Source organism: Miniopterus schreibersii, assembly GCF_964146895.1.
Source record: "Miniopterus schreibersii genome assembly, chromosome: 2".
In the NCBI taxonomy this organism is placed as follows: Eukaryota; Metazoa; Chordata; class Mammalia; order Chiroptera; family Miniopteridae; genus Miniopterus; species Miniopterus schreibersii.
The window spans coordinates 152,837,262-152,901,055 of record NC_138102.1 but is presented as its reverse complement, the minus strand read 5'-3'; the positions used below and the strand labels follow the sequence as shown (position 1 = coordinate 152,901,055).

At 43.1% G+C, this 63,794-nt stretch overlaps 1 protein-coding gene across 1 annotated transcript; it reads right to left on the bottom strand.

The window, feature by feature from the left end:
• Positions 1–3,086: 3,086 nt before the first annotated feature.
• Positions 3,087–39,344, bottom strand: CAPRIN2 (caprin family member 2). The gene is made up of 19 exons (XM_081128542.1): positions 39,172–39,344; positions 37,857–38,119; positions 35,936–35,998; positions 31,497–31,583; positions 28,691–28,929; positions 26,910–26,992; positions 24,713–24,880; positions 23,652–23,695; positions 22,045–22,719; positions 19,593–19,715; positions 18,400–18,481; positions 17,284–17,339; positions 14,957–15,061; positions 13,515–13,661; positions 10,755–10,923; positions 9,068–9,244; positions 8,221–8,321; positions 5,245–5,308; positions 3,087–3,991 (listed from the first exon to the last, which is right to left on the bottom strand). The coding sequence occupies exons 2-19, from the start codon at positions 38,103–38,105 to the stop codon at positions 3,423–3,425; spliced, it is 3,201 nt and encodes a 1,066-aa protein (XP_080984668.1). The 5' UTR covers positions 38,106–38,119; positions 39,172–39,344; the 3' UTR covers positions 3,087–3,422.
• Between the last annotated feature and the right edge of the window lie 24,450 nt (positions 39,345–63,794).

Genomic DNA, 63,794 nt, shown 5'->3' with positions numbered 1-63,794 from the left:
AACTGGTCCAAGGGGGTCTAGCTTCTGAATAGTAAACAATCCAGATCTCGAACAGAAAAAACAGGGGTGTGATAGAAACCAAAGAAATAATTCCAGAATAGATTTGCTCTCAGCAGGTAAAACTGATATGCCTGAGGCTTGATGCATCTGAACATCTGAACGTCACTCATCTTTGCAGCCCCTGTGCCAGGTACGAATCAGGTAACCCATATATTGGAAAGACTAACTTAGTCATTTAACTTATTTCAAGGTATGCGGAATAAAGGAGTAATGCTTGAGAAACAGAATGAGTGAGCCTCAGACCTCTTAGTATTGATAATGCGTAACAATATCTTATAACCTGTTATTCAACATCTCATACTGGTATCCAGTGAGCTGTACTTACCAGTTGTCAACACTGGCCCGAAAGCTGAAAATGGGGGTAAAGCTACTGGCCTAATCATTAAAGTGGGGATTAGGAATACCTTGAGACAGATTAGCAAGTAGAGGACCTAGAGAGAGAAATCTAAATTTTTTTTCCATCAAAATAAAATGTTTAGCAGGGGAGCAGAGTGGAATTCATATGGAAAAACCTTAGCATCTATATGCCCACAATTATTTCACCTGATAAATACATAAAATATCATCCTAGTTATTACAAGGATCGCAACAGAATATCAGTCATTAAAGCTAAGGAATTAAAACTGCAAAAAGGGGTTAAGGTATTAAAATCACAACATGTGATGTCAAAGCACTAAAAATATAGCTCTTACGAGTTGAGAAAGTTAAAAAATAGGATGGTTGACAGATAATTGGTACAGGAAGCTAGTGAGCAAACCTCTCAAAACACATTTCCTGCTTTAAATACCTCAATTTTGCGCTAAATCATTTTAGAGGACGTCAGTCATTAGCTCATAACTCTTGGGGGAGAATTCATTTAACAAGATCAAACGATCTAAAGCAGGGTGGGGAACATCTGGCCCGCGGGCCGTATAGGTCTACCTAAGAAATCATTTGGTCTGGCCCTGCCAAGGCAACTGCGGGCGGGACTCAACATTCAATAAATCTAGCTTTTTACATAGCTTATTTTTAAGTTGGTAATTTTGTATGGTCTTTGAATGATGTTATAAATATCCAAATGGCCTTGGCAGAAAAAAGCTTCCCCACCCCCAAAATTTAAAGTGAAAGAAGGAAAGAAAAAACCTCGAGGGAAAATTTAGTAAATAACTTCCTTTACCTTCCCATCTCCACCTCCAGTAAGACAACAAAGTAGCTACAGACTGAAGGACTACGTGGTAATTACAGGGAATGCCTTTCCAGTCAGTCTTATCTCCCAGATTTTCCCATTAAAATGTAAGTTCTGTACACAAGGCCCGTAAATGGGCTGAACCTACCTGCGGATCCCCCCTCCACTTGTAAGTGTATCTAAAATCTGTGCGTGTGCGCACCTTTCTGTAGGAGATATCTGGACTTTTTTTTTTTACTGAAGGTGTCCAGAATAACTGTCTACTCAGAAGTTACATTGCTTCAGAATCAAAGGTCTTTTCCTTTCATTCTCATAAGCCTAAGAATAATTTCCAGTTGTCTTTACACAAGACAGTATTTCATTTAAAATCCTCTCCTAAACATGGCTATTACTTTGAGGGGATACCCTAGTTAATAAATCTTCTGGTTGTGACACTTACCTTAAAAAATATATAGGCACAATTTTAAATAAACATCGTGTGCAGGAGAAAACACTAAGCTGAAGACCCTAGTGTAGTATATAACATACTGGGTAAAAATGACTGAAAGGCACTGCTGAACTGAAAAACCAATGATGGTTTTTAAACATCAAGTTTTCCCTTCATTCATCTGATCATATTTCTGCTTTTCTATATACTTTTTAGTTTTTGTTCTGAACATAAAAGCCACGAACTTATTTAACTGGAATATCAGTATCCCTAGCCCACAAAGTACCTGCCATGAATTGAAAAAGTTCTGTTAAACAGTGAATCAGGTTATATCCTGTCTTGAGAACACTATACTAAAATTTAACACCATGGAAAGTTAAATATGTCTTCAGGGTTTAATTGCTGAACCCACTCCCAACTCAAAAATATTAACTATAATAATATAACACTCTTATGCCATGGTCCTGAAATTATTTAACACCTCCGAGCGAGAGGTGGATCCAAACAGGAGCTCTCTGCCTCAGCAAGTGACGCGCCTGGGTTGCCCAGTAAGAATGGACTTCTCCAACCCTAACATTCCAGGTTACTGCCATCAAAATGCTTACTTTAAAAAACTACTCTTTAAAGTAATTGAGAAACACACTATTCATCAAGTTCCTATTAATGAGAAACATAAAGCAGCTTAAATTGTGACGTAGGAGAAGGTACATCTAGACTGGACACAGTCCTGGCAGTGCCTGTTGCACTGCGTGAGGGAGCACACACGCAGAACACTCAGGTTTTCAGAAAGAAAAACAATTACAGCGCCTGTCATTGACTAAGCCCTTGTGGCCGGTAGGGTGTTGTCTGGATATATTCTTAGTTGAACTTCACAGCTGCTCTACGAGGTTGATCCATCATCTCCATTGTACACTTGGGGAAATGGTCTTTTAGAAGAAAGAGATCGATCGATCTTAGAGGTAAAATAACTTGCCCAAGGTCAGTTACTAAGGGGCAAAATCAGAATTCAAACACAGCACTGCCTGACCACAGACCTACGCCTTTTGATGACTAAACATGTTGCCACTCAACTTGAGAATCCACTGGAAAGCGTAAGCCTTCCTGATGGTGGACCAGTCGTAGTATCTTGTGTTGTTATACATGAATTAGGCACTTGAAGGTACCTAACTAAAGGACAGCGCATGTCCTATTGCAAGGTAGCCTCAAGGAAAATATGTGATTTAGCCAATGCAAAACATAAAAATCTTTTGATGGGTGACATGTATAATATCAGAGAAAAGTGACTCTAAAAGGAACTGTTATATATAAATGGCTTCTTATTTTCACATATTAGTATGAACCCATAAATAATCTTATTCCAGAGTTATCAGTGATGAATGCAAAAAATATTTTACCTCTCAGCTAAATGTTTAATCAAGTAAGAACACCAGGGGTGCAGGTAACTTCTTTATTGAGGCACAACAAGGCATTATAATTTGCCTGAATTTGAGGCAGTCAGTTTAGTAAGCTGAACGTTAATACAGTTAAGGGTTAAGTGCAAACAATATACATTCACGGCTTGACTAGCGAGGCTACATCACAATTCATAAAGTGCCAGATTAGTGCTAATTGTCATTCAGCTTGACGTTTTTTCACCTTGGGGAGGAAAACAAAAATAAGGAGCCTCCTCCTTCCTCTAGGAATGAAAACATTTCCCTAAACCAATTCGTCTTTTCCTCTACTCCCACTGAGCAGAACATCACCGGTTTGTCCTCAATCCCGTGCTGACTTTCAATCTTGATAAAGAAGGTAGCCCGAGAACGTAGAGTATTTCCAGCTGCTCCCATAAATGGCCCCCCTGTGCAGCCGCAGCCAGATCTGGTCCCCCCGGAGGAGCTGCAGCACGGCGTGGTTGCTGGCCGTCTCGTGGTCCGGGGCGCCGTCGTTGGCGTAGGCAGACACCAGCACCTCCTCGTTCCTCATGAGGTTGACATACAGCGGCACGTTCACCGCCAGCTTCAGCATGTGAAAGATGAAAACGTAAGTGCCGTTCACCGGGCAACTGAACCTACCGAGCTGAAGGTCGAACGTCTCCCCCAGGTTGTTCAGGAGCAGGTCAAACACAATGGGCTGGTCTAAGGTCCCAGGCGCCAGGTTGGAGGTTCTGGCCGCGGAGAAGGCCACCCGCATCTGCTGGGGCAGGGGGTACACGTGGACCGGCAGCAGGGCAGCGGCTGGGTTTGCCACCGGCACGTCCACAGGCGTCATGCTGCGGGAGTCTCCTTGGCCAGAGTCGCCGCTGTTAAAGGTTTCGCTGTCTCTTTCTGGGCTGCTCACCTGAGAAGAATCACTCCACCCTGCTGTTTTATTAGCAACAGTGAGTTTCTCATAATGAAGCAGTTAGCTTTGAACACAGTATTTAACATTAGTCGGCTACTGAAACACAGATAAAGATACATTTTATAGTCAATTCCAAAACAAAAGCAATGAAGTACAGCTACAGGATGCTTTCCAAGTCTTTCCCACAATAGGCTTTTATGCCACTAATCTAAAGCCAGAAGGGACTTGGATGATCCTGCCTAGTTTTATTTTTTTTTTAAGATTAAAAAAATTAGGCCCTCAAAAGGTTGGATAACTTAACCCACTAGTTACGGTTAGGAAAGACTTTTTAAAACCCAGGCTTAAACATTCTTTTCACTTCATCTTTCTCCTAATTCTCACTGTTCTTAATTCCTCAGTGATAAACCCACTCCAAGTTTCTGATGTAGAAAAACTCAATAAAACTGAGATACCTAAAAGAACCAACTTTCAGAACTATAGCCATTCGAGGATATTTTGGTATGGAGCTAAGCCCATGACAGATGCTTGTTCTTTATGTCCAAGTTAATGTGATGTCACAAAATGTTTCAAGCACTGTACAAAAATACTGCTTCAAAGGCAATGCGAATATCGGCTCCTTTCTTTAAAAAAAAAAAAAAAAAAAGGACTGTTTTCCTGTGACAAAGTTAATCTTTAGTAATTGTTGACTTTCTCGGTTACACTGAATCTTTAAATAGTACCTTCACATTTTAAACAGTATTACAAGTTTCCTGTGCTTGTTTCAAATCTTAATCGTGTATCTTAATTGTTGCTTATACCTATGTATCAGTGTAGCGACACTAGAGGACTCGCTAGTGCCTGTTATCACGAAGACCACCATCCTGAAACATCCCATGAAATGACTTGATGTTGGCATTGCGAGTATACGGGAGGGAGGGCAAAGGTAAGTGTACGATTGTCTGCATAGACAATAATACATTAATGATACAAAACTAAATTCTGTGTGTCCCATACTCACAACTGTAAACCTACTTTTGCCCCACCCTGTATATCTAAGGTTAAATAAACTGTGCTCTGGTGTCAAGAAAATTAAAACACACACACTTTTTACACTTTTAATTAAATTGAAAACAGATTTCCACAGCCTTTCTAAGTAGTCTAATCTCTCCTTCAGGTCTTCAGCACTACAGTTTAAGCAAACTGAAAACCTCAACAAGATAAGTGCTGAAAACAGTGTAGAACTTGACACAGGATGAGGCAGTTTGGGGTAAATAAACTACTCAGTTATCCTTACCTCTTGAATTTGCCCGAGGACCACCAGATGTCCCTCCTCTTTTGTAACACTGCTGGAAATTATCCTAAAACAAACACATAATATTTACCTTGGCCCCCAAAGTGCAAGACAATAATTAGTTATTACCCAGGATTGCTGGCTGGTAATTCTGTAAGATTAAAGTCCTCTGAGCCCTTAATCTGGTCTCCTCCAAAGAGGCTCAGACGTTTCCAAACGCCAAGAAAAACAAATAACAAGGGCAACAGTAGCAATACTTGCTTCACCTGTTAATGAACCTGACCGATTAGATACGTTAATACATTTTTTAATTTATTTCTTATTGATTTGAGAGAGAGGAAGGTAGAGAGATACAGCGACTTGTTGTTCCCCTTACGTATGCATTCATCGGTTGCTTCTCATATGTGCCCTGACCAGAGATCGGACCCACGACCTTGGCGTATAGGTACAACGCTCTAACCAACGGAGCTACCCAGCCAGGGCCTAGATACAATGCTAGGCAATTAAAGAAATTTAAAAATATGGCATGGCCTTCTGTCCCTCATCTCAATATAAAAGGAGAGCCCCTCTGGCCGTGGCTCAGCAGTTGAGCATCAACCTAGGACCCAGGAGACTGAGGTTCGATTCCCGGTCAGGGCACAGGCCCGGGTTGCCGGCTCGATCCCCAGTCAGGGGCGCGCAGGAGGCAGCCGATCAATGACTCTCTCATCATTGATGTTTCTCTCTCTCTCCCCCTCTCCCTTCCTCTCTCTGAAATCAATAAAGATGTATTTTTTAAAAAAGGGAGATAATAAAGCAGGAACACAGACTATTTCAATCTTGCTCTATTAACTATAAAGACAAGTACAAAGTACGTTAGGGCTTTGTTTTGTCTTGACAGGGGAATTGACAAGAATTATACTGTATGAATGTATTAGTCCCTGGAAATGTAATCTATGATCTTCAAGAAAAAACGTTCAAGAGGCAGCATTTTAAACTGCCTCCAGGTATGATAAAAGTCCACCTCCACACAACCCGTGAGAAGAATACTTAGTGGTGTAGATTAATACAGGTAATAAAAAATTTAAATAATACAAGAAGGTATGCAACGAATATAATAATTAAGCCTCCTCCCCTAGAGCCCTCTTTCCAATAGCAGCCACTATTATTAATATATTATGTTTCCTCAGGAAGACATTTAAAGCAGTGCACAAAAATATTAGAATGTTGGTGTGAAGAACAGACAGGACCAGCCCTGGCCAGTTTGGCTCAGTGGCTAGAGCACTGGCCTGTGGACTGAAGGGTCCTGGGTTCGATTCCAGCCAAGGGCATGGACCTCGGCTGCAGGCTCCGTCCCCAGCCCGGGTCGGGGCACAGGCGGGAGGCAGCCAATCGATGTGTCTCTTGCACATCAGTGTTTCTCTCTCTCTCTGCCTCCACTCTCTCTGAAAAGCAATGGAAAAGGGAGCCTCAGCTGAGGATTAAGAACAGAAAGAACAGAAGACAGGACCAGCCCTGGAGCTGCGGCAGGAGCGCTGTCCCGTAGGCGGAAGTTTCAGGTTCTAGTCCCAGTCAGGGCACGTGTCTGGTGAGTACAGAAGACAACCAGCCGATGTTCTCTCTCACCAATGTTCTGTTTCTCTCTCTTTCTCTCCCCCTCTCCCCTGCCCCTCTCTCTAAAATCAATAAGCATATCCTCACATGAGAACTTATAAAGAACAGCCAGGTCCACTACTGAAGTCTACATTAACCAAAGAGCCCCCTTCGCACAGTACCTGAGGATCACGTAACAGCAGCTAACACCCGCCTGCCTGATGTACACCCAGCGTGTGGTGCTAAGCCTACGTATTAGCTCATTTAATCTTCAGAGTATCTCACAGAGTAATCCTCACAGCACTTCAGAGTCGGATGAGCAATTGAAACAGATGAGTTTTCATCTAACAGATGAGGACCTAGAGCTCAGGAAGTTTAAATAACATGCCTGTGGTCACACAAGAGAAGTGGTTGGTATCGGGTCAAACACGTCACTAGGCGACTCGGTACGTTCTCCAGGGTGTGCTCTCTGCCTCTTTCCAAGGCTGCCTTTGTACAGGCACCCAGCTTTCCTCCCTTAACGGCAGGCTCTTCTAGTGCAGGTACTTCATACATTTCCAACAGAACTCCGTAGGATACCGTGCTTCAAGGCTTATAAAACTTCAGAAGTGAAAATGCTGATGTAGCATATATGTTCATATGTGATGATGACAGGGAGCTCCCAAGGTGGAGTGTCTAACATCGTCCTATCAAAGTTTTGTCATTTATAGTAAAGAATATCTGCTGAGCTATTCAAATCAGAATATACCAAAAAATTAAACTTGTTTTTAAAAAGGGCTTTGCTATACTTGATATCTAGAAAAGTAAAATTTGAGGCAATATAGCAAACTTAAAATCAGGGGCGCTCGCCCAGCTGGCGTGGCTCAGTGGTTAGCATCGACCTAGGATCCAGGAGATCGCGGTTCGATTCCTGGTCAGGGCACATGCCCGGGTTGTGGGCTCGATCCCCAGCAGGGGGCGTGCAGGAGGCAGCCGATCAATGACTCTCTCATCACTGATGTTTCTATCCCTCTCCCTCTCCCTTCCTCTCTCTGAAATCAATAAAGACATTAAAAAAAAAAAATTCATGGAGTTAAGGAGCTTGCATTCTAATCTTAGTTCTACTATTTACTTGCCGAGTGACCTTAGACAAGTTATTTAACATGTTTCTGAACCCCCGTTTCTCTTACAGGTTGAAGATGACATGAATTAATACAAACAACATGATTAATACAGTCCTCAAGACCTTCTAAGTTGTCTCTGATCCTCGGTGGGTTACTAGAAAAGCTTCCAACTCAACTCTTCACAGTACTGACGAGTAAAAACTAAGAGTGCCTTATACAAAACAAATGATGACTGCACTACAGAAAAATCACCAGCTCAGCATCAACAATGGGACTACTATTCAACTCCGACAACTCTTCTTACCCTTTGGGAATAAGGCGTCCCGGGATACTCTCTCGCCTGGAATTGCAGCTGGCTGTAATTTCCATTGGAAACTGAAGGAGGTCCTCTATAAGTATCAAAACCTAATAAATAAACAACTTACATAAAATTATGAGCAAACTTATACTAAACTTTTAAATAGTCTAATTGTATACCATTTTAAAAGTAAACCTGATCCTACAATGCCAACATTAGATTTATGCCTTCTTTAAGCAAACTCTATCAATATGCTTCCACAATAAGACAGACATTTATAAAATATTGCGAACTTCAAATAAGCCAACTGCAGAAATTTGCTATTGCTGGAATGCAGGTGGGGTTGGGAAATGGTGGTAGTTAGGTAAATAGGTAGTTAAGATTTCTGTGTACTTTGCTAACACCGAGCCGTGACTGGAATACTTGGAAACACATTTAAAACTAAAGAGAATATCACTATTACAGTCTCTAAGTTTGTGCTTTTATCTGTGGCATACTCTGATAGACAAATAACTAGAAAATGGGCATCGTCTAGTTATGACACATTTCGAGCAATCAAGTCAGTTAACAAAAACGTATTCAACTATGAAAACCAAGATTCATTCCTGGGGAAAAAAAAAAGATGCTCAACGTTTCACTTCAGTCAATAACAGATGAATCTGCTTTTCATACAAAAAGTTCCTCTGTTCTAGAGAACAGGGATATTAAATACTGTATTTTGCAGAAATGGGGGCTTCTTTACTACATTATAAATGACAACTACAAAAAGAAACAGGAAAAGTAAAAATAGTTTGAGTCAAGTAAATACATAAACAAAATAATTCAGTGTAATTAAATTTTATGCAGAGCATACCTTTATAGCCACCAGGGGACCGGTACGCGTTGGTCAGTAATCTCCCCCGAGTGCATCCTCGCACAGACCCCCGGCTACTGACGAAAGCCTGAGAGGGCCTGGGGAACACATTCGCCTGTGCCGGGTAAAAGGCAAGGCTCCCGTTGCTTACTTGAATAGCTCCATCAGGATAACCTGCTGCGTAAAGAAACAGTTTTAAAATCCACGAATTAAATTGTAATCAAGATTTAATATTCTTTATACCTAAAAGTCACTATGTATCAAAACCTTTAATACAATGGTTTCCCGTTAACAAAAAACAAAAACAGGTGCTATATACGTATAAATATATAGAGAGAGAAATAGCTCTCTATATACACAGGGTGGGGCAACAGTAGGTTTACAGTTGTTCGTATGGAAAACACAATAATCAATAAATAATAATACAAGAATAAACCCTGTGTTCCGTGTACTCACAACTGTAAACCTACTGTTGCCCCACCCTGTATACTTACATGGAACATTACTCAGCCTTAAAAAGGAAGGAAATTCTGACATCACCAGGGAAGACACTGGGCTGAGTGACACGCTGAGTGAAACAGGCCAGTCACAGAAGGACAAGTATTGTGACAGCCCTTACGTAAGGTAAGTACCCAGGGCAGTCACATTCGGAGAGCGCAGAATGGTGGTTGCCGGGGTTTGGAGGGAAAGGGGGACAGGGACTGAGTGTTAAATGAGAACAGAGTTTCAGCTGCAGAAGAGAAAGAGTCCTGGAGATGGGGGACGGTGGTGGCTGCCCAACAGCCTGAATGTACTCAGTGCCACAGGACCGTATACTTAAAAATGGTCAACATGATAAATTCTATGTTTTATATATTTTACCACAATGAAAGAAAAAAAAGGCTAAATACTCCAGATCAAGGAGTAAAAGAAAATGGATTTTCATTACTACTATAACTGAGAAGGCATATGACAAAAATCTCCTTTCAGTGAATCCCCTGCCCTGCGTTTTCCCAGTACAGGTGAGACGAGAGTGAGATCATCTGTGGCCAGGTCCAGGGGCTTACAGTCACAGCCTCCGTGATTCACCAAGCACCCAGAACACGCAATTCATTTGCTCAGCTTCGAGGTTTAGAAGACTCAATGGGGGTCTGAAATACCAACACTAAAAATCTACAAGTGCCTCTTAAATTAGGAAATAACTACAAAGTTGCTGATTCTTGCATGATTTAGAAGAGCATGAAAGATCAAAGTAATCTCTCATCTCTAAGCAAACAGTGCAATAAGCGTACTAAGTTACAGTGTAGCATTAATCAATGCTTTTATTATAAGAAGAAAGAAAAGAGCAAAGGCCAAAGAGCCACCAGTCTGTGCTAAAAGAGTTAACAGAAAGGTTTCCAACCCTTCCTAAAAGCAGCCGGACAATGCCCCATCCACCTCTGTCACTGTCTGTGGCAATCAAAGCGCCCAGGGTTAAAAGTATGAGCCTCTATATTCATACAAGTCGACCATCTGAGTTCCACCTCTACAGAAGCTGAAGTGAACTTCACTAAATAGAGGGAAAGGCATTAAGTCTTTGTCAGCACTTGAACATGTAGAGAGAGAATGCTTACTACTCAGGAAAAAACTGCTCAGGTGTCACTGCACAGTTCCTTCCCTTCCATTAGCTGTCATCTAAGTCTTCAAATATCACACACGCAGATCTTACCAGTCTCTTGAGAAAGGACAGTTTGTTCCACGTGTAGAGCTGGCAGTTGGCACTGGAGTGGTGTTTGTGTACTTGCTGTAGTAAAACTTTGATGGTAGCCAGGGGAATAGGGGGACCCTTTTATTTCCTGTTCTTTCCGTGGCGGCAGAGGTGCATTAACATTAAATACCTTAAAAGACAAGGGTATATATATACTGTCATTCGGGAAGTTTCATAGAAAAGGGTTCAGGGTGACATCCAGCAAAACTCTGCAACATTCAAAAACTTCTATGAGATGGGCAAAGGACTTGAATACACGTTTCTCTAAAGAAGATAAATGGCCAATGAACACGTAAAAAGATGCTCAACGTCATTAGTTATTAGGGAAATAGGAATCAAAACTACACTGAGATACTACTTCATCATACCCATTAGGATGGCTATTATTAAAAAAAAAAAAAAAGACAATTCAAGTGTTGGCAACATTTTGGTCAAGCTGGAATCCTCTTGTGTTGCTAATAGGAATGTAAAACGGTGCAGCCACCGTAGAAAACAGTACATGGTTCCTCAAAAAGCTAAACATAGAATTATCATGTGATCCAACAACTCCACTTCTAGACATATACCCAAAAATGGAAAGCAGAGATCCAAGTAGATATTTGTACACCAATGTTCACTACTCATAATGGCCAACAGATGGGGACAACCCAAGTGTCCATCAACAGATGAGTGGATAAACAAAATGTTATACACAATGGAATATTATTTAGCCAGAAAAAAGAATGAAATTCTGATCCCTGCTACATGAATGAAAACATTATGCTATGTGAAATAAGCCAGATACAAAATGACAAATATTGTGATTCCACCTATACAAGGTACCCAGAATAGATAAATTCAGAGAGACAGAGAGTAGAAGAGATTTACCAGGGGCTTGGAAGAGGGAGGAATAAGGGGTTATTTAATGGGTCCAGAGTTTCTGTTTAGATGACAAAAAAAACTCTGGAAATAGACAGCAGTGATGGTTGTATGCTGTGGATGCCACTGAATTATATACTTAAACATGGTTAAAACAGTAAATTTTATGTTATGCATATTTTACCATCGTAAAAACAAAAGCTTCTATTTGATTTCTGACAATTAAAACCCAAGTACGAAAGTCAATCTTCCTGCTACTGTGCTCACTGAGAATGAAAGCTATTTAGGGGAAAGTGGCACTCTTTCAAAACCTAAAGATGAATGAAAAAAATCTGCAGTGGCCCAGTCGGGCGTAGCTCAGTGGCTGAGCGTCCACCTAGGATCCAGGCGATCGGGGTTTGATTCCCGGTCAGGGCACATGCCCGGGTTACGGGCTCAATCCCCAGTCAAGAGCGTGCAGGAGGCAGCCGATCAATGACTCTCATCATTGATGTTTCTATCTCTCTCTCTCCCTCTCCTTCCCTCTCTCTGAAATCAATAAAGATATTTTTTTAAAAACTCTGCAGTGTATTGAATTTCTATCACGTGGCAGGCAATGGGCTGTGCAGACTCTGGCCATGGTCTGTAAAATTGCGCTTCGATTACTCTTTACTCTCCTTACCTTCCTCTATTTTTCCTCGCAACACATAGCACCTGATGTGTTATATACATACTTTTCTCTCTAGCCCCCCACCTCCAAAAAAAAGGAGTAAGATTCTTCAGCACAAAGACTTGTCTCTTTTTCACTGTTACAACCCCAGAAACTTTAGAACAGTGCCTGGCTCCATAACTACTTGGTTTTTGAATGAATGAACGAATGAGCACCAATCTGTACTGGACAGAATCCAGACAGGTGAAGAAAACAGGCTGACGTGAGCAACAAAGGCACTGTGACAGGAACGTGCGGGCGCGTGCAGGAGACCAGTCTGACAGGTTGTTACACGAGACTTTGAAAGTTACTGACTGTCAGGCAAGGACTGTCAATTTCATTCTGTAATAAACCACTGTTTGCTTTTAATTAGAAACAGGAAAAAGTCAGTACAAGCAATGTGGCAATTCTGTGCAAGAGGGACTGACAGGGAGAGAGGGAAAGCGAAGAAACTAAGCTGTTCCAAGCGGCCCGCAGGACGTGCTGGGGTTGGTGAAGCGGGATGTGGGTTCCCCAGCCTAAGTCCCTGCGCTGCGCTCAGGAGTGCCCGCCTGGAGTGGGCCGTGAGGCACCATCAGGGAAGGTGCTTATTGGCTAAGCCTTTTTGTGTGTGTTTTCCCCTAAAACTGTTCTATGCTATTCTGTATTTTCAGAATAAACATACAAACCTAGTTGTAATATTACCATAAAAAAATTTAAACTACAATTTGTAATGTATGTAATCCAAAATACCACACAAATCTGAACAATCCTCTGAAAACTTGCAGGAGGTCAAGATGAAATCAAATGAAAGTTTCAACAATGACAGAACACCCGGGTTGCGCCCTCTGTGTCGGGTTACTGATGCTATGGACCATCACTAGCGTGATAATAGAAAGGGTTAGTATCCCGACAAAGTTATGTTTCTCGCCCACACCGTTTATTTGTTTAACAGGGGTCCTCAGCTTTGCCTGCTACTGATTTTCACACAGGGGGAAATGCTCTGAGAAAACACCCATTCAAAATTCTTGAGGCTTTCCTCTGCCACCACAAACAGTATTTCCACTGGACAAATGTAAGTAAGAGTAACGAAGTAGCAAATTTATTCACACAGTATCCGGCAGCAGATGTAAGAGAAACCACGGCTTTTCAACAGGAATAATGAGCTGCAGTCACCATGTGCGTCCCATACTCACTGTCTGCATGGCTTGAAAGGGCGCTGAGCTAACAGCTACTGAACCACTGCTCGCTGGAGGTGACTGGAAGCCCTGCTCAGGGCCCTTTGACGTGGGAGGATTTGGAGAGGCCAGTGAAGGTGGCTGCTTGCTCGGGGGAACTGCTGCCTGGGGAGGAGAAATGCCGCATCAGCCAATCGCCTGCCGTGTAACAAGCAGTTAACATACACTAACCCCCAGACCGGCCTAAGTCAGCAGGTTCCGCAGGGTGACAACTGGACACGGGAATGCAAAAGAACAGCTTCTGCTTACAATTTCAAATCTCATCTGCTGAGGATGCACACTAGCGTCTGCTCTACACAGCCTGCTGACCAAGTGAAAGAGTCTCACGGATGATCAGTCTCACGGGTGAGGGGCTGAACTTTCCATGAGTTATCTAGCCCTTTTCAAACCCTGAAATGGTATTTTCCATTAGGCTAAGAATCTAATATTATTCCAAATTTATACAGAAGAATCAGGCTTTAAAGAAACCTGGGATTAGCTCCTGGGTCGGTGTAGATTTTTCCCTATTTTAAAATATTATCGCTGGATTTCTAAGTCAGCTGCCTGAGAAAGAGAACCAAGCTTGATCTAATTTAAATAATTCTTATCTAAGGGGATAAGCGAAACATTGATTTAACAGATTATAAATCCAGAGGCTTAAAAAGATACCAAAATTCAATCCCACTCAGATTATGAAGCAGACGGCTGTGACTCACTTGGTAGCAAATATTTCCTCTTCTTGAAATGAGCAACCAAGTAATTTCAATTTAGACCAAGTCTGTACCATAAAAACTAATGTCCATCTATATTTTCTTATATCCTATAAGGAATACATATTCTCATATAAGTTAACCCCCCCCAATAAAACCTAAGAATTGCTATATTAATTTTTTTAAATCATCCTTTCTTGCTACATCTCAAGGATTTGCTTAAAGTTATTAGCAAAAACTATCACTTTAGAATTGAAAGCACAAATATAATGCTATAAAATGCTTTTGACAGAATTAGCCAAAAAAAGAATGTAAATCATTCCAATTGAGCAAGTGCTAACAGTACCACTATAAAGTTACTGAGGCTTCACAGCTATATGAATAAAAAGATTTTTCTTCTAAGTATTTCTTCAATATAAAATAGTGAGAAATTTGGCCTAATCCTACCCAGAACTTCTCATCTTTTTTGACATTAGCAATTTGGACACATGTATTGCATCTGATAAAGCAAGACTCTATTAAGTCTACTTTACAGTAAAGTCACCATAACATGACCTGTATGAATTCCAGGACCACATCTACAGAAAGCAACACATTGGTACAGTGTAAATATTAAATCATTCAACTGATCATGCCTGTAATTCATAAAATAAGCTGGTTCTGCTACTCTTTAAGACAGAAGAGAGGACAAGACAATTGGTCTCACATTACCTCAGGAGTCTCTGAGGTCATAAACTCTGCTTCAGATCCCGAAGAAGCCTGATCAGCAGTAACCAAGCAAGCATTTGAGCTACAAGTAACTGGAGAAGCAGCAGCCTGGACACAGGAAGACATAAAACATTATAAAAGGCACATTTTGTTCACTTTATATTTCTTGGGCCTTGGGCTTCCTCACGTTACTCTTATTGAGCACTCACTAGTGCCCGACTCTGTGCTAAGCACTTAACACACATTTAATCCAACAGCAAGCCTGTGAGGAAGGCACTTCTATCCCCATTTTATTCACAATCAGGCAGAAGCAAAGAAGGATTAAGTAATTTACCCAAGATCACACTAAATTAAGTGGCAGAGCTGAGATTCAAACCCAAGCAGTCAGCTACCCTGCCTTTCCAGGCCTGGTCACCAAAGGGACACATCTAGTCCCATCTTCACTTATCAAGGTTCTTGGCCCTGGAAACCTGGGGCTAGATTTTCAATCTGGCCTCAACAGCAGTTCACTGGAAGATGAGCTCAGGGAAAATCTAACACTCTAGGTGCAGCTCTGCCAGGCAGCACAGCAACTACACTTTTACCCTGAGCGCTCTCAGGGGCTTAAAGAGGTAGGTAGAAATATAAATAGAAAGGATATGCTCTGTATAAATCACAATGGCATCAAAATTCTAACAAAAAAATTTAAGCTAATAATAAAGTAAAAGTTGGGAAAAAGCAGATAGGAATGAAGGCTGTGAAACTAACCAATAAAAAACTAGGAATTCTAGTGGCTGGGAATTCTATGGTACAACAGGTACTGGATATAATGGAAAGCGGCCCATGAAAATCTAGCAGTCACAAGGCCTGAAGTATCAGTGAATCCACTCCTTTTATGTAAATACTTCGATGTGGTTCTCAGAAGCCCAAGCAATAAAATGGGTGAATTGAAAACTAATTAATGGTAGCCAATATCAAGCTAGTTACATTTCTTCAGTGACCTTCTAGAAGGGGTCCTCATGATATAACACTTCTTGGGAAAGAGATGGGGACCAAAGAAAAAGGCCTTAGGGGAAAAAATATTGATATCCTTTAGGACATTTTATATAACTAAATAAATAGGTATAATTTAGATCTGACCAAAATATTAGAACTATTATGAGACTGGAGAGTTTCTAAAACTAGACCTTTCTTCTAACCCTCTCCTAGACAGCTGCCCTCAACAAGCGGGACTGGCTGTCGTGGGGACGTAACGCATCTCCAGCCACAGAAAGATCCCCAGATGCTAAGTTAAGGCAACTCAGGCCACTTTACAGTAAAATTTAAAAGACTTGAATTTTAGTTAAAAGGTTCACTTAACAAAAAAAGATGAAGTGGCATTCTTTACATTAGTAGTCATTTAGAAATTATGGTAGTTCTTGATTCCAAATTATTGCTCTTTAAGTACACCAGCTGAAGGTCATTTTAAGTATTGATGAGTAAATATAATGTTACAAACCAGAACTACTAAACCAGACCAGTGGCTTTAAAAAAAAAAAAATTAGTCAACTGAAAGCCTCATGTAGAACCCTAACAGCTGGAACAGATGACATGGAGCTCTTTAGATGCAGCATTGACTGGGGTGAAATGCCTGGCTCAACAAACACATTTTGAAAATTGAGCCACACCTTATCAAACTAAATATAAACAACTGTAAACAAATGGTATTTCCTCAGAAGTTTCTGGAAGGGAAGGAAGACAACTATTGACCCACCTGGTCAAAATATTTAACCTACTGTCAAAGCAACTACTGTCAAGAAAATGGTCAATACGGCTTTCAGAGGGATCCAGAGGAAATTTTTTAAAAAGATAACCAGAAAACTAGTGAACCTTGAACTTACCATTGACAGAAATGCAATGTGGCATTTACAGATCTCAGTGATGTGGTCCCTTCATACCTCTAAGTGTGTTCTGTGAAAATCAGTTCCTCAGAATGTTATCTACTTTGTTACATTTTGTTACAGGGAGACTGGCTAACCACGAGTTTTAAAAAATTAGTTACTTTCTTTAGACCCTTTACTATGTTGATACATTAAGTTACTTAGGTAGCTCAGTAGCAAAGTAAGATTCACAGACATAGTACTTCTGAAATCCTCAGGTTTGCTCTTTCCTTACTAAGTCAACTAGCTTTCTCTATTATAATCTATGCCTCGCCCATGGTCATTAGGGAATCTTTTGAGGACTGGTTGTACTTAATCTAAGAACTAGACATGTATATTAGAATCACTACATTGGATTATTCTTGCCAAAGCAAGAGTTTCTTCCCTGAATAGCAAAGAAGAGTAAATGAAAGATTAATTTGGAGAAGTTACCTGTAATGGCTCTTGAAGAAAATCACTGTGACTGGATAGATTCTGTTCTGTAGATGCTGCAGAGAGTGAAATCAACAGTAAACCACTGAGGGAGGAGAAAAGTTTATGCATATCAACTGGGTGGAAACTAAAGTTCATACTCTACAAAAAAGGAAAAAAAAGCAGTAGCTGAAAAAAGTAGGTCTCAAGTCCATCATGAATTTTCTATTAGAGCCCTACAGAGTCTGAGAGGATTGCAGAAGAACAGGATACTAGCTCCATCTGTGATACACATTTCAAGGTTAAATGAGTAAAGCAGCACAAGGCCTCCAAAAGAACAGAAATATGACTTTTAAAAATAACGGGTAATAGTAATGTAAAAGATAAAATCTGAGCTATGATGGATAGTAATTAATTCATACATGTAAGTTTCAAGTTTCAAAGTAAATCTTAGCTGGGTCATCTGTCTCGAGGTATTTTTCCTCTTTGATCACACTTCTAAATGTACTTTTTAGTTACATAGTTTCTGTTTGGTTTCTTCTTGTTCATGTCCATCACTTCTGTTAATTCCTCTAGTTATTCCTTACTTCACCCAGGAATTTCTGTGTCGTCTAGCTGGTGTATACTTCTTACTACAGCTGGACTATGTCTTTGATTACATCACCCCTCCCAAGATGAACTGGTGTAGAGCAAAAGGCCTGAAGTGTGAAGCGCCAGACCAGATTCAGATCTAGGCTCCGTCATTAATTACTATGTTCCTCAGTAATTATCACTGAGGTAATTTCACTCATAGTCAGGACCTGGGATCCTCAACGCTAGATTTATAAAGTCGAAAGGAGTCAAGCAAGTTCTGGTCAGAATTCATTCCAAGAACATAAAAAACTGCAAAAACAGCTATTGTGCATTTCCATTCACCCATCTGGAGACCTTCTTCAAAATGCAAACAAGTCAGTTAAATACACTATTATTCTAATGGTAATTTACCTGTATATAACTGACAACATATGGATGCACTTAGAATAAATTAACACAGAGACACAGTTTAACCCTTAAGATATCTAGAGTAAAATTATTTGTAAAAGAAATAATTGCTAGACCTACAGCTGTTTGTTCAGAGCCTTAAGAATGATTACACACCTACTGGGCTACCTGGAGTAGCTGAAGGCGGCTGTGACGATGGAATTGCACTTGAAGGTTTGTCGAAATCCAGAATAGATTCCTAAAGCCAAGTTTTTAAATAATGAATAGAAACAAAGGTTATTCATTTAAGAGCTATTACTATTAAATTATTCATGATCTTGTCCATAGCTTATTAGCTAGAGGAACCTAGCTAATAACTATCTCAAAAGGTTAATAACCTAAGTCTTTGCAGAAGCAGAAATTAAGAGTTAAATTCTAAGGCCTACCTTGGAAAAGAAAACTCCTTAAACCAAGGCATTAATCCTAGTACAGACTGAACCCTCATGTTTATCAGACCCAAACCATGAGAGGGTCTGATTACATTATCTCAACCTCTAGACTAGCTCATGCTATTAAATACATTCATAATAAGAAGCCCTTCTCTTCTGCCACCTGCCAACCGTGGTTCTCCCAGAAATGTTTCCAACATTTTGAGCGCTGAAGCAACACACTTGTGGTGATCATTTTAGTCTTTTAGTTAAATCTTCAGATAATATGAGGGGATAGCAAATCCTTCATTTTACAAATAAAGGAAGCTAAATAACCTGCCATAGATTCTACAGCTGGTAAACTGGTAGAAGTGGGATTTAAACACATATCTAATTCCAAAGCTCAAGATCTTTTTACTACACAAGGGCGTCTTATTTGTCTATTTCATCTCTCAGTAATATCACACTATTCTGAAGTTTTCTAAGAATCTGTATGACACAATTTAACATTTAACTATTGACTTAACACAAATTCACAATCTTACACAACTGGAATATAAACTCCTTAAAGATAATGAATGTCTTATGATTCTCTCTACACAAGGGCACCTACCTATCAGAATACCAAGTATAGAGTAGGTTCTCGCAATCTCAGTGGAAACTACTGATGATCTAGAGCAGTATTAGTATTTGAGCACTTTAAGCTTTTTACGTGTTTAATTCACTTTATTACAACAAACAGGAATAGAAACTATTATCCTTAATTTTAAAAGAAACCGAGGCAGAGAGTTAAGTAACTTGCCTAAACTCTACAAGCTAGGAAGTGGCAGAGCCAGGATTCACACTCATTGGATGAGCGTGCTCTTAACTTCATTATGCCTCGGGTCAGAAGCGAGCAGCCCCGTGAATATCATTTAAGATTCATTCAATAATGACTCATACTTGCATAAAGTGGCAGGTTCCTTGAATCTGGGTCATCAGATCCTGCAGTTTTTCTTTCCTCAACACTGGATCCTTTGGAAGGGTAGAGGAAGAACCTACAGGCTGATGCATAGGCTCAGGCACCTACGAGACAAGCCCACAATGTGTGAAGAGTAAAATTCAAATTCAACAGCCTAATTCAGGAATCTTAGCCTATCATGACATCTAAATGAAATCAAAACATACAGCAATGCTCATTTATCAGATTTATCTCAGGTAAAGAATTTCCACATAAATGCATTTTCTAAATAGTTTAATCAACCTTTAAACACTTTTTCCACCTTCGGAATAACTTTAATGGGAATCTCTCTAAAACATCCTATTTTTTAAGAGAAGTCCCAAAATAAAGGACTTCCTTGGCAGGAAGTTCTCTCATCATGGGCTCCGGTTAGTGTACGTCTGCTAGGATAAGATGCCACTGACTATAAGACACACCAATGATTTATTTTTTCCCTATGGAAAAAGTTACTACTACCCCCTTAAATACGCATCCCATTTTTAAGATGTATCTGATTTCAGAAACATTAAGATGTAAAAAATGAAGACATATATATCCCAGAACTGGGGAAATGCACTATTATATCTTGTTGGAAAGTACGCATACTGTGAAGGGCTCCTGGTGCTCGTAGGGTGGGCAGCCCTCGGGCTCCCCCGCTTCGGGGGCCGCACACCCGGAGTTAGACCGGATGCCTACAGTCACTGCGTCCAGCTCTCAGCCCGCCTCCCTACCGGCATCTCGTCAACGTTTCATTTACTCGGAAGTCACACCGCTAAATTTATCAAAGCATCGCATAAAACAAGAGTTAATAGACCCTAAGTGAATAAATGAAAAGCTCTCTTAGGAGAAAAGGATGAGCGTTAGTGCTTAAATTCACGTTATCTCGTCTTTTGTCTCTGAAGCCTGTTTTGCCCTTGACTGCACTTGGTCATGTCCTAGACAGCTGAGATCGCAAGACAGACAGACGAAGCCCGGACTGTACACAGTGTCCTCTCAGTCACCGAAAGACCTTGCAATTTCAGTATAATGCTGTCGGTGCCATAAAAGCAAATTAAATGAGTTCTGACCTTTCCAATGGAACACCCCTGATTTTAAATTGTTCAGCAAATGGCATGGCATCAATACTGTGGTATCGTAAAGGCTCAGCACTGCTCTACCCGGCGGAATTTTAAGTTGGGCTTTTTTAAACAGCTTTATTGGGGGGGGGGGGAACAGCTTTACTGAGGTATAAAACTGAGTTTTTAAACATCAGTTTCTCAAAATGGTTGACATGTTACAATTACTGTGTGTGGCATCTGGTTAATGAAGTAATGCTACCCATTTTCTGCAGGGTCAGGAAGAAGCTAAAATTAGTATTAGCACTTGAAGAAAATAGGAAGAAAGGAGAACAAAAGGAGACAAGTAATTCTAAAACTCTCCTCTCAGGTAGAACGGAGGTAAAAGTATATTTATAAAATGCAACGCTCTGATTTCCCCAAGCAAAATGCTGTCCACACTGTTAAGAGGACAAGAGAGTTCTCAGAAAACTTTTGGCTACTATGGCACAGACGTGCGAGGCACACTGCTAGAGATGAAGAGCACTGCGGGCGGGTAGAAGGTTCACGCGCCTCAGCACACAAGGTGCACCAAGCTTGCATTCAAATAGAGGTACATAAATTACAATTTAATAAAAATAAAACACTAGCACTGTATCCAAGGATTATTCACTGCAAGCCCTCTTCTCTTCCTGAAATAGATGAATTATCGTGAATAGAATGAGGCCTTCTATCTGAACTAAATCTCACCCTCCAAAACCTAATTCAAGAATATTTAATGTCCATGGTTTCCACCTCAAGAAAATTCTTATGATGAAACGAATGGAAATTAACTCAGATGGGTCCCCAATGACTGGGATATCTGCAACCACCGTGTCCCTTCTTCAAAGAGAACAGGCTAATCTGAGGGACTGCAAATGAGAGAGAGAGAGAAGCGAGAGAACACAGAAAAGTGTAACTTCTGTGGGAAAAGGTCGCCCATGTGCCAGGTGGAAGACACCCGGTGACATACCATCTAACAACAAGGCTCTCACCCGTGACATGCATCTCCAGTTCTCACTTGTTTACACAGTCATCTTGTCTCAACTATCCACTATTTTGATGTCATATCACGTCATTTCATTTGGGGCATTAAAACGGTATTTTTTTCACTGTGGAAATTTCATCTCAGGTTAGGCTCAACGGACTAGGTCTACTTCCAATTTTCAAGGGAAAACCATAAATTACACATGAAATAGTTTAAGTGAAGTACTGTATACATTCATTGAACATGGGTTTGGTTAATTTTTTTTTTTTTTAAAGAAAACCAAAAGGTTATCGCGACCACAAGTCCTTATTTATGTCTACACAGCCAGAAGCAGACCGAGAGAGAGCGACTCACATCTTTGGGGTCCGCGTTAAACTTCCCGGGCAGGAGCCGGTGGCTGGGTGCGAGGCTCCCTGCAGCCGCGCCCCAGGGCTCGGGGGAACTCGGTGACCGTGGTGCTGAAGGGGGCTTCTCACCCTCAGCATCGTCTCCCCAGGACGCGGGAGTGTCCGGCTGTCCCGAGCCCGGCTCTTCACGCAGGGGAGCGGCCCACGGCTTGCTGAGGTCCTGCTCGCCCTGCAGAGAAGGGGCCCAGGACTTTGCGGTTTGCTTCTTTGGCTCCTGCTCTTTCTGCAGCTGCACTGGCCAAGGCTTTGGTGTCTCCGGCTTCTTCTGTTCCTCGGAAACGTACCCTGCTTTGGATTTAGGCGTCTCTGGCTTCCACTGGCTAGGAGCTAGCTTGGCTTTGGGGACGTCCTGCGGCTTCTCTTCCTGCAGAGCGGCCCTGAGCTTCGCCATCTCTTGTTCCCTGTGTTCTGAGGAAACCGCAGGCTTTGCCAGCTCCTGGAGCTTAATGGAAGACTCCCAGGACTCGAAGGAGTCCTGTTTCCCCTCCTCGCCATCTGGCTCGGTGAGCATCTCCCAGCACTTCGGGAGGTTTGGTTTTCTAGCATAATCTGCTTCCCAAGACTGCACGTCACGCTGTTTGCTTGAATAATCTACTTCTGCTATGTAGCGTCTGTTAAGAAACTAGACCAGAGGAAAAAATGTGCTGAGGCACCAAATATATAGAAGACCTGGAGGGGAATAAGGGAGCTCTCTTAGCACTCCTCTGTCCACTGGTGAACCACGTGCTAACAGGGAACTTCCGTCTTGATTCTACTTGCAAAGACTGTCCTACATTTTTGTCCATTCCTTTCCCCTCAATGAACAGAAATACAGACTCTGGTATTTGATACGTGGCGATCTGTACTTGACTGGCAGAGTCGAATAACCTCGATAAAAGAGCCTCAATCAGGTAAACGTGGCACCATGACCTGCAGTTCTCAGCAGTCTTAGGCGACTCGGATACAGATCGCTACTTCAAAAGTATCCAAGTTTGCATTTCTCACTACGCACCTGGCACCCTGAAACATTAAGGCAGAGGCCAGTCCAACAACACAGTCAGACTGTTTAACGTAAGCCCAGCTTTCCTGGATTCCCAGACTTTCATTTCCATTATATACCAATCAATCAATACTTTGAATTTTGCCTCTCCCATGCTTTTCAGCTTCTGTGAATTTCAATGTCACTTCAAAAAGAACAAATACCCTCCTCTGTTACCAACCTGAGTAAATTTTGGAGCGAGCAAGATTCTACCCATTTTTAAATTCTAACACAAGGCCAAATACAACAGTAACAGCTAACATAAGCAGCTATTGTGTGCCAGGCCAAAGTCTAAGTAATTCAGAAGTTAAGCTGAGTCCTTTAACCCTCAGAATGGCACGAGGCGGGCATCCCCATTCCCCCCACCTTGGGCATGAGGATCACAGACACAGGTACCTGCCCGAAGTCACTGAGCTAGTAAGGGGCAGAGCCAGGATTCAGGAGTACGCGGTCCAGCTCCGGGGCAGGAATTCCCGACCACAACCCTACCCGAAGGCTCCAGAACCAAATCAGCAAATTACCTCTCAGGACCTTACCTCTTGCGGGTGTATCTCTGGCTGTGTAAATTCCATAAGAGATTCTGGAAAGATAAAAGAAATATTGAATAAATACTAGGTAAACTGTAAGTTTTCAGACTGATTACAGCTAATTCATTCTAAGCAACATATTTCAGAGGAGTTATAGAAATAGGATAGTAAAATTCAGTATATTCGCTATCAGTATATTGCTGATCAAAAGCGTGTGGTCTGAGGGTAGCTGAAGCTAACAGCTCTCCTCATATAAGATCCTTTTCCAAGTCAAGTTACAGTTAAAAACTGACTTATAATTAAAACTAAGACTACCTCCTCTGACCCACAAAGCCTCTTTCACGTTGGAATTACATGGGGTAAAAATTAGTCATCTCGGCTTGAAATATAGCCCTTAAAGGCCTCCTACCAGCCGGTTTAAGGTTGGGAGGAGAGCAAGGGAGCAAAGATACAGAAGCTCTGGATTGAGTATTAAGAACCAAGAGGAAGTGGCTTCCGCAACCCTGCCTGGACCACCTCCTTAGAAGTAATGTTCGTAAATAAATCCAGCTTCCACAAACAAAAGCAAAAGTGTCATCTACTCAGTATTTCTTCCCCCCAAAAGTGGAATTTTGAAGAGTATCTCTCCTTTACTGGAAATATTATATTTATTTTGTCAACTTTTTCCTGAATCGGTAATGTTAACCTTAGGTTATTTACACTCTTGTTCTACTGCAGTACTGGATTCTACTATAACTTACATTTTAAATAATTTCAAATGGAATTATCCTACTAAATAGCTTAACAAAGAGTTTCAAAGTCCATAAATGTCTCATCTTAACAGTGGACCGTACTCTCTTGTAACAAAGTGTAACCTAATGTTTCCATTAAGGTTCACTCTTAATAGAAGGTAAATTGTGGTGATAAAGCCTAGAGATGTTTCCTAAGTCGAGGCTTATCCTATAGCAAGTAAAGATTTCCGTACACGTAGACACTAACAAGTTAAAATAAGGCAATCATTTCACAATAATTTGACTCATTTGAGGTGTTAAAAATGCAACCACTTAAAGAATTTCACAGAGCACACAAACCTGACTCTTTGACAGATTCAGTCTTCAATAATTGTTTTTTCTTCTCTGATTTCATTAGCATTTCTTCCTCCACTGATACTTCTTTTTCCTGAGTTTTTTTTGGAACTGGGATACTTTCAAAATAGCCTGAGTTCAGCAATTTAGACAGTAGATCTTTCATATGTTTGTCTAAGAAAGAGTGATTAAGACTCAGTTATCATGGAAAATTATTTGGAAAAGAAATCCTAATATAATTTTATCCTAATTATAGTGTCATCACAACATTCTACATTTGAGGGGATTCAAAGAACTGGTCAGTACCTGAAAAGTAAAGATGCAGTCCATCTTTATGTCAGGCTGAATCAATATAAATTTTAAAGATCAGAATCCCAAAGTTTAGCAAGTCACGTAAGTTTCTCTGGGTCTCCATTTCCACTATTTGAAAAATGACTAAAAATCAGAAATCCTTATCAAAGACTCAAGTATGTTGCAGAGGCACACATTTATTTCCTGAGCTTAAGGAAAAGGCATTTCTCCCATCTGCTCCCAAGACATCACAACTAGCAATCTGTCGTCCCCAAGTAACTAGGGCTTTAGAGAAGTAAAAGCTCCTCAAACATAGAGCCATTAGGAAAGCCGATCTGGGACCATCTCTAAGGGATTTTTAAACTACAAAACTCCATTATTAAGACTTTACTTTTGAGTTATGCTTTATGTCACTCCTAGCACATCTCCCTTTGATGATCAAGAAAAACAATCTTAAAATGATGTTAAAGTCACTACACCATAAATAGGTCTTAGTCTGTTTCATTTTTAATATCCACTAAAAACATGATTCCCAAACTAAGCAGAGTTCCCATATTTGATTTGTGTCTATTAATCCTTTCACAGGTGTACTATGGCATAGATTTTTGTCTTTTTTTTTTTTTTAAGAAAATCAACTTTGAGATGTAATTTACAAACAAAATTCACCCATTTTAAGTGCACAGTCTAGTCGTGTTACTTCCACCAGAATGATGACATAGAACATTTTCATCAACTCAAAACGTTCTTTCATGTCCCTTTTGTAATCAATCCCCTCCCCAAACTCCCTGGCAACTGCTGACCTGCTATCATTCTAGTTATGTCTTTTCTAGAATTTCATATAAATGGAATCATACAACATGTATACTTATTTTTTGTCTGGCTTCTTTCACTCAGCACCATTATTTTGAAATTCACCCATGTTGTTGCAGGTATGAAAACTTCATTCCTTTTTTAATTGCTGAGTATATTCCACTGCAAGGATAGACCACCTTTTGTTTATCAATTTTCAGGTGATGTACATCTGGGCTGTGTGCAGTTTGGAGCTATTATGAATAGAGCTGGTATGAACATTCATGTATAAATACTTATAAGAACATATGCTTTCAGTTCTCTCAGGTACTAGAAGTATAATTGTTTGGTTATATAGTAAGTGTTCACTTAATTTTATTTTTTTAAAAAACACACAAACTATTTTCCAAAGTAGTTGTAACACTGTGCATTCTAACCAAGAAATAAATTTCTGTGATTGAAACTTGAAAGGACTTAGAAATTTCGTCACAGTTATAGAGAGTATTTTTTAAAAGGAAGCAATCACTATTAACAAAAATGTTTACTAGCTTCTAATGAGTTTGCATTATCTTAGGCTAGTACACAAAACTATGGACTTCATGTCTGGCCATTTCTACTTGAGCACTGGGCCAAGGTCTAGGTAGGAAGCCAAAAGAAACTCTTTCTCTCCAGCTCATTTCCGGATCAATAGACGACAATGCTCCAGTAGACAATGTAGCCAAACCGTTCATATTTTCTTAGGCAGACCCGGTAGACAGGCCTTGATATAAACAATGTGTAGATTTAAGATTCTGAAATAGAACAGGTACGACTATGCAGAATAGAGAACTGAACCCCAAAATGGTCAAGCCAACGTCAAAGCTAGCACCAGACCTTAGCTCTTGTTCCCCAATCCCAGTGACTTCCCGCTTCAAAGCTCCCCCTGGTTGCAGTGTGATGAGTGCAGTTACACCACGGCTGCTTTTAAGAGCACTAGCAGGGAGATCACCCTCCCGATGGACGCAGTGTGGTCAGACATGTCGGTTCTGATGGACTGGCAGAGCTTCGGCCCCCAATATCATTCTAAACTTCTAGACAGAAAGTTCAGTATTTACTGCGTAGGTCCAGAGTAGAGAACACTCACATGTCGTTCCTACCACTGCTTTCTCACTACCTTCCAAAAGGTCCCAAAAGTACAAGCAGGACTGCTCCATCTGGTCTTCAACACTGACAAGGAAAGCAGCAGCAGACACAGCGGCTTTAGAGGTACATACATGTATACGTGGAGCAGCAAATCTACACGACCAGCCCACAAACAGTCAAGACATTCAACATGAGCTTTATCCTTTTACTCTTTGAAAATGGGAGATTGAAACTTTATAGAAGACGATTAACTGCCCATTTATGAATTTCACCTCTAAGCACTTTTCCTCAAAACCACCAAAATTAAGATTTTGTTTTACCAAATACAGTTAATAAGGAACAGACCAAAAAGAGCGGAAAGCTGTCCATGCCGTAGCACTTGTTACCGAGCATCCTAAGTGAAAGGACGGTGGCGTGGAAATGTGGGGGGCTGCGTGTAACTTTAAGATCGCAGCTTGTTTTTCAGATATGGTCACTTACATTCCACGTCTGCAAGCAAGCTGCGTCCCCTGCATGCACCAAAGTGAGGCAGGAGGAGGCAGGCGCCACGTGGGTGACGGCAGAGGAGGCCATCAGAACACAATAAAAAATAGAGATGTGGCCCGGGCCGGTTTGGCTCAGTGGTTAGAGCGTCGGCCCGTGGACTGAAGGGTCCTGGGTTCAATTCTGACCAAGGGCACGTACCTTGGTTGCAGGCTCGATCCCGGGCCTCGGTCAGGGCACATGCGGGAGGCAACCAATCGATGTGCCTCTCTCACATTGATGTTTCTCTCTCTCTCTCCTCCCCCCCTTTCTACTCTCTGAAAAGCAATGGAAAAAATATCCTAGGGTGAAGATAAAAAATATATATATATATATGACTGTTTGTAGGTGTTTTATTAGGTTTCTTCCTGGTACAAGCCTGATTTCCAGTAACAATTGTAATCTAACTCTGCTTTAGCACGGCTAACAGATACACCATTGGAATAACCTGTATCTAACAAAGCAAAATCGTAGAGAGCTGTTCACTAGCTAATTTATTCCATCAAAGCAAGAACAGAAAATGGATAACTGTAGGGGGGAACTGAGCAGCCTCGAGTTGCTGGGTTTGTTTGTTTGTTGGCAAGAAAACATTTATTCAGTAAATCACAGAGGTGGAAGAAGTAATTCCTAGGAGGAAACAAGTTATAGAGGCACAGGAAGGGCCTTGGAGCTTGGAAGTGAGGAAGCCGATGGTAGGGCACCTGGGGGGGAGGGGAAGAGGGGGGAGGGGGGAGGGGGAGGGCATGCTGCCAGAAGGGAGAGCCATAATTTGCTGGTTTTGTATTTTAAATTATCAGGTTTGTTTCTCAGTATTTATTCATAGCACAAGAACACCAAATAATTTTCCCTTTAAAATTTTAATATACTGGCCAAGTTAAATTTTACTTTCCTCCACTTAAGTACAGCAGTAAAAAGGCCAAGACTCTCAGGTAATACCACAGCCTGAGATAATCACAAAAACAAATTTTAAGAATATATGTAATTAGTATTATGGTTAATCCTGGCATAAGATTAAAACATGATGATCAGACATTATTTTTTTAATCAGTGTTACAATAAGGAAGTATGATACCAAGGTCATCCAAAGTCACTTTGCTCCTAGATACTCTATCAACCCTGTCAGATTCCAGGCAGGCCCACATTTCCCAAGTTGAATCCAATTAGTGTTTTCTTAATTATTATCTATACACATTTACATTTACATAAGCTAGACTAAAGTGTTGTGTGTTCTATTTCAGAACAATATTTTCATCAGCTTACCTCAGACTTTCATTTCTTTCTGGGCAGGTCAGTTTGGAAAATTTAATGAGGTAGTCGAGTTCTTTTAAAGGCAAATACACTGCACCATTCAAGCCCTCCTTCAGGTCCCTCTGCACATGCTCCTGTGTCAAGTTCTGTAATACGTACTGAACTTGGAGAATTGTGCAAAGCTTTTTCTTCTCCGCCTCAAGTTTCAGCATGTGCTCCCTTCTCTGGGCCTTCTTCTGAGCTTTAAGTAGCTGTTAAAACAAATGCTCATTAAAGCTGACAACTCTCCACCACTGCGTAGGAGCAACTGTCACCTAAGTAAGTCTAATCCCAAAGAGCTGAGAAGATAAATCTCATATACAGGGTGGGAAAAAGTAGGTTTGCAGCTGTGAGCACCCAGAACACACAGTTTATCCTTGTGTTATTATTTAGTAATTATTGTATCATTACAATGTAATATTTGTATTACAACTGTAAACCTACGCCTGCCCACTTCTGTGTGTAACACTGACTGTAAAACTGATACATTCACTTCACCCTGCTTCCTTCTTCAACTAAAGAAATCACTAAGTAATAAGCTGGTTTGTCTCAGGTGGCCAGAGCCCAGAGAGTCCAAATACCTGACTCCCAACTCCAGGCCGTATCTAGTACCTCTAATATCACCGCGGTGAGAAGCAAAGCACCTACCATTGATTCCATATTAATCCCAAGGTTTTACTTTTCCATATTTATGTATATCAAGCCTTTTTAGAGCAAATATTTTAAGAAAAATGCTTCACTCTGTTTTGGGTTTTTTTAAATCTTGTATTCCAGAAGAAGAATATTTAAACTATAATGGTCAGTTTTCAACCAACCAAAGACGACTGGCTAAAGCACAAGGAACTAAAAACCAAAGAGAAATGTCTTGCAAATGTAATGCCAAAAAACAGCCACAGCAAACAGGTTTGTTTTAAAAGTAAAGTTAAGAGATATTTTCATAATTGTGTGTCAATCCGAGTGGAGCTGTATCTTCCAATATTTAGCGGGCAAAACACATATGGAAAATTAGTGTCTACTCTAAAGCTCAGAACTGTAACACCTTAAAGTCTGACACGACCCGTGGGTCCCAGAAGTGGCTTCCCATTCTTTCAAAAAGCCAATAAAAAGTACTATCTATTTCCACTAAGAAACCTAAAAGTTCTTTTCTTCCCATAGTTGTTTTCCTGATGATAATGTTTCCTTCATATTGAATATTTCCCAAGGTATAAAGACTAGGAGACCAAAACAAAAAAAATCAAAGATTTTTCCTATGGGTGGGTTACACTGCTTTGATACAACATCAGTATTTAAAACTCTACAAGAGAGTTACGTATGTTCATGAACACTAACGAAGATTGAGGGGGGAACCTCAGGAAAAAGATTCCTTGTGGAATTATTAATTCCTTTCTAGAGGGTATGAAAGCAACTTAATAAATTTGACTCATGCTACTATCAGGGGCAAGAGATAAAACTTTGAGAATGAGGAACAGGCTGGTTGGGGGTAATGTGGGGAAGGTATTTTCTTCAGGATGGCAAAGGCTCAGAAAACCTTTTCCAAGACTTCAATACGGACTTACAGCAATGACACTGAACCAAAACTACTACAGGATTCTCAGTTTCTGCTTGAGAGGAGGAAAACGTACAGAGATGGCAAGTCCAGCTACCCAAGGAGTGGGACCCTCTCAACACAGTCTCCTGATGGCAAAGGGAAAGGCGGCGATGCTGCGGGCACCTTCAGGACTGGGTCACGATCACCTCGGCTCTCTCAGGTGTTCTTATGGGCTCCTGCCACCCTGGACTTCCCCATCAGAGTATCTATTACATTAAATGGTTATCTTTTTATTTCTCTGCACCCCTCCCCTTGGGCTTCAACTCCATGATGTTCACCAACATTATCACTGGTGCCCAGCACATGCCGGGACTTCATACATTTGCTGAATCAATCGAGTACCATGTGAAAAAGCATGCTGCTTTTCAGAGAGAATATAAGAGAGAGAGAGAGAGAGAAACATTGATGTGGAAAGACACATAGATTGGCTGCCTCCCACACACGCCCCGACCCGTGCAGGGATGGAGCCTGCAACCAAGGTACGGGCCCTTGGCCGGAATCGAACCTGGGGCCCTTCAGTCCTCGGGCCGACGCTCTAACCACGGAGCCAAACTGGCCAGGGCGGGACTGTCTTATGAGGCATCCTGCCCAACCCAGAAATTTACAAAAAAATTTTAATAGTTAGAAAATGATCTTTCTAACTAAGTTTCTAAAACAGTGAAGAATCCTTCATCAATGAATGCTTAAGACATGACATTAATTACCGATTCAATTTGTCAGAGATAAAAGTCTGAATTGCCAACACAGAGAACCTAACAAGTGAGACCAGACTAACTCTAACATGAATCATAAGTTTTCCTGGTAATAACTGCCACAGTCTCAAGAAGAGTCTATGTTTCCTAATACACTAAATAATGCTAAACTTAGAAGCCTACATAGTATATAAATTTACAGGCCTATATCCTAAAATATCTTTAATAAATGTATCCATAAAAACAGCTTTTAGTCCTTTCTCAGTGTGAGGTAACTAATACTTTATTCACAATGCCTCATATTCAGATGTCATTTATGTTTTCTCGAGGCTCGGGAAATCTGAAAACACTAGTTCTGGAGTAGCTCTCCTCAACCCCCAGCCACAGGAAAATGTCAACAGGGATTGGATGGTAACCAGAGACCATCATTAGATACTGACATTTTCTTCAAGGTCAGTGGTGGAACAGGATTTAGGAAAAGCATGGAAAACATACTCACATCTTGGCTCAGTCCTGAAAAGGTTTTCTGAAGCTCCTTGGCGAATTCTAAGTTATGTAACACTTCTTCATACTTCTCCACTGCTTCCTGCCAAACACGAGAAGAGCACACCAATTCTGTGAACGTCTAAGCATAAATGTCAAAATAAGCGTTCCCTAAAAACATGAGAGATTTAAGACATTATGAACTAGCCATTTACAACATTTAATCAAAAAAGTAGAAAGAGTATTTAGGTGTTATATAAACTTAAATTTAAAAATTCAAATTTTATGTTATCATCATAACAATAATGATAATAACAGGGCTGAGTCCCCATCTATAAAGGCTAAAGTCAGAGAAACCTATGGGTTTTAAGAGCACTGAGCCAATAGGACTTCTGTCAATATTCATTTACTACTCAAATATATTACACAAGTAACAAAATGCGGGTAACACAGTTAATAAGCAACTTCAAGAAATTTATACTATGGTAGAAGAGATTTGCAAACAATTACCTATAACAAACAAAATTAAGCAAGATTGTAAAAGAAATATTGTAAATTTAAAGGGACTTTTTTTGTTGTTTTTTAAGATTTCACAGATGTCCCGGCCGGGCGTGGCTCAGCGGTTGAGCATCGACCTAGGATCCAGGGGATCGAGGTTCGATTCCTGGTCAGGGCACATGCCCGGGTTGCGGGCTCGATTTCCAATTGGGAGCATGCAAGAGGCAGCCGATCAATGACTCTCATCATTGATGTTTCTCTCTCTCTCTCTCTTTCCCTCTCCCTTCCTCTCTCTAAAATCAATAGAGATATATTTAAAAAAAAAAAAAAAAGACATGTATGCAAACTTATATAGCAGCATTATTCATCATAGCCCAAAATAAAAAAATCCAAATATCTAGCAACTGGTAAATGGATAAACCACACAAAGAAATAATCCTCAGCAATCAAGAGAAATGAATTACTGATACATACTCTAACATGGATGAACCTCGAAAACATAATGCCAAGTCAAGAAAGCCAGATGGGAAAGAAATACCCAGAAAAGATAAAATTTATAGAGATAGAAAGCAAATAAGGGCGCAAAAGGGATGGTGGGGTTATAAAAATGTTCTAAAACTGGATTATCCTGACAGTTGCATAACTCTACAAATTTACAACAACCCATTGAATTCTATAGTCACAATGGGTTAATTTTCTAAAAGTCTGAAAATACTAAGTCTTTACAAAGATATAGAGCAACAGGAACTCCTAGGTACTAACAGTATTAGACTAAACTGGTACAATAATTTTGGAAGACAGTTTGACATTTTTAACTATGAGGTTCACTATAAGTATGTGCCCTGAAAAAATCCTGCACCTGTGTCTCAATAGCACATGTAAGATTGACCAGCCCTGGCCGGTCTGGGTCAGTGGTTAGAGTGTCAGCCCACAGACTGAAGGGTCCCGGGTTCGATTCTGGCCAAGGGCATGTTCCTCTGCTGCAGGCTCGATCCCCGGCCCCGATCGGGGCTCCCTGGGAGGCAGCCAATCCATCCGTCTTTCTCACATCAGTGTTTCTCTCCCACCCCACCCATCGCTCTCACATGCTCTCTTTCCCATTCTCTCTGAAAAACAATGGGAAAAAATACCTTTGGGTGAGGATTTAAATAAATAAATGAATAAATAATAAAAAGATTGATCGAAGTAGAATACCAAAACATAATAGCAAGCAACTCAAACATTCATATAGTCACAGACTACTACTGAGTAGAGAAAAGCAAATGATATATAGCTACTTGCATCAATATAAAAACCTTAAACACAAGTGAAAAGGCAAACTGCAAAATATATAATGATAGCATTTATTATAAGGTACCAAAAAAAAGGAATTTGAACAGATTTAAGGGCAACACACAAGTGCTTCTAAAATAAAAGCAGAGGAGGAGGGGAGAAAAAGTTCAGGGTCAGGTTACAGGAGAAAGTCCTGGGAAGAAACTTCAACGGTGTTGGTTATGTACTATTTGAGTTGAGTGGCAGGTTTGGGGTTTTTTTTTAAATATGTTTTTATTGATTTCAGAGAGAGGAAGGGAGAGGGAGAGAGAGAGAGAAACATCAGTGATGAGTCACTGATCGGCTGCCTCCTGCACGGCCCTACTGGGGATCGAGCCTGAAACCGGAGCTTGTGCCCTGACCAGTATTTGAACCCTGACCTCCTGGTTCATGGGTCGACACTCAACCACTGAGCCACACAAGCCGGGCGAGTGGTAGATTCTGATGCTTGCCTCACTATGCATTATAATTCACATGCAACATTTTGTTTGGAACATATATTTCATAATAAAAAGAGGGGTCTTCCAACTACAGAACCAAGAATGCACAGGTAACACCATAGGAGGGTAAATCCTTAAGATTATCAACAGGTTCTTGGAAACTGACTTTAAGTGAAATGACAAATAATGAAACCAAGTTTAGCAAAGGCCAATTGCTATAAACAAGTGTTAAGTTCTTACGGCTTATTTCTGATCACAAAAACATCAAACTTCTAAATAAAAACCCCAAACACTTCTAATATGAAACACTGAAATAAATGGGGAAGGGGAAAGGGGGGGGAGGGGAGGGGGGAGGAGGGGAGGGGAGGGGAGGGGGGAGGGGAGCGGAGGGGAGGGGAGGGGGGGAGGGGAGGGGAGGGGAGGGGAGGGGAGGGGAGGGGAGGGGAGGGGAGGGGAGGGGAGGGGAGGGGAGGGGAGGGGAGGGGAGGGGAGGGGAGGGGAGGGGAGGGGAGGGGAGGGGAGGGGAGGGGAGAAAATTTTCATCACGCTTCTTCCAGTTTAGGGTCACGGGTGCTGGAGGCTACCCTGGCAGCTTAGGGCGCCATGCAGGAACCAACCCTGGAACAGGATGCCTCTCCATCACAGAGCTCACCCACACCCACACCCACACTCACTCTGACTGGGACAATGGAGACACAACAGTTCACCTAAAGTGCACATCTTTGGGATGTGGGGGAAATTGGTGAAGAAAACCCACAGAGACATGGGAGGACATGCAAACTCCACAGACGGTGGCCTGGGCCAGGAATCAATGTTTTTTCTCATCAATGTTATAACAAAACAACACTGAAGACCTGCTGTACACAGTCCGCAGAGGGATGTAAAACTTCTCTGTAGACTAAACTTCTCTATGGTCCAAACCTGTATTCTAAATACTTACCAGACATCACCCCTTCATGTTTCACAGGCAAGTTAAAAACCAATGGTCGAAAAAAAAACCCATAAAAACCCAATGGTCCACAATTGAGCTCTGTATCCCACCCTTCCAAAACCTTCTTCTTTCCCAGTGTTTCCAAGCCCAATAAATGGTTTTGCCATCTACCCAACTGTTCAAGGCAGAAACTTGGAAACCACGCTTGGCTCTTCCCTCTAGTCACACATCCAGTTACCAAGCTATGTTGATTTCACCTCTCAAATCCCACTGCTTTACTCAAACCCCTCTGCCACGACCGAGGCCAGCTCCCATAGTCTCTTACCTATACTACAGCCAACCCGTATCTAGTCTCCTTACATCCATATTTACCATCTCCAAAACACCTTCACACAGAAAGTGATTTCTTTAAAACTACAAATCTTTAGCTATTCTCTGCTTAAAACATATCTACATCACTTCCAATGCCTTTAGGGAAAGCAGTCTTTAAGTGGCATAGAAGGATCTGCATATTCTTCCCCATCCAGGTTCATTACTCCATCCAAACTGGCCTTCTTTCCAGTCTCTTAGAAAGGCTCTTTGTAAAAATATTATTTTCCTCCTCAGGGCCTTTACACATTAGCATCTGCCTAGCCTGCTCTTCCTCTTTCCCCACTTTAACTGGCTAAGTCCTACTCAATTTTTAGGTCTTAACTAAAGCACTTCTTTTTCTAAGAAGCTGTCCTCAACTCTCCAGACTAGGTTAGATTCCTCATCACACTTTATCATCATTCTGTACTTCATGTGAGTACATCACTCTCAGAGCTCACACAATTCAAATCTGTGCCTCAGCAAAATTATAATTTACTACATCACAAAATGCAAAGCCAGTGAAACAGAGTCAGTGTGGCCAGGGAGAAGCCCTTGAATACCAGCATCTGTAATCCACAACCAAAAATCTTCATTGAAAAAGGTCATTTGTCCTTTCCCAGCTAGGAGATGCCATCAAGTCAAAATGGCAAACATGGATGAAACATTTATTTTTTATTTCCATACTGCAAAAACTCTCCGCCACCAAATTAGATAAAATTTGCAATGACCAGGTATACCATGGACAAGTTAAACAATATTTTTTAAAGTTACAGTCTAATATTTATAGTAAGGTTCAAAAACAAAAAGCCAGCTATCACTCTTCTTTTTTGGCCTATCAAATTTTTGGTCTCATCAAGCCTATCTACAGTTTTATCAAGAAAAGGAAACCAGCAAGTCTGACCAAAGAATCATAAAGTCACTTACTAATTGGTCTTGATTAAGTTGCTCTCCATTTTTCAGGCGATCCTTGTAATCTTCCAATTTGAGCTACAAAAGAGAAACTTGTATCTATTATAGTCTAATATAAAACTCTCAAGCAAATAAAATAAATACTAGACTTTGTTTCTTATGAAAACAAAGTTCCTGAAGTAAGCTATCAATCTGCAACAGTATCATTTTACTACAAAGGGGGCAGCAACTGAGTTCCAGTGGGGGGGGGGGGGTGTCACACAATGAACATTAGTCTGGAATTACAAAGCTTAGTAAAACCTTTTAATAGCCTCTGTATATATTTAGACTACAGGCTTAACTAGTCAATTATATGCCCTTAACTGAGTGCTGCTCAATCAGGGCAATCTTGTCCCCCAGGAGTATCACAACTTGGGGGATGGCAGAAAGGTGCAGCGTGCTACTGGAATCTTGTGGGTAGAGACCAGCGATGTTGCTGACCATCCTGCAATGCACAGGATGGCCCCACACAACAAAGAATTATTCAGCCACAAAAGTCAATAGTACTGAGGCTGAGAAACCCTGCTTGAAGCTCATGCTTAAACCACTAGTCACCTGTTGAATTATGTGGCATTTGTCAGATAGGAGGCTTCCTAATGGAAGTACAGAAATGTAAAAGACTTCTTTTCTAGCATTATAGTAGCCTCAAACTGAAGCTATTTTTTAAATTAAATTTTATACTTCAGTAAACAAGTGCCAAATAAATCGCATTTATTGTGCCCATAAAAATTACAGGACCCACAATGTATTCTGAAAGCAATGTTCAGGCTCCTCCCATTTGGCTTTTTAGCTTTAAAATGCTTTCCCAGAAGCCTGAAACAAAAGCTTTGGAACTGTCAGGTATCCCAAGAGGTAATATAATTAAGCCAGAGTTTAAGTAGACCGACATACATCGTTCCTCCACCTGGGAGAAGACAGTAATGAGTCTCCATCAACAGATCCTGTTTTGAATAGATCCTGCTCTGACTAGTTTCCCACAGTGGCGGGGAATTTGTGCTGACCCAGGCACACTCACCTTATCACACCGTGTATGCGTTCAAAGGACAACCGATGAGAGCGAGGGCTACAGAGAAGCTACTAGTAACTGGCCCTTCTTCATGACCTCCCTGGGTATATTTTTTAAAATAAAAACATTTTTAAAAGGAAAAGAAACAGAGTCAATCAGACTCCTTAAAAAATCTTTTCACACTCCTCCATTACAAGCAAGGTCTTGGCATAAAAATATTTAAGAGTTCCTAGGTTGGAGAGTTAATGACTCGCCTTATTCTCACAAGCAAAGAGAATCATGACACCACACACCAACGCACAGCACTGTTCCTCAGGCCACATGACTCAGGAAATGAGGGATGATGTGGATCTGCACATCAGCATCTCCTGAATCCCTGTACAAGGCTCTCTACAGTGCTTTTCACCTACCAATCCCAAACGAGCACCTAGCAACACAAAAATCAGTGCTAAAGCATTTCCTGGCCCTACCATCATTAACGCTTCCAATGACTGCAGCATCTATGCTGCAATATCAACTACTGCAGAAAGTCACAAGGGAAACGAGCTAAAAAAAAATAAAATCAGGCACTCTATGAAAGGAAACATTAATACTACACTGAAGGGATTAATCTGACTTAAAGTAGCTAGCTCTTCCAGGATTTAGCACGCATAATTTTACCATGAAGAATATTTTTATTCAGTTACGCTGACCAATCAAACAGAAAATGTTTACTATGCCCCATATTTAGCCTGCTTGTATGTTTTCGTTTTCAGCCAGCTAAATCCCAAGGCTAGTCAAAACTTTAAGAAGTAATCCATGAGCCCTGATGGAAAGCCAAAATGTCAGTTCCCTAACCCTTATTTAAAATGGGGCAAATACCTGGGCTGGGAGAAGAAGAAGAATAGTTACCTTCTTTTTCTCGATGTTTCTAATTTTGTGTTTAAGGCATATGAGTCCATTCTCAATGTAGGTCTCATAGGCCTGAGAGGGAGCGGCAGCGGATCGGAGAGGGGACTGCGGGGGGCTCGGGGCCCGCTGGCTCTCCCCATGGCTGTGGTTCACCTGGGGCCTGGCTGCCTTCATAGCGCCCCCTCTTCCTGCCTCTGAATGGCCTGAAGGCGCCTGGTGGCCACAGGGCGATGAAGAGAGCTGCACCATTGAAACAGTGGATCCTGAGGGAGGGAAGGGAAACAAAGTATCGAAGTCAATTAGGACTCGACGGGCGCACCCCGGCTTTCACTTCCCTAAACAACCTAGACCCGCTCCCTCGAAATCCTCTCCCACAGAACTGAGCCCAACCCCGGCGGCGCTTCAGAGACCGGCGCCCACCTCACTGCTCCTCCGGCAATCAGCGCCAAGGGCCAGCACCTTGCGGGAGGCAAAGTCCCCAGCAAGGCAATGTTTCCAGAAGCTCCGTTTTCCACAGACGGGGGAAGAACTGCTAATGAAGCAGCGGCTCCAGCGCTCCCCGGGCAGCGGCCTGCGCTCGGGATGACTTCCACGGTCAGCACAAAAAATACGCTTTCACCCCTGGGACCATTCAACCCTCTTCTTTATCCCTCACCACCAGCCTCAACCCCAATCGTTAACTTTTTTTTTTTTTTTTTTAAATCCCGAAACACAATTATTTTAGAGCTCTCCATCACTGACTGAGAAGTCGCTCCTTGAACAAGAATGCCAACTTCCCTCCGCTCGCTCCGGAGCCTGCGGGCAAGTCCGTCACCACTGCACTTTGCAGGGAGATTCCCTCGAGCTGCGAGCGCCCGAAGCTGGTTTTCTGGTTTGTTTAACCCATAACCAGTCACCCCCCAACCGGTGTACGGGGTCCTCTCGGCGAGCCCGGCCCTCCATCCCCGCGCGTCGGAGGGGTCCGTCCCACCCCCCTTAGGGGCAGCCCCGAAGTCAGGGCATAACGGGCCCCACGCACCTCGGCGCTGATCCCAAATCCCCGCAGGGGCCCGCGCCAGACGCGCCTCCACCAGCCAGCACTCAGCGCCCCCGGGCACCGACCCCCGCCCTTCCCCCGCCCCCCGACGGCACCGGCCGGGGCCACGTCAACAGGCGCCTCCACGGGGCTGGCGGGCGGACCCGGAGAGAAACGCACCGGCCACCTGCCAGGAGGGCCCTGCCCGGGGAGGCCGAGCCGCCCGTCCACCTCGCCGCGGCCGGGGCCGCCCGCCCCGCCAGGCCCGCCGCCTGCTCAGCTGCCGCAGCCCCGCTTCACCTCCGCAGGCCGCCGCAGCCCGGGCTCGCCCTCCAAGGCGGGCGGGAGCCAGGAGAGCTCCGTGGGTGCGCCGGCGCCACCCCGCCGCGCGTCTCCTGCCGGCTCCCTCCTCTCCGCTCCCGGCCCGCCGGCGTCCGCGGCGCCGAGCGCTCCCCCGCCTCCGCGCGCTCGCCCGGCTCTCCCTTTAAGCCGCGCGGGGCTTTTATACGCGCGCCCCGTCACGCGCCCGCGCGCAGCCCCGCGGTGCCACACCGCCGCCTGCCGGGCCCGCCGCGGCTGCAGCCCGCTCGGCCCCGGGGCGTTCGCTCCAGGTCCGCGGGCGGCGGGAGCTCGATCGCCAGAGGGCGCGTTCTCCCCGCGATTGCGCAGATTGCGGGGCGCGAGGTGGGGCCGCTACGTCTCCAAGAGCCGAGCGGCGGTAGCCCCGGGTCCGCCCGCACCTTGCTGATTGCACTCGTGACGGCCGCATGTGCGGCCCTAAGCAGGTGATGTCCATCACTCGGGAAGGGCCGCGCGCTTCGCGGAACTGCCAGTTAAACCGAGCTTGAACCTCCTGAAATACAGGGGCGTTGCCCCCACCCCTCATTCCATCCTTCACAGTAGGATGGGGGAATCCACCTTTCCAAAGACAGGACTCCGCCTGTACGAGCAGGATGCCCCAGCATTGCCATAAAAACCGGGTGGGTGACTGCAACCTTCAATAATAAAAGATTGTGTTAAAATATTGCACTTTCACATGCATTTCAGAGTTGTAGGGTGTGTCTTCACATATTTTATCCCAGGAATGCTTCTCCCACCTGTGTCTAATTCTACATCCTGACCACAAACAAAGCAACCATATTCTCTCCATTTCTTAATTCACTTATTTTCTCACTTACCACAGAGTCTAAGATTTCCTAGGGAGAGATTGGACTAGAAGGCCATCTAATACACTTTGCAGTCTTCTGCACACAAAAATTTCCCCCAAGTAATGTTTATTATCCAGAATTAGATAGTACTGTTTCGTTTTTACCCTGAGGATTTTAATTTTATTTTAATTTTTGTTTTGAGGATTTTAATTTATGGAGGTGACTACATTACATGAAGAAGAGGTCAATGTGCCCCGGCCAGTGTGGCTCATTTGGTTGGAGCACCTTCCCGAACACCCAAAGGTTGTGGGTTCGATTCCCATCAGGGCACACACCTAGGTTGTGGGTTCCATCCCAGGTCGGGGCAAGTGTGGGAGGCAACTGATGGATGTTTCTCTCACACATCAGTGTTTCTCTCTCCCCTCCTCTCCCTCTAAAGTCAATAAAAACATATCCCAGGGTGAGAATTTAAGAGAAAAAAAAGAGGTCAATGCCACTTTTATTACGAACCCTGAGAGGACGGAGGAGGCAGAAGCAGGAGCTAGGGGAAGGCACAGGCCAGAGCCTTAATTGGGGTTTCTGCAGAAAAGGCAAGACAGGACAGAGTCAACAGTTTGGAATGGGCTAGTGTGAATAATTTCAGTGGCTTGGGGCTGTGGGGTGGTCTCTAGCTGCTGCGGGAGGCTTAGGGCAGGGGAAACATGGGCTTGGCGTGTGAGAGTTAGGTGAGCAGGTGTGTGAGTTCCAGACAAGCTGATGTGCAGGACAGGAGTGAACCTTCAGGTGTGATCAACGCGTGCCAGACAGACAGACAGAGTCTAAGAAAACAGAACAGATACCCTGTCACTTTTTACCTTCAGACAATTCCTCTGTCACTCAAGCACACTGTCTGCGAGGTTAATGGCTAAATAATATTTCCTGATTACTTGAAGCCTCAGCCCTGTGAACTGTAAGTTTTTCTTCCCCTTTTTCCTCCCAGTCATTCTCTCTCCCTTTAGGCTCCCTGAAACCCGGCATTCCTCCTAACTGCCAGTCTGTCCCAGAGGGTCTGATCATGTCATTCCTCTACCATCAATCAAAGACCAAAGCAAAATTTTGGTAGCTCCCTACCGCCCTCAAGGTGACCCACACTAGAAATCTCACTGTCATTCTTTTTTTTTTAAAAATATATCTTTATTGATTTCAGAGAGAGGAAAGGAGAGGGAGAGAGAGATAGAAACATCAATGATGAGAGAGTCATTGATCAGCTAGCCCGCAACCCGGGCATATGCCCCGACCAGGAGTCGAACCCCGATCCCCTGGATCCCAGGTCGGTGCTGAACCGCTGAGCCACACCTGGCCGGGCCTCACTGTCATTCTTAACTCCCTCCTTTCCCTCTCCTATGGAGCCAGGTGGCTGGGTGCTTCTGAGTTTGCACTCAAATTTTCTCTCAAATTAGCCTCCGCCTCTCTTGGTCATCACCATGCTGAGGCTTCGGTTCGTGTCCTCGACGCGGCTGCACAGACGTGCCATGCTATTCCCCAAGGACGCGCACAGTGTCGGACTCTCTCTTGGTGTGATATTAGAACCAGCAACAATCAATGCCGAGGTCATTTTAGTCATTTTGATTATGTGAGGCTAGTTTTCTAGCATATTCCTCAGGAAAAGTTCATGGCAACAGTGTTCTCTGCGTTGCTAAGTATTCATAATGGTTCATCTGCAGCCTTAATCATTGAAAGTCACCTTGACAGAATATAAATCCTTGGCTCCCAACCTTCTTTGCTTAACACATGACGAGCTTTCAGACCTCTATTTCTCCAGAAGGTCCGCTCTTGGTATGGACATGGACACCTATGGCTGCATCCGGGAGGCTCCCTTGGCTGCTCTCTCTAAATGCCCAATGTTCCCAGGGCTTCTCAGTATTGCTCAATCCGCCTCCCCCGCCAATTTAAGCAGCCTTTAATTTATCTGGGACACGGTAGTGGCCCCAGGGCCTGAGCCAGGAATCAAAGCGAAAAGGCATCATTTACCATAAACAAGCCAGTCACCAGCGAGCTCTGAGGGCTTATACTTTTCTCCACCTGGAATGTCCTTCCCACTTGTCACCTGGCTTTCTAATACTATGAAGCCTTTCCTATCTGCTGAAAGAATTAAGTTCTTTTATTTTATTTATTTTTTTTAAATATTTTTATTGGCTTTTTTTTTAAACAGACATGAAGGGAGAGGGAGAGAGAGAAATATCAATGTGAGAGCAAAATATAGATGGGCTGCCTCCTGCACGCCCCCTGCTGGGGATCGAACCTGCAACCTGGGCATATGTCCTGGCCGGGAATCAAACTGGCAACCTTTCGATGCATGGGACCAACTGAACCATACCAACCAGAGCATGAATTAAGTTCTACTTTTAATAGTGTTCTTATGCAACTTTATATATATCTCGATTCTACCACTTACATTACACATAGCTTCCACTTATTAAATACTTACTATGTGCCAGGCACAGCTGAGCCATGTAGTGGACAAATTACATGTAATATATTGTAATTTTTTTATATTTCTTTTCTTGACCCCCTGTGCGTTTACTCTGGAATTAAAAATTGCCCAATGTTTATGTTTGTCTAGTTTTCTGGGCAAACAAAAGAAATTTATGAGTTTTACTTTTTCCTTGGTGACTTCATTTAATTTTCAATCACTATATTATCCCTAAACTCTCACCCAGTTGTCTCTAGCTCAGTAGGTGTCAGTACTTCAGGAACTATAAGACTTCAATAATTCCAGATGGATATTTTTTCTCTCAGAATTTTGAAGATATTACTGTGTTGTCTTCCAGTTTCCAGTGTTGCTGTTGAGTAGCAGATACAATTATGATTCTGAACCCTTTATATTTGACTTTTTTTTTCAACCTGGAAGCATTTATGATCCTCTTTTTATCCCCAAGGTTCTGAAATTTCAGGACAAGGTGCCTTGGTGAACTCAGTGGGCCCTATCAATCAGAAACTCAATTCTAAGAAATTTTTTTAAGTATGTCTCTCATAACTTTTTTTCCTCTATTTACTTATCGATTTCTCTCTCATTCTGGTTTTCTCTTTATTTTCATCCCCCTGTGCTCTCTCTCTGGAACTCCTATTGTTTAGATGTTGTATCTCCGGGGCTGATTTTGTAATTGTCTTATATTTGTTTTTCTATTTTCCTTCTCTTTGTCTTTTAGTTCTACTTTCTAAGAGATTTATTCACCTGTAATTTATAATTCTACCTTTTTAAAAATATATGTCTTTATTGATTTCAGAGAGAGGAAGGGAGAGGGAGAGACAGAAACATCAATGATGAGAGAGTCGTTGATCGGCTGCCTCCTGCACGCCCCCTACTGGGGATGAGCCTGCAACCTGGGCATGTGCCCTGATGAGGAATCGAACCTTGAGCTCCTGGATCCTAGGTCGATGTGCAACCACTGAGCAACGCTGGCCAGGCGCCTATTGATTTTTTTTTTTAATTTCCAGCTATTGGTTTTCCATTTCTATCATGATTTTTATTTTCAACACACCTTTTTATCCTGTAAGCATGGCTTTTTAAAAACATCTCATTCTTTCTTTGTGACTGCAAGAGCTTTTTATCACTTTGAGGCCATAAATTACAGGTCTCCATTTTTCTGATTTCTCTGTTGCCTCAACTCCCTTCAAATTCTTTTTATCTCTCTTTTTGCATGCTAGAGACTTTCCTCAAGTGCCTGGCAATTCTTACTTATCCATTTATGTTTGAGTGAGGCACTAAAACCTACCTAGTAAGAAGCTCTATGTGTAGACCTGCCTGCATGGTGACTGGGCAGGGGCCCGGCCATTCCCTAGGAGATACCTCCCCACACATGTGTCAGCTTCTCTAGGTCTGTTTTCCTGGGGTGGTCATTTTCCCCAGGGAGAAATTCTGCTTCCAGTCCCTTGCCTTGGTGGGTGGCAACCTGGTTGCCAGCATCCTGGGAGCCAAGTGAGGGAAAGAGGCTCAGAGTCTCACTCCCCGAGATACCACTTTCCACTTAACCCCCTGCTGTCTGCAGAGCTCCCTGCCCCCACGACGCCTGTACTCGGAGTCCCGCAGTCCAATACCCTCCCATTTTTTTCTGGAGCGGACTCTTGGTGGCAGTTGTGCAGAAAGGGACATAGGGCCTAACTTCTTCCTTTACAGAATTTCAACCCATCCTCCTGTTCTCAGCCCTGCCCGTCAGTCCCCCCTTTAGAGAAAACTGGCACCACAAGTCCTGAGATTTTCCAGCGCTCTGGAGCAAGGTTCTACCTCTTGGCTTCCTTCTCTGAAAGCAGCATGGTTTCGGCTTTCTCTGGTCCGCTAGATCAGTTAGCAAGCGCCCATCTGCTATTTGGCTTCCAAAATTTGATTGACATCTCCCAGCTGGCCTTCTGCTCCCTACCGGTGCCCCCGCCACGATCTCTTCCTCCTCAGAGGTGTACCATCTGGGCGGAGACTCCAGGCGCAGCCGAGGCAAGTGCAACGATGCAGCCTCCCGGGCTGAGCTTGGACGCCTCTGTGCATACGCCTGCACGTCTGTCCTCCATGCAGATCATGCTTTTCATGAAGTTCCCACACTCCTGGGAAAATAAAATTAAATTTAAAAGTTCCCACACTCCTAGGAAAAGATGAGACATTCTGTAGTTATGGCAACAAGTAACCACCAGAACCAGTTCTAAACTGGTTTAATGGATCCATGACAGCTTGCCTCGGTTTAATGAATCAGTGGCAACTCGCCTAAGTGAACGCACTTCTGAATATCAGCCAGAGACAGCCCCATGCTTTTGGAAGCCAGCCTATCCCCACGCCGATCCCCATCATTCTCATCTGAACCACCAGGTTTCCACAGCTGGGCACCAACCCACTGCTGTCTGCTAGTCCACCAACCACTCCCTCAACTCCACACTCCTCAACCCCTATAGAAAATCAGCTCCTTGCTTTTCGGGAGGAGACTGTGCCCCAGTAAGTATTAAATTCAGCTTTTTGTTAAATATTGAGCATCATTTCCTTTGACAGACCTCAGTGACTACCACCTGTCTGGCACATGGGAGAGACTCAGTGGGCAGATCGGGAAAGGTGCCAGGGCAACTGTGTTTGAAATAAAAGGCCCCGAGCTGTTTGCCCTAGTGAGCCTGGTGCCAAGGTGTAAAGCAGGTTCATCCAGCATTCACTCATCAACCCAAATTTACAGCTGCCCGAGATATGAGGGATATAAGCATCCACATGCAGAAACAAGTATGTTTCTCTGCCACTTTTGATTCAATATGGTTAACCATATGTAACCTAAACAATTAGTAGGTTTTGTTTGTTTTGTTTCACTTTATTACACTGTATTTTCAACCATGATTTCTTTTCTTCTTTTTTTTTTAATCTTCACCCGAGGATATTTTTTCCACTGCTTTTCAGAGAGAGAGCGGAAGGGAGAGAGAGAGACAAACACATGCATCGATTGGTTGCCTCCCACACTCACCCCGCCCAGGGCTGGGATCCGGCCTGCAACCAAGGTACATGCCCTTGACCGAAGTCGAACCTGGGACCCTTCAGTCTGCAGGCTGATGCTCTAACCACTGAGCCAAACTGGCTTAACTATGTTTTCTTTATCCGAGATTTAAAAAGGAAGAGAGAACCTTCCCTCAACAGAGATCACATTTTCAGTAGCCAAACTGATTCTAACAGATATTATACAAAGAATACCCTGCATGGAACTGAATTTACTACAGGTGTAAGCAATCCAAATGCCCATCAATGAAAACACACTTGGACATATTGTAGTATATACATATAGTGGAATATAATGTAGTCATATAAAGTAAGGGAGTCCTGACCCATACTGCAACTTGGATGAAACGTGAAAACATAATGCTAAGAAAAAAGCAGACACAGCCGGGCCGGGTGTGGCTCAGCGGTTGAGCGTCAGCCCAGGATCCAGGCGATCGGGGTTCGATTCCCTGTCAGGGCACATGCCTGGGTTGCGGGCGATCAGTGACTCTCTCATCATTGATGTTTCTGTCTCTCCCTCTCCTTTCCTCTCTCTGAAATCAATAAAATTAAAAAAAAAAAAAAAAAAAGCAGACACAAAAGGCCACATATTGAGTGAATGATTCCTTTTACGTGATATACCCGGAACAGGCAAATCCACAGCTTTATTTTTCCCCAGGTGACTTTAGACACAGAGACAAAAGGCACAGAAGTGGTTATCAGGGGATGAGAGCGGGGGCAGTGATTACTTAATGGTGGGCGATTCTCTGAGGTATGAGTATTGAAGCTAGAGAGGAAGTGGTAGTTATACGACGCTGTGAATACACTAAATGCCACTGAACTGTATACTTTACGATGATTAATTCTGTTCTGTGTGAATTTCACCTCAATAAAAAAATAAATACATAAAACAATGCTAGATGTTGCCTTCTGCTTGGGAGATGAATTACTTTTTGCAAACTTATGAGCAGTTCTGATCTCATTTACTTATCTTAGCAACGAAATGGGTCCGGGTGCAATTTACAGCCACCCTTGTGGCATGATCGAGCATCTGCTTCAAATGGGGAAAGTGTTCTCTTTTAATGACCTCTCTTGGGGCAAACGTGATGGGCTGTGGTAACATTCGGTTGTAATTCTGGTACTTGAGTTACACAGAGGAATAGGCCCGATGGGCAGGCTTTTCTTTGGCAGTAATACTAAATAACAAAAAAGAATAATTTCTGCATAAAGAGAGATTTCTCTTACATTTTTGGCAAAATTTACTTTGTTCACATATCATTTTGCATATCTCAACATGCATGATTTTGTCTTCTAGAAGACTAGACCACATGCATCTTGTTGAGTAAGATACGTCAGGGCTGATTTTTCCGGGCTCAGTGAGCTTTATTTTTCCCCAGGTGACTTTAGACACACAGCCACTGCCCTTCTGTCCCAAGCATAGCTCCTGTCTGGCACAGACACCCCCGAAGAAACACTGCCTAGACCTTTGAGGAGTGGAAGTTGGAGGTACTTGCAAGGGTTCCCTGGTGTGTCGGGCAGTTTTTGCTACATCCCAAGCCACCCCAAAGCTCAGTGGCTTAAAATAACACCCAGTTATCCAGCTCACCATCTGGGGACCAGCAATTTGGACTCAGTGGTCAGTTCATCTGTGGCCCTGTTCACGCATTGGCGGCCAGCTCCTGGATATGCGGTCAGTGAGCTGGAGTGCGGGGGTTTGGCTGGTCCTAAGTGGCCTCACTTGCACGTCTGGTAGGTAGCTGGCTCTTGGCTAGGGCACCTCGATTCTTCTCCAGATGGTCTCTCATCTTCCCCCAGGCAGCCCAGGCTTGTTCAGAACTCACACGGCAGCACTTCCATCACATCATTTTCATCAGAGACACTCGTAAGACCAGCCCGGATCCGAGGGGCAGGGCAATAGATACCCCTACGGGAGATGCATGGTGACATTTTTGCATTCTATTACACCTGAAGTCTCCATTCTGGCGGCAGTCACTCACTGCTCCCCATTGTGTGACCCCGTCCCCTCCCCCCCACCCCGGCTTTGCCAGCCTCCCAGCTTGAGGCCCCCTCGGTTCCTGGTTCTTTGTGATTACACGCGTCCTTACGTCAGCCCATCGGTCATGTTCTGGGTCACTAGTCCCTCTCCCACCTCACTCCACGTGTGTTCAGTCCCAGAAAATCCTGTCTCTGATCCACTCAGAATTTTGGGGTTTTTCTTTTTCTTTCTTTCTTTTTTGTTTTTTTGAGCATGGCTGTGTTCGCCTAGAGCTGGTGTAACCATATGATGTCTCATCTAAACGGGGGCCCCTGGGAATGAAACGGGGACCATGAACAGCTATGTTGTTAGAGCAGCATACACTGAGATGTCGCTGGTTAAAGCCCCGGTGGTTAGAAGCACCGGCTCTTGGCTGCACCTTGCTTAGACTGGAATCCCAGCACTGACAGTTATTTGCATTACTAAGTAACAGCTTCCTCGCCTATTAAATGGAGATTATAATAGTACTTACTTTATTGGGGTTTTGTGAGTTAGAAGTTAGTTAATTTATATAAAATACTTAACTTTTATTATATTGTTTGTAACCTCTGCTGTGGGTGGAGGGACTGTCTTCTTCATTTAATGCATATTTTATGCACGTATAATAAAGTTATTTCAAAATCTTTGTATCTATCAGTTTTAATGGCTATAATTTCACTGATAAGGTTCTACAAATTACCTAAAAAGTCTTTTATTATTAAATATTTAGTTTTCAGTTTTCTCCTAATATAACTGATAAAACAACAAACTTTATTGTAGATAATTTTTTATAATAAATTATTTCCTTATATTAGTTCTAGAAGAAAAGAAGTTATACTAAAGAGTATGAGTATTTCAAAGATCTTGGCATATATTGCCAAATTGCTTTCCCGAAGAATTACATTAATTAACACATGCATGAGAAATATCAGGAAGTATTAACTTTAACACAACCTCACTTACATTGAGATTATCAGTAAAAAATAAAATCTGTAAATTTGTTGTATGTGTTCTAAACATACTCTAACAAACTTGTTTTCTGGATTCGTAGGCTTCCCAATTTAAATGCAAAAAAAATAGAAGCAAGGTAAAGAATATTTTAAAAGATACTTGGATATGTTTGCTGATGGCTTGAGGGTGAGATGAAAGACAAAAATAAACAAATACCCAAAAAAATCTTAGACACCCTGGATTATTTAATGAACAAACATGTATGAAAACTTCAATAGCCCTGGCCAGTTTTGCTCAGTGGTTAGAGCATGGGCCGAGGACTGAAGGGTCTGGGTTCGTTTCCAGCCAAGGGCACCTACCTTGGTTGTAGGCTGGATCTCAGCCCAGTTGGGGCATGTGCTGGAGGCAACCAGCTGATGTGTCCCTGTCACATCCTTGTTTCTCTCTCCCTTCAACTCTCTTTGAAAAGCAATGGAAAAAATATCCTCGGGTAAGGATTATAGAAAACAACCTCAATTGTCCATGATATCATTGTTTGTTATATAACAGTTAATGTTCATTATAATAACATTCACTGACCAAGAAAAATCCAGACTGTGATGAACAAAATTTGTGTTTGGGTTATGCCCATTAAAAAGTGAAGAGAGCCGGGCCGGGCGTGGCTCAGCGGTTGAGCGTCGACCTAGGATCCAGGAGACGGGGGTTCGATTCCCGGTCAGGGCACATGCCCGGGTTGCGGGCTGCAGCCGATCAATGACTCATCATTGATGTTTCTCTCTCTCTCTCTCCCTCTCCCCTCCTCTCTCTGAAATCAATAAAGATGTATTAAAAAAGAAAAAATGAAGAGAGCCCTGGCCTGTTTGGCTCAGTGGTTAGAGCGTCAGCCTGGGATGGAAGGGTCACAGGTTTGATTCCTGGTCAAGGGTAGGTCAAGGGCATGTATCTGGGTTGCAGGTTTGATCCCCGCCTGGATCAGGGAGCATGTGGGAGGCAACCAATCCATGTGTCTCTCTCACATGGATGCTTTTCTCTCCCTCTCTCTCTCTCTCTCTCCCCGGAGAAAATATCCTCAGATGAGAGTTAAGTAAATAAATTAGTGAAAAGAAAACCTTATCCTGAAAGGAGACATCTACTTCTGGGCTATATTTTATTTTAGGCCTGGAGTTGCTGGGAAGACCAGGTGGCTTTGCTGGGGAGCAGGTGAGCTCCTTACTGAGGAATGAAACGGACGACAGAAGCCCAGGGCCCTGGACAGGAGGGGACCGTGAAAGCCCAGAGCGGCTGCCGCTTCCCCACGCTGGTTATTGGTTGTTACCTTCTTGTTTTTCCGGAAAACAAAGGGGCCTCTCTCCACATTTCGTCTTCAGGGCGCGAGGCCGTGGGGGCTGCGGAAGTCGGGGCTCGCAGAGGAAGGAGGTCCCAGCTCCCCAGCAGGGAGAGAACAGACGGGGCACCCGTGGGTCTGAAGGAAAGGTCAGGCTTCTCTCAACTTATCAGGCATCAAATCACCTGCAGAGCTTTTAAAAGGCAGATTATCTCTGGGATATAATGAGTAGGGCTGGGGGCTGGGGACGTGCAGACTGAGAATCTGCATTTCTAACTAGCTGCCAGGTTGTGTTGAAGATGCGGACCAGGGACTGGGCTCGGACAGCCACTGCAGGACTGGTTCCTAGGCCCAACGAAGGGCCAGAATCACCCGGGAAGTTAAACAAACAAACAAACAAACAAACCAGGTTCCTAGGCACCTCCAGCCAGAACCTACCAATGAGACTCTTCAGAAGGGGAACCAAAGGTCTCTGTTGGTTGATTTGATAAACCCCCCCGAGATCTTGGCGTTCAGCGGGTGTGCTATCCACGGCCCCAGAGCACCCAGAAATGTGCTCAGCACTAGTCAGTGTTTTCGGCCTTAGCTGAGAGACTGACTTAGGCCCAGAGAGTGGTCATCAGCTAAAAGTGAATTCTTTGGTATGCTGATTTAATTGGCTAGGTGGCGATGATGCTCTTTGGAGAATGTTTGTATTGGCCTCTTAGTCACATAAAAATGAGCACTTTTGTAAAGGAAGCTCTTACAATTCTAACAGACACATTTTTTAAAAGAGCTCAAGCACAGCCATGTCATCACCAGAATATTTCCATAGCAACAACATGATGACATTTTTTAATGGCCAAATGGAGCTATTGTGAGATTCTCTCAGATTTAGAAATAGTTGAGTTTTTTTAATCACAATATTCTAGCAGTTGTGGACGAAAAGGGGCCACATACTCAAGCCTGATAAGCTCAGGGGAGGCCTGCATGGCGGCCTTACAAACTCAGAGACCTAAAATAACCACAAAGGATGGTCTGAAATTAAAACTTTTAACTAAAAGCAGTTTAGGGCTATTGGTCATGTTCTGGGCCATTGGTCATCTTCTCTGACAAAGGTCAATTTTCACCTTAACTGAGCCTGTCTGTTTTCTCTTTGCATCTACAATAGCATACCTTTGGAATGTCAAAGTGATCTCCTTTCTCCGGGCCCCTGAAAGCACAGACCACCAAAGCAGAGACCACAAATCCCCTCATTGTTACTCAGTTAATTGTTGACTGTTAACTATCCTGCACCCACCTATGTAAAAGACGTATATGTCTATCATTTTTCTTTTTAACCCAATCCCAGAGGCTTTCTCACTTTGCTTTCTCCCACCTCCCTAATCTGTCACCAGTGGATTCCATGTAACCCACTTACGTCTTCTCTTTTGATTGTAATGCATAAAATAAGGTGCACAACTGCCATTCTCTGGAGCATTTTCTCAATCCGTTTAGATTTTGCTTCCCGGCAATTGTCCACAGTTTGGCTCAGATAAACTCACAAAAATTCTCTACAGGTTTGAATGTTTCTTATTTTGACACAGTGTAACAAAACTGGTAGCTCATATGCTAATCAAAATTGGTACTTGCATTGGCTGGTTTTTACAACATGTTTTTCTTGGTAATAGTCTAAATATTCAGCGGTCTAAATATGAAAGCGGTATAATCATTATTCCTGTTGTTTATAAGTCTTTCATTAAATAAAAAGCAGGGCTGCCACTTCAACGATCTTCCCCAACCATAAACTGGAGATTGGATAATGTTGGTCTAAACTGTATTTTCATCTCTCCTTCATCCCTGTGATGGCCTCTCTTGGTTCTGGGTCAAACTTCTTGCTAATGAACTTCTAAAGTCTGTCCAACCTATTTGGTTGATGTAGATCATCAAGTTTTGGCGTGTTTCAGATGGACACAATGTAGAAAAATTGGCTTTGAGTTTAACTCTGCATTGTGGTTGATTTGGAGAAGTCAGTGACTTTATAATTTGTAGGCTGAGTATTGAACTCATTTCTGAAATTAGATAATAGTGAGCTATTAGTGACCCAAATGGAAAAACACACCCCGTGTTCATTAATGATATGTAAAACGGAATTTTATCATTCTACGGGTGATGACAAAGAACACAAAAGCCATGTGAAAATTAACCTAATTGGAAATATTGTAAAATTATTTTCCACACCATACGTTACATTAAGGAGTCGCTTGGATTGCTAAGCAGATAATAGAGAAAGCCGAAGGAGCAGGCCCAGCTGGAATCTGTGTAAATGCTTTATAGATCGCTGATTTTCTAGTTCTGTCACAACACCTAATAGTGCTGCATTTAACAGGAAGGCAGTTCAAGTTGGAACAGATGACAGTTCAGTAGATGATTTCAGGGAAAACTACAGTTGTTTAAAAACATCTCAAAATGATACATTTTTTGTATTCAATGAGCTAAAAATACATTCCCCAGGGTCTAGTACTTTCCTCAGCACACAGTTGGCAGTCAGCATGTATTGGAGAAAGGGAGGGAGGGAAGAGAAGGGAGGAAGGACGGGAGGGAGGGAGGGAGGGAGGGAGGGAGGGAGGGAGGGAGGGAGGGAGGGAGGGAAATCTGGAGAAAAGCTTTAAATCTATTTCCTCTCATTTCCTTGGCACTGGAGGAGTCTGAGTGCTAGAGAGAAACAAACTGGAAATCAGATGTGATTCTTATTTTAGGATGAGCTCATTCACCCTTCCATCTCTTGGGTCAGTCCAACCCTCTCCCAAGAAGTCTCTACTGCAGCTCAGACACCTCCACTTTGGGCAGTGCCACCGACTAGTCACTGCAGATGCTGGAATCGGACAGCCTGGGGTCAAATCTCTGTCCCACACTGACTTCAGCTGTGTGACCTCAGGCAACTCCCTTTACTTACGGGCACCTCATCTGTGAAACGGTGACAATAATGGCATATCTGTGTTAAGGCATGTTGTAAGGGCTCAGTTAATTAAAGTGTGTAAAGCAGGTAGCAGGCAGCTTCTGACATAGCTCCCAATGATGCCCAACTCTTGCTATTCAGCTCTTGTGGGCATTCCTTCCCCTTTGAATGTGGGCTGGACCTAAAGACTTGTTTCTGGAAACAAAGGAAATAGGGCCAAAGTGGTTGACTACAACCCCTGTGATTAGGTTACAAAAGATTGGCTTCTCTCTGGCCAGCACGCTCTCTGGTAAAGCCGGCTCCTGTGGTTGTGAGGTTCTCCATGGGGAGGCCCAGCAGCAGGGAACTGAGACACCTCTGGCTAAGAGTTTGTGAGGAAATAAAGCCCCAGTCAATCAACCTGCAAGAAAATGAATTTTGCCAGCCCCGTAGTCAGCTGGGAGGAGGATCCCTCCCTACTGAGTCCTGAGACACCTGTAGCCCTGCGGGAGCCCCAGAGCTAAAGGATCCCGCTAACCCACAACCAGATTCCTGATCTCAGACACTGTGAGAAAAGAAACATTGTTTTAAGCACCAAGGCAGAGGATAATTTGTTATGCAGCAGTGGCTAACTAATACAACCCTCAAGCACTCTACAAATGTAAGCTAGTAACAGACATCTCAAATGTCCTGTCTCCCCCCAGCACTCCCATCTCAGCAAGCGGGGCTACCATCCCTCCAAGCCGATCAAACCAAAAACCTACCCGCCAAAACCATCTTCATTCTAATCTTTTTCCTAACTCCCTCTCCCCCAAAGAAACCAACTTTTTAAATACCAGAGTCAGAGTATTTTAGGAATAGAAAGTTCAAGGGTCTTAAGACAAAAAATAAGCTTCTATTATTTCAAAACAAGGGAGTAGGGAGATGAGGAAACCTGTGTGGCCAGAGCTACCAGCAAGGGAGAAGATGAAATAAAAGACAACTCAGAGGAAAGCAAGGGGCCTGGTCGCTGAGGGAACCAGAGGTGGAAGGAGCTCGGGTTCTTCTTCCGAGTGTCCCTGGAAGCAAATAGAGGGTCGCAAGCAGAGCTGTGGCGTCGTCGCACCATGTGGTCCTGGTCTCAGGCCTAGTAAAGCCCTTTGGCGTCTGCATGGAACAGCGATTATGAGAAGGCCGGAGAGAGGCGCAAAGAGAAACCTGGGAAATACTGCAGTGTCCCAGGTGAGGGCCGAGAAGACTCTAGGCAGGGCTGTGAAAGCGCTGGTGCAGCAAACAAACGGGCATAGCTTAGAGGTAGGGCCTGTGGAGCTCACGGGATAACCAAAGGAAGCAAGCAGAGCTGCGGAGGATGGCTCACAGGGGGTTAGCGTGTCCCACAGAGGAAGACCGGGGGGGGGGGGGGTCCAAGGTTAGAAATCAAGATTCCTCTTTGGACTATGTAAGCCTGAGATGAAATTAGACATCCAGGCGGAAATGTCAAGATACACCCAAGTCCCGGGAAGAAGTTTTCCCTGGAGGTCGGGGGAAATCAACATAAAGAAAATACTTAGCACCTTAGAGGAGAAAAGCTCGTTTCCTTCTTCCCAGGTTCTCAGTGGCAGCCTCTGTAACAGAGGACGGGGGAGCAGGAGTTTATGAGCAGGTGTTTCATACGAACGCGAGACAGGAGAGTAACTAAGGGGGTGGCCTGCAACTCTGACTCCCAGAGCATCCTCCCAGAGAACAAGGCATTTGTAGGCAAACGGCAGGACTAGGGAAAGTGGCTTTAGGCTGCCAAGAGCGTCAAACTGTGGAAAAGTAAAAATATAGGAGGAAACAGGTGGAGCGAGGCGTGTTTGCAGGTCCCTCTGCTGCTTCTCTGGGCTGGTAAGTCTAGGCCAGTCGTCTCCAGTAAAGGGAGACATGCGCTGCCTTTAGGCAGAGAGAGGGGGGTAGAGAGAGCTTTTCCTGCCTTTGCCAATTTTTAATTGCCTTTAATTCAAAATAATTCTTATGTCAAGGAGGCATGTTTTAGGGGGACATATTCTGGTTTCCTTCAGCATCCAAGAATTGTAAGAGATTATCTAGGGAGAGGCTGTACATGGGAAGGGAGCCCATCTCTGAACCCTGGGCTACCCCCAAAATGTAGGGGTCTAGCAGAAGGGCAGGGAGGGGCCCGCAAAGGAGGCCGAGAAGCAATGTCCAGAGAAACCAGATGAGTAACCCCCACCCCTGGAAATGAACTTGACAAAAACCTCCATGGGGGTAGGAGCAGCAGAGAACCCTGGAAATGGCTGAAATTTAGCTTCACACTTGAGCCGAATGAGGGCTTAGAGCCAGGAATTTCCCCATTATAGAAAATGTTTTAAACTTTTACTTCTTCTATACATGTACCTTGAGTTTGGGGAGTGAGATTCTGTGAGGCCGAGGACTGTGGCCAAGTGTAATGCAGGAGGACTGCGCCAGCTGTAGTGGCCACTCGGGGCCGGGGGGCTCACTCCAGATCCAGACTATCCGAAGAAGACCCTGGAGCCGGGGAGGGTGAGACATTTACTTTATCCAGCTGACGGCCAGGCTGACATACAGAGAAACAAACCGTCTTCGCCGTGGCAACCAGCCGGGCATACACACACGGGGGCACACTACATCCTGGGGGGGAAACCCACCCGGGGGGGGAACCAACTGCAAGAAGGGAACCAACCCGCAAACCCGCAAAACCCACCTACTCCGGGTGGCGGCCAGCTGGGCATTCAAACCACAGACCCGCACCTCTGAGAGTCCTGGGCCAGGCTTACAGGAGCCAGGACAATAGTGGCTCTCAGCCAGCCTGGGTGAGACGTCAGTCAGCTGACGGGGCATCTGCTGCCACTCTGCTCTGTCACGTTTACTTAACTGCGGCCTTCTGCCCTGAGAAGGTGGCGGGAGAGCCTGAGTGTTTTCACTTGCCCTACAAACGATTGATACTCACTAATAATAGTAATTACATACAGGTTTATATTTACATAATTAACTAGATTATTTATGTGGGTTTATATAAATACTACAAAATAATTAGTGCTCTGCAGGCAAAGACGAGGAAAGGGAACCGCAGGCCCCGCGGAGGTGGCCTGCAGGCAGCCTCCACAAAGGGAAGGCAGCTCGGAGTGGGCTCTGGTGGTCCTGAGGGCAGGGGAAATGGGCTGAAGGGTGAGAAGACAAGAGAGGGAGGCTACTGAAGGACCACAGCCCGATCCGAAGCTTGAGAAACAGAAGGTACAGGAGCATGGCCCAAGCCCGCCTTGTGAGTTAATCATCATTTGAAAAGGTGAGGAAGCCCTGGTCCCGGAGCCCAGTCGGTTAGAGCGTCACCCAGATACGCCAAGGTCGCGGGTTTGATCCCTGGTCAGGGCGCGTGCAAGAATCAACCAGTGAATGCGTAAGTGGAACAGCGAGTCGATGTACCTCCCTCTCTCTCTCCACCTTTCTCTCTCTAAAATCAATAAATCTTAAAAAGAAAGAAAAAGTCAAAGATATGGGTAGACAGCAGCTTTTCTCACCTGAACCGCAGAACGCGTCCCCTGTGGGAGCGGCTGTGTCTGGGTTCCCACCAGGACAGTAAATCTGGAATCCAGAGAGGGTGGCGCTGTTCCGGGCGCATGGGGGAGGCCTCGTCGACGAGTTGCAGAGGGCGCGGCCTTAATGGCTCCTGGAATCCTGGTTGAGAAAGGCCTCCGCAGGTGAAGGCATGTATCCGAAGGAAACGCAGTGACACTTGCAGAAACCAAGCGTGAGAGCCTGACAGAACAAAAATGGAGATCTCACCCCGGGGACTCCCAGGCCCCACTGAGCCCACGGGGGGTGATTCTGCAGGTGGGGGGTTGGGGGGAGGCATTCCTCACCCTGGTCTCCTGTCAGTCTGTGTGTCCGGCCAATGGGCTCTCAGCTGCTCGTTACAATAATTGCACGCACCTTGCTTATGGCAGTGAGGCAGCCACCCAGCCTCTATTCTGTCAGAGCCCCCCGTCCCCAGGACCCTCAGGGAGCCCCGTCTGGAACAGCATCTCCCACCAGCACCCTGGCCTTCAGCGCTCTGGACAGAAGCCAGCAGAGCATCTCTGTGTCACTGCCGCTTTCTCACCATGCCACAGCGATCACCAGGGTAAATGGAGCATCCTTTTGGGGGCCTCGCCCACTATTCCGTCTGGCACGCCCACTTCTCTGGACATTTCCATCCCTTCTTTCATCCTTGGCTAGGGCAGCGTTTCCAGTCCTACCTCACTCTAAGGTGAGCGGACGCCCCTTTCAAGCGTCTAAGAGGCAACCTACCAGCGTGTTGGCGTCATCTCCTGGGCTCCTTGCCACGGTGTAAATCCTGTACCATGAGAGAATGCTCTCACATAAACAGACTCTCCCTTTCCCAAGGTTATATTCTGTGCCCCCGATTCAGCACCCCCAGCATCCAGTCCCGTACATACACTCGCAGTTCCTGATGGTACATGCCCACTGGATCCTACGACTTCTCCTTGGCCTCGTCTCTTTCTCCCTCAGCTGGCCCAGCACTTCTCTGGCTGGGTGATGTCGTGACTTGACCCTAGTTGTGGGTCTGATGGCCCAGAGAGGAGGGAGGAACGCATCTGAGCAGGACACGGGTTCACGTGCAAGACAGGCCCCTCTGCGCAGCTGCAGATAAACGAGAGGCACTGACCTTTACCAGGGAGCCGCGGGTCTCTTCCGCAGGCCCACGGGCCAAGGGAATCTGAGCATCCCAGACCTTTTAGTGCACGGACCCAGAGGTCCCCATCCAGAGTGTCAGAGTCTCACTTCTTCCAAATTACAGTCCTGACCTGGATGGATACAGAGGACCGGCTAGAGCTGATAGTCAACATTCTCTGGGACTCTGCTACTCTTATCATTTATAAATCTTCAGCTTTACTGCTCCCAGGCTCCAGGAGATGAATCTATTTATACACAGCCCAGGAAGCACTCCCGCTTCACATTTCCCATCATATTGGTGAGTAATCATCCTCAGCATTTTATTGCCTCTCTCCAAAGCATCCATGACCCCAAGCAGCAGCCAGCTAATTCCAAAATTCTTACATTTATTAATTTCTCCCCAAACTCTCAAGCCCTGAGATGCCGCACCTGCCGATGCAGCGCCTTCCATCAGTGTCCCATCTCAGTTTACCTCCTGCGGAAGTTTTGACAACAGGCACTGGAACAGCCCACTTGGGGCTATTAGTGTTCCCCCGCCACCCTGGCTGAACAGTCAGCCAGGATCAGCAACAAAATCCCATTTTAGAGATGGTTCCTCGGGCCACATCCAGGACCAGCTGGCATCAGCTGAGGTCACCGGGAAACTCTGAGACGCTGAGGTTTCTTGCAGAGGTTACTGGAGAATCCTTGCAGAAACAGAACCTGTGAGTGGTGGAGGCAGAAAGACCCGGCAGAGAAAACAGCTGACCTGAAGTGCAGGCGCAGGAGGGCTCAGGGGACCCCATGGGGAGCTCTGGAGCTGAGATGGCCCTTTGGAGATACCCCAAATTGTGTCTTTGTCCCCCAAATGAAGCAGTGATCGCCTATACTGTCCCTGGGGTGGGAACATAGCCTTGCCCAAAGTGTCTGCCTTTGGTGGAGCAGCCCAGCTGAGAGGCATCAGATGACAACTGCTCCGGAAATAAGGGGCATCTCAGTCCCGAGGGGGCCTGGGCGGCTCCCCACAGCACCCACAATGCTCTGCAGCTCTGGGCACATCACTTAGCTTGCTGACACTGCTTCCTGACTTGCAAAATAAGGGAATAGCACCTATGTCACAGGATATCCAAAAGAGCAAGTGAGGAAAACAAGTGCAAATAGTTCGCAAACTGTCAACACGGCTGTTCTTCCAGCCTGAATCCTGGGGCAGTTCATCACCACTTTCTGTCATGCCCCACGCCCACTTCTCATCGCAAGAACAGTCAGAATTTTACTTTTCCACCCAAATTTATCTTAAGTTCCATTTTATTGTTTCTCAAAAAAGTTGCCATCATAGTGTTGAGATATGGCTAATTTGTGTCTTTGGATTGTTTTTAATCATAAATTAATTTCTAAAATAGGTCCAATAACCAAAAAAAAAAATTAGTCTCTAATCTGGGACTCTAGAAAGAATAAAATTCAGAGATTTGTGATTTTAAAACTTGATAATTGCTCTCAAAAAATTTTACCAGTTCAAAGGAGATTGAGAAATGAATCATGTAATTTTAAATAATTATCACTAGAGGGAGCTAGCTACAAATAAATACTTGCACACAGTCCCAATTTCTGAGCTTAAATATATTTCAGATGCTGTGTATACTAATTGTGTATCTAAATCTGTCTGGTCAATATGAGCATATTTTTTAAACTCAGAGATACTTTCAATAGAAGATAAGACAAGCAAAATCCTAAAGTGAGATTAAGAATCTCTTTCTTACCTCTTTGCAAACATTTTGGACCACTTGAAATATTTATGGAGTCGTGCTAGAGCATTCACAGATATGATGTCACTTTTCCTATTTAGGAAGAGAAAATTGACTCCGTGATCTGTAATTTCCCCTCCAACTTCAATCTTCTGTGACCTATAAAATGATCGAGTTTGGTATATGAAATGCAAGAGTATAATTTACATAAAAATAATTAGAAATACATTAGTTTAGACTTACTTTAAAATGCTTTTGTAATGAATAGAGCCACGATATGAGGAACTGTAAGAAATTTAACATACCTTGATTTCATTTCATTTTTTAAAACAAGGCAACAACGTGAGTCTCAAAGGCAGGCAATCAACATCATGTTTAGATATTTCTCCTATTGACTTAGTGCCCTCTATCATTAGCTACAGAAAGCCCTTGCTTTTAGAAAGAAACTGGGGTGAGGGGCTAGGGTGGGGAAGGGAACTAGTTCCCAAATTTTGCCATGTGTGAATTTGTCTTATTGCTGTTTTTCTGACCTATCCCTAACAAAATTGCATCTGTTGCTCCTTTGTTTTTTAGTTTGTTTGTTTTTTCTTTAACTTCATTGATGTCTAAAAACCTGAATATTTTCTACTTTCTCACTTTAATTTCTTGACTTGGTAAAAACTGAGACAAAATAATTCGGAAACAAGCAGGAAATAGGAAGAGTTCGTTGCAATGAGGTACAACGTAGAAGCCCTTGGCTGTAGTCAGGTCAACCGAAGTCTGAACTGAGGTACGCTGAGTGTTAGCTGTGTGATCTGGGCAAATCCCACAGGCTCTGGAAGCTTCCTGCCCTCACCTCGGAAACAGAGACAGCATAAGATTCTTGCTGGTGTCCGATGCGTGTAAGCGTGTAAAGCACTCAACACAGTGCTCGACAAGTAAAAACCCTCCAGCACATGTAAGGTTATAAAATCAATTCGCCGTATGGTGATACAAAAAAAAAAAAAAAAGGAAAACAATAAATCCTAGATTAATTAAAGATCTGAATATAAAACCAGACCAAAAACTGTAACATGAACATTTACCTTCTCTTTGAATAGGAAAAGACTTCCTAAGCTTACACACACAAGAAGATATCCCAGTCCACTTGACTTCATAAAAATATAAGACATCTATATGTCATTAAACATAAAACCAAAAAGCAATAACTAGTTGAAAAATAAAACATAACAAATGGTTAGTATCCTTTATATATAAAGAATTCCTACAAAGTGCTAAGAAAAACACTAAGATCCCAGTAGGAGACTGAGCAAATTATATATAAAGAGGTTTCCCAAAACAGCAAATAAAAATGGAAACTTGAAAAGAAGTATCCTCGCGCAACACAAAGCGTGAACCCTGATGTAAGCTGTGGACTCTGAGCGATAACGATGTATCGATCAGGTTCATCAACTGCAACAAATGTATCACCGGGTGGGGTGTTCACAATGAGGAGGCCATGCCAGTGTGGGGGCGGCGGGCACATGGGACAGCTCTGGGCCTTTCTCTCACTTTGCTATGAATCTAAAACTGCTCAAATAAGTAAAGTCTTTTTATAAAAGACCATTTAAAAAAATTAACTTCACTAGAGATTAAGGAAAAGCAAAACATTTTAATGGCAAAATGCCCACTTTTCCTACGAAATTACAAAGATAACAAAAATGAATACTTAGTGATGACGGTGTAATAACGTAAGTTCATCAACATAACATTTCTAGGAAGCCATTTAACACTGTCAAGCATGTTTAAATACTTCACCTTTTAATCCAGTTTTTCTATATATTACTAATCAATTGCTGCATAAAAAGGATCACAAAATTTAGAAGCTTGTAGGATAATAATATTTTTATTGAAATATATTTAACATATAACATTGTGTAAATGTAGGGTGTACAATGTGTTAGTTTGATACACTTATATATTGTAATATAATTGCCATTGTAGCATAATTAATACCTCTATCACATTACATAATTATTTCGTTTTAGAGGTTGGAATAATTAAGTTCTAGTCTCTTAGCAAGTTTGATGATTATAATATAATATATTCACTATAGACAGTAACATTTATTATCTCACATAGTTTCTGCAGGTCAGGAGTATGGGAGCAGCTTGGACTAGATGGTGCTGGCTCAGGGTTTTTTAGGTTGTTGGCCAGGGAGGGCTTCAGTTAGCGGAAGGCTTGCCTGGGGCTAGAAGATCTGCCCCCAGGACAACGCATTCACATATCAGCTGGCAGGCGGCCTGGGTTCCTCAGCACATGGACCTCTCCACAGAGACAGCAAAGTGTCTACAATGTGTCAGCTGTCTGCTGCCAGAGCAAGTGATCCAAAGAGAGAGAAGAAAGAAGCCACACTTTTGTGACAGCCTCAGAAGTCACACTCCATTATGTCTGCCATATCCTACTGGTTACAAAATAAAGCTCTGTGCAGTGAGGAGCAGGGGCAGGGACGACTTAGGCCAGGGCACGAATACCTGGCCTAAGAAGAGGGGGACCGCTGGGGCCACAGCGGAGGCTGGTCACTAGAGGCTACTCATAGGAATCTCATTTAATCAAATAATTTTTTTTTAAATATATCTTTATTGATTTCAGAGAGAGGAGAGGAGAGGGAGAGAGAGAGAAAGAAACATCAATGATGAGAGAGTCATTGATCGGCTGCAGCCCGCAACCCAGGCATGTGCCCTGACTGGGAATCGAACCCTGATCGCCTGGATCCTAGGCCGACGCTTAACTGCTGAGCCACGCCTGGCTGGGCTCAAATAATCTTAAATGCAAACAAAACTTGATGCATGAAGATATGCATGGAGGTAATATTTAAAACAGTAACAATTTGGAAACAAAAGATTCAACAATGAGCTGGTAAAAAACACACAAAAAACACAATGAGCTGGTAAAGTAAGTGATGGCATATCCATCCAATGGAATATGATATTTAATCATATGTTCATTGAGTGTTTTAAATTATTTTGGAAAATGCTTATGCCCTGGTGTTATGTGATAAATAAAAATTGTTTATAATATTGAACATTTATGATGCACTAGGAACTGTTCTAAGTGCTTTACACGTATTGACTAACTTAATCCTCACAGTAGCCCTATAAAGTACATCACTAACATGATTCCATATTACAGCTAAGGGAACCGAGTTACAGGGATAGTAAGTAAATTAAACAGATTACCACAGTCAGGAAGTGGGGGAGCCAGGATTGAAACCTAAATTATCTGGCAATGTTAACCACTATGCTATATTGCCTTTTATATATTGTATCACAGTATCATGTAACATATATATAATTTTCATATTTCTATATATATTTATATGTACAGAAAAAAAGATAAAAATAAAACACACTAATGACTGTTGCCTCTGGATGATGGGATTATGAGTAATTATTTACCTTTTTTTTTCATACTTTTCTCTATTTTTGAAATTTCTAAAATGGGTATAGATATATGTAGCACATTAGAAATAATCCTCTCAAGGAACTATAAATACTATTGGGACAGTCTTAGATTCTAGTGGGTAGAAAGCAAAACATAAGAACACATTGATCTTAGAAGAACATTACCAAAATTACTCATTTTCAGTCTAAACACACTGCAAATCGTTTTGTAGAAGGTGGAATCTCTTAGGCTGGTGCCTGTATTATGTACACAGTATAAAAGGAACAGCAACAAATATTTTTAGTGTTTTGTTGAGTTTACAAAGCTCATTCACATAGTCATTCATTTAATAGCCATCGTATTTCTGCAATGAACACCCTTCCCGGCTATTTATATCACTCTTGAGATTTTTGAAAAATGCCCTTTGTTAACTGGAACTGAGCACAGACAAGTTCTCCCAGGCATGTGACTGTACAACATTCACTGAGGAGAACAACCGATCGCATGTGTGTGCACCCCAGGCAGAGTGTGCTTCACACAACTGAAATGTTTGGGGTGAATCTCTTCTCTGGCTGGTAGTTATCATTTGAACTGTGCTCTTTTCCAGCTTTGTTACACAGCCATGCAAATACTGAGCTTAAGTCTGCTGGTGGGAAGCAAGTAATCTGCTCATTCTGCACAGGTGCAGCCACCCTCCCAGGTCAGCAGGGCCACATTGCAAGGTCATGACGGTTTGTGCACAGAATTAGAAAGTTTAAGGTTGAATTTGCCCAGCCAAGTATCTTAGCTACTCAGCTGATCTCAGCAGACCTTTGTTGAAGAGTATATTTTCATTATTTCTTGCCAAAATTTAAAGCATGGCATGTTGTATTGCAAAAAAGTATCCTTGAGAATCTGGGTGGGCCTTGTCCAATCATTTGAAAGGCTTTAAGAGGAAAACTAAGAGAAACGGAGAAATGTCAACAATTGGTGAATCAATAGGAAAGGTAGATAGAAGCTTATGGCACTATTACTGCAACTTTTTGAAGGTGTAAAAAAATTTTTAAAAAAAAAAAAATTTGTTTTAAGTCAGGAGTAAGGTAAATAGAGTAAAAGTGTTCAAAGTCCTCACAATATCCAGGAAGTGGGAAAAGTACTTATTTATATTAAAATTTTAATTAACCAAAGATTCATGTTATAAGTCTTGGGTGACCTCTAAAAGAGTAGTAAAAAGAAAAAACAACTAAAAAGCTAAGGAGTCAGGGGAGCAATAGAATAATAAAAAATAATCCAAAAGAAAGCAAAAAAAGCTAGGAAAAAAGAACACAGGACATGAGATAAAAT

What these genes read in the sequence shown, in the direction of transcription:
- CAPRIN2 (XM_081128542.1), bottom strand. Translation starts at nt 38,105, where the DNA reads ATGGTGCAGCTCTCTTCATCGCCCTGTGGCCACCAGGCGCCTTCAGGC. An exon ending in GAAAGAAATGAAAGTCTGAG is followed by an intron (nt 26,993 to 28,690) that starts GTAAGCTGATGA and finishes TTTCCTTGTCAG; the next exon opens with TGTTGAAGACCAGATGGAGC. An exon ending in TGAATCTGTCAAAGAGTCAG is followed by an intron (nt 23,696 to 24,712) that starts GTTTGTGTGCTC and finishes TTATCTTTCCAG; the next exon opens with AATCTCTTATGGAATTTACA.